The 65223-nt window shown below is 54.2% G+C and overlaps 1 protein-coding gene across 3 annotated transcripts; it reads left to right on the top strand.

Moving 5' to 3' along the window:
• The first annotated feature begins 21951 nt into the window (after nt 1–21951).
• Nucleotides 21952–62758, top strand: RHOT1 (ras homolog family member T1). Of its 3 annotated transcripts, XM_044274199.1 has the most exons (21): nt 21952–22098; nt 24685–24743; nt 26611–26692; nt 28914–28957; nt 29066–29119; nt 29697–29749; nt 29852–29960; nt 31179–31280; nt 32211–32309; nt 32389–32497; nt 32570–32690; nt 33463–33547; nt 33687–33832; nt 33908–34008; nt 39945–40075; nt 40178–40261; nt 40337–40456; nt 40584–40786; nt 42744–42866; nt 60603–60746; nt 61669–62758. In XM_044274199.1, the coding sequence occupies exons 1-21, from the start codon at nt 22062–22064 to the stop codon at nt 61784–61786; spliced, it is 2124 nt and encodes a 707-aa protein (XP_044130134.1). In that variant the 5' UTR covers nt 21952–22061; the 3' UTR covers nt 61787–62758. The 3 variants fall into 3 exon arrangements, with proteins under 3 accessions (XP_044130134.1, XP_044130135.1, XP_044130136.1); XM_044274200.1 differs by lacking the exon at nt 60603–60746 and having other exon boundaries at nt 61669–62757; XM_044274201.1 differs by lacking the exons at nt 42744–42866; nt 60603–60746 and having other exon boundaries at nt 61669–62757.
• The last annotated feature ends 2465 nt before the right edge of the window (nt 62759–65223 follow it).

Raw genomic sequence — 65223 nt, 5'->3', positions numbered from 1 at the left:
TCTCAGTGTAATCTCATGATCCTCGTACACATGGCACCTCTAGTCCATCCAACCCGTTTTCTCATTATTTATCATACATTTTACCCCTAGAATCTCATTCCATTTATTTACTTTAGTTTTTTTACTATTTCTACCCTGTGTTCTATTCTCCACATATCTCCTATGATATCTACTTATCATTCCAATTTCCAGCTCTTATTCCCACCCAAGGGTTTCCCGGATTAAATTTCCCCCTCTTACACTTCCTCAGTATCCCTCAGAGCACAGAGTTCCTTCTCATTGCATTCCCTTTCTTCCGTGTGAATTCTACAGAGTTCCGTTTCATTACATTTCCCCTCTTCCATAGTATCCCTTGAAGCACAGAGTTCCTTCTCATTGCATTTCCCCTCTTCCTCTTCTGTAGTACCCCTAGAAGCACAGAGTTCCTTCTCATTGCATTTCCCCTCTTCCTCTTCTGTAGTACCCCTAGAAGCACAGAGTTCCTTCTCATTGCATTTCCCCTCTTCCTCTTCTGTAGTACCCCTAGAAGCACAGAGTTCCTTCTCATTGCATTTCCCCTCTTCCTCTTCTGTAGTACCCCTAGAAGCACAGAGTTCCTTCTCATTGCATTTCCCCTCTTCCTCTTCTGTAGTACCCCTAGAAGCACAGAGTTCCTTCTCATTGCATTTCCCCTCTTCCTCTTCTGTAGTACCCCTAGAAGCACAGAGTTCCTTCTCATTGCATTTCCCCTCTTTCTCTTCTGTAGTACCCCTAGAAGCACAGAGTTCCTTCTCATTGCATTTCCCCTCTTTCTCTTCTGTAGTACCCCTAGAAGCACAGAGTTCCTTCTCATTGCATTTCCCCTCTTCCTCTTCCATAGTATCCCTTGAAGCACAGAGTTCCTTCTCATTGCATTCACTTTCTTCCATATGCGTTCCTTCTCATTGCATTCTTTCTTCCGTATGAATTCCTCAGAGCACAGAGTTCCTTCTCATTACATTCCCTTTCTTCCATAGTATCCCTCAGAGCACAGATTTCCTAGTGATGGACGAACATCGGACGGGATGATTCACAAACTCGCGTTCGCAGCGGGCCCCATTGACTTTATTTGCAGGGGAACTTGAAAAACCTTCAGGTCATATTTGCAGCCACCAAATACTTACTAGAAGTGCACAAATTGTCCCAAAACATGGACAGTGACATACCAGAGGGGGATCAATGGCAAAATTTCCCACAGAAAATATCTATTTTAATCATGGGCTATTTTTATGCGTCTCAAAAATGTGCCTAGAAAAATGTTATTTTAGGCCACGGGAGTACAGGCCCCAAAAATTAGGCATTCACCGGACAGAAAATAACTTGTGATGATATGGCTGGAGGTACATTAGATGGTCGCTGGATACAAATTTTACTGTCTGCCAGTACAGGCCCCAAAAATTAGGCATTCATCTGACAGAAAAGGCCTTTTATGCTGCTGTATATACATAAGACAAGGACCATTCTTTGTTCTGGGTGGTGGCGGATATGTGTGGGCTGGCATGAGTTAATTCAATTACACATGGTAGTCAAAGGTGTTAAATGCCTCAGAGATCCATGCCTCATTAATTTTTAGAAATGTGAGGTAGTCCACACTAGTGTTAAGGGCGAATATTCGAATAGCAAATTTTATCGCGAATATCGGCACTTTGAGAATTCGCTAATATTTAGAATATAGTGCTATAATTTCGTAATGATGAATATTTGTCTTTTTTTTTTTCAATCTCAACCCATAATTCCTCCCTGCTTCTCGCTTGGCCCGGAACGTGTTCACTTCAGATGGAAAAAAATGACAAATATTCTAAAAAAAAACAAATATATAGCACTATACTGAATATAGTGCTATATATTCGTTTTTTAGAATAGTCGTCATTTATTTCCATCTGACGTCATGATTCCTCCCTGCTTAAGTTGCTTGTGGGCCAATGACGCATTGGCCCACAAGCTAGAAGGAATCATGTGTTCAGATGGAAAAAATGACGAATATTCTTAAAAACAAATATATAGAACTATATTCCATAGTGCTATATATTAGTTTTTGACCCACGCCTGTATTGAGCGCGCAATATTCGCATATTACACGATCATTACCCTGCCGATTTTCGTGTTAAAAATGTAGAATATCCGACTTCGAATATTCTACCAAATATTTGCGAAATATCACAAATTTGAATATGACACCTGCCGCTCATCACTAGTCCACACTGTCGTGAGCTAGGCGAGTGCGCTTTTCAGTCACGATCCCCCCTGCTGCGCTGAATGTCCTTTTGGACAGGACACTCGACGAGGGGCAAGCCAAGATTTCCATGGCAAATTGTGCCGGCTCTGGCCACAGGTCACGCCTGCACACCCAGTAGTCCAGGGGTTCCTCGCTTCTCAGAGCGTCCACATCGGCCATTAACTCTATGTAGTTGGACACCTGTCAGTCTAGGCGTTCCTTGAGGCTGGATGCAGAGGGCAGCTGTTGATGGGTTGGCTGCAAGAATGATGTCATATCCGATGACACATCTTCAAACCGCCCTCTTCTTGCAGGTGCGGTAGGATTGGTACCAGCACCTGTTTCTCTGTGGGTGGAAATTCCTCTGCCAGTGCCCGCAACAACAGAATGCAGCATCTCTTGAAGCACGGCCTGCAAATGCTGCATTCTGACAGCCCTCTTTGATGCTGGTAACATATCTGCCATTTTGTGTTTGTACCGGGGGTCTAAGTACATTGCCACCCATTACTGGTCCTTGCCCTTTATGCTTTTTATATGGGGGTCCCTCTTCAAAACACTGGAGTATGAAGGCCACCATTTGCACTAAATTGGAAGCGGTGGAGCGGCCTGGCTCCTGCTCATCGCCCAGGAGAATGTCATCCTCGGTCTCCTCCCCCCAGCCTCGGACAACACCAGGGATCCCCCAAAAGTTTAAAGCATGCTCTTGCTCCTCCTCCCCCCAGCTACCATCCTCTTCTGACTTGTCTTAGATGGAGTAGCCCCCCCGGGAATTCATCCAGTATTGCGACTTCCTCATCTTCCTGCTCCTCGACGGCTTGATCAATGACATGACGCAATGCACGCTCCAGAAAGAAGGCGTAAGGTACGATGTCACTGACTACGACTGACCATTTAGGTGATGGCCTCAAAAGTCTCCATGCGTTACGCATGAGCAGCTACTGGTGCAGTAAAAAGAAACCAAGCTCTCCAGAACCTGCCCTGCTGCAGAGTTCGTACAGGTAGTCGTAAACGGCACGTTGCTGCTGGAGCAGCCTATCAAGCATATACAAGGTGGAGTTCCAGTGCGTCAGGCAAGTCACAAATCAGACGTCTGACGGGCAAGTGGTGTCGCCGCTAAAGGTCAGCAAGGAGAGCCATGGCCCCCACATACACTAGGTGCACTGTTCTGTACACCGCCTACTTCCTACAGAAGGCGGGCCCCTGATAAGGAGGTGGGCCCTCATCCCCTGACATAAGTGGTGTATGGCAGAGAGAACATACTGTACTACCTACAGAGGGTGGACCCCTGAGGCAGAGGAGTATGGCACAGTGAACATACTGTACTACCTACAGAGGGTGGGCCCCTGAGGCAGAGGTCGGCCCTCATCCCCTGACATAAGTGGTGTAAGGCACAGAGAACATACTGTACTACCTACAGAGGGTGGGCCCCTGAGGCAGAGGTCGGCCCTCATCCCCTGACATAAGTGGTGTAAGGCACAGAGAACATACTGTACTACCTACAGAGGGTGGGTCCCTGAGGCAGAGGTGGGCTCTCATCCCCTACAGAGGGTGGGCCCCTGAGGCAGAGGTGGGACCCTCATCCCCTACAGAGGGTGGACCCCTGAGGCAGAGGAGTATGGCACAGTGAACATACTGTACTACCTACAGAGTATGGGCCCCTGAGGCAGAGGTGGGCCCTCATCCCCTGACATAAGTGGTGTATGGCACAGAGAACATACTGTACTACCTACAGAGGGTGGGCCCCTAAGGCAGAGGTGGGACCCTTATCCCGACATAAGTGGTGTATGGCACAAAGAACATACTGTAGTACATACACCATGGGCCTCAGACAGGGGTGGGGGTTGGGGTGTATGTTCACCCACCCACATAGGTTCACCCACCCACACAGTGCACTTACAGTTTTAATTTTGATTGCAATTCCACATTCATAAAGTGACCACTGCTTGAAATGGGAGTACTGTAAAATTCAATATTTATAGGAAAAATGGCTTTTGTATACGGCAGGACTGTGACACCGAAGGTGACATAGAAGTCTCCTCCAGGCTGTTTATAACATTACTACACAGCCTGGAGGAGACACAGAGAGAGGTGACACCAGGGTCCTGTACACCATTATTACTACACAGCCTGGAGGAGACACAGCGAGAAGTGACACCAGGGTCCTGTACACCATTATTACTACACAGCCTGGAGGAGATACAGCGAGAGGTGACACCAGGGTCCTGTACACCATTATTACTACACAGCCTGGAGGAGACACAGCAGGAGGTGACACCAGGGTCCTGTACACCATTATTACTACACAGGCTGGAGGAGATACAGCAAGAGGTGACACCGGGGTCCTGTACACCATTATTACTACACAGCCTGGAGGAGACACAGCGAGAGGTGACACCAGGGTCCTGTACACCATTACTACTACACAGCGGGAGGTGACACCAGGGTCCTGTACACCATTATTACTACACAGCCTGGAGGAGACACAGCGAGAGGTGACACCAGGGTCCTGTACACCATTATTACTACACAGCCTGGAGGAGACACAGCGAGAAGTGACACCAGGGTCCTGTACACCATTATTACTACACAGCCTGGAGGAGACACAGCAGGAGGAGACACCAGGGTCCTGTACACCATTATTACTACACAGCCTGGAGGAGATACAGCGAGAGGTGACACCAGGGTCCTGTACACCATTATTACTACACAGCCTGGAGGAGACACAGCAGGAGGTGACACCAGGGTCCTGTACACCATTATTACTACACAGCCTGGAGGAGATACAGCGAGAGGTGACACCAGGGTCCTGTACACCATTATTACTACACAACCTGGAGGAGACACAGCGAGAGGTGACACCAGGGTCCTGTACACCACCATTACTACACAGGCTGGAGGAGATACAGCAAGAGGTGACACCGGGGTCCTGTACACCATTATTAATACACAGCCTGGAGGAGACACAGCAGGAGGTGACACCAGGGTCCTGTACACCATTATTACTACACAGCCTGGAGGAGACACAGCAGGAGGTGACACCAGGGTCCTGTACACCATTATTACTACACAGCCTGGAGGAGATACAGCGAGAGGTGACACCAGGGTCCTGTACACCATTATTACTACACAGCCTAGAGAAGACACAGCAGGAGGCGACACCAGGGTCCTGTACACCATTATTACTACACAGCCTGGAGGAGACACAGCGAGAGGTGACACCAGGGTCCTGTACACCACCATTACTACACAGCCTGGAGGAGATACAGCGAGAGGTGACACCAGGGTCCTGTACACCATTATTACTACACAGCCTGGAGGAGACACAGCAGGAGGTGACACCAGGGTCCTGTACACCATTATTACTACACAGGCTGGAGGAGATACAGCAAGAGGTGACACCGGGGTCCTGTACACCATTATTACTACACAGCCTGGAGGAGACACAGCGAGAGGTGACACCAGGGTCCTGTACACCATTACTACTACACAGCGGGAGGTGACACCAGGGTCCTGTACACCATTATTACTACACAGCCTGGAGGAGATACAGCGAGAGGTGACACCAGGGTCCTGTACACCATTATTACTACACAGCCTGGAGGAGACACAGCGAGAAGTGACACCAGGGTCCTGTACACAACAATTACTACACAGGCTGGAGGAGATACAGCAAGAGGTGACACCGGGGTCCTGTACACCATAATTACTACACAGCCTGGAGGAGACACAGCAGGAGGTGACACCAGGGTCCTGTACACCATTATTACTAGCCTTCGTGGAGGAGACACAGCAGGAGGTGACACCAGGGTCCTGTACACAATTATTACTACACAGCCTGGAGGAGATACAGCGAGAGGTGACACCAGGGTCCTGTACACCATTATTACTACACAGCCTAGAGGAGACACAGCGGGAGGAGACACCAGGGTCCTGTACACCATTATTACTACACAGCCTGGAGGAGACACAGCGAGAGGTGACACCAGGGTCCTGTACACCACCATTACTACACAGCCTGGAGGAGATACAGCGAGAGGTGACACCAGGGTCCTGTACACCATTATTACTACACAGCCTGGAGGAGACACAGCGAGAGGTGACACCAGGGTCCTGTACACCATTATTACTACACAGCCTGGAGGAGACACAGCGAGAGGTGACACCAGGGTCCTGTACACCATTATTACTACACAGCCTGGAGGAGATACAGCGGGAGGTGACATCAGGGTCCTGTACACCATTATTACTACACAGCCTGGAGGAGACACAGCAGGAGGTGACACCAGGGTCCTGTACACCATTATTACTACACAGCCTGGAGGTGACACCAGGGTCCTGTACACCATTATTACTACACAGCCTGGAGGAGACACAGCAGGAGGTGAGACCAGGGTCCTGTACACCATTATTACTACACAGCAGGAGGTGACACCAGGGTCCTGTACACCATTATTACTACACAGCAGGAGGTGACACCAGGGACCTGTACACCATTATTACTACACAGCCTAGAGGAGACACAGCGGGAGGTGACACCATGGTCCTGTACACCACCATTACTACACAGCCTGGAGGAGACACAGCAGGAGGTGAGACCAGGGTCCTGTACACCATTATTACTACACAGCCTGGAGGAGACACAGAGAGAGGTGACACCAGGGTCCTGTACACCATTATTACTACACAGCCTGGAGGAGACACAGCAGGAGGTGACACCAGGGTCCTGTACACCATTATTACTACACAGCCTGGAGGAGATACAGCGAGAGGTGACACCAGGGTCCTGTACACCATTATTACTACACAGCCTGGAGGAGACACAGCGAGAGGTGACACCAGGGTCCTGTACACCATTATTACTACACAGCCTGGAGGAGATACAGCGAGAGGTGACACCAGGGTCCTGTACACCATTATTACTACACAGCCTGGAGGAGACACAGCAGGAGGTGACACCAGGGTCCTGTACACCATTATTACTACACAGGCTGGAGGAGATACAGCAAGAGGTGACACCGGGGTCCTGTACACCATTATTACTACACAGCCTGGAGGAGACACAGCGAGAGGTGACACCAGGGTCCTGTACACCATTACTACTACACAGCGGGAGGTGACACCAGGGTCCTGTACACCATTATTACTACACAGCCTGGAGGAGATACAGCGAGAGGTGACACCAGGGTCCTGTACACCATTATTACTACACAGCCTGGAGGAGACACAGCGAGAAGTGACACCAGGGTCCTGTACACCATTATTACTACACAGCCTGGAGGAGATACAGCGAGAGGTGACACCAGGGTCCTGTACACCATTATTACTACACAGCCTGGAGGAGACACAGCAGGAGGTGACACCAGGGTCCTGTACACCATTATTACTACACAGCCTGGAGGAGATACAGCGAGAGGTGACACCAGGGTCCTGTACACCATTATTACTACACAACCTGGAGGAGACACAGCGAGAGGTGACACCAGGGTCCTGTACACCACCATTACTACACAGGCTGGAGGAGATACAGCAAGAGGTGACACCGGGGTCCTGTACACCATTATTAATACACAGCCTGGAGGAGACACAGCAGGAGGTGACACCAGGGTCCTGTACACCATTATTACTACACAGCCTGGAGGAGACACAGCAGGAGGTGACACCAGGGTCCTGTACACCATTATTACTACACAGCCTGGAGGAGATACAGCGAGAGGTGACACCAGGGTCCTGTACACCATTATTACTACACAGCCTAGAGAAGACACAGCAGGAGGCGACACCAGGGTCCTGTACACCATTATTACTACACAGCCTGGAGGAGACACAGCGAGAGGTGACACCAGGGTCCTGTACACCACCATTACTACACAGCCTGGAGGAGATACAGCGAGAGGTGACACCAGGGTCCTGTACACCATTATTACTACACAGCCTGGAGGAGACACAGCAGGAGGTGACACCAGGGTCCTGTACACCATTATTACTACACAGGCTGGAGGAGATACAGCAAGAGGTGACACCGGGGTCCTGTACACCATTATTACTACACAGCCTGGAGGAGACACAGCGAGAGGTGACACCAGGGTCCTGTACACCATTACTACTACACAGCGGGAGGTGACACCAGGGTCCTGTACACCATTATTACTACACAGCCTGGAGGAGATACAGCGAGAGGTGACACCAGGGTCCTGTACACCATTATTACTACACAGCCTGGAGGAGACACAGCGAGAAGTGACACCAGGGTCCTGTACACCATTATTACTACACAGCCTGGAGGAGATACAGCGAGAGGTGACACCAGGGTCCTGTACACCATTATTACTACACAGCCTGGAGGAGACACAGCAGGAGGTGACACCAGGGTCCTGTACACCATTATTACTACACAGGCTGGAGGAGATACAGCAAGAGGTGACACCGGGGTCCTGTACACCATTATTACTACACAGCCTGGAGGAGACACAGCGAGAGGTGACACCAGGGTCCTGTACACCATTACTACTACACAGCGGGAGGTGACACCAGGGTCCTGTACACCATTATTACTACACAGCCTGGAGGAGATACAGCGAGAGGTGACACCAGGGTCCTGTACACCATTATTACTACACAGCCTGGAGGAGACACAGCGAGAAGTGACACCAGGGTCCTGTACACCACCATTACTACACAGGCTGGAGGAGATACAGCAAGAGGTGACACCGGGGTCCTGTACACCATTATTAATACACAGCCTGGAGGAGACACAGCAGGAGGTGACACCAGGGTCCTGTACACCATTATTACTACACAGCCTGGAGGAGACACAGCTTGAGGTGACACCAGGGTCCTGTACACCATTATTACTACACAGCCTGGAGGAGATACAGCGAGAGGTGACACCAGGGTCCTGTACACCATTATTACTACACAGCCTAGAGAAGACACAGCAGGAGGCGACACCAGGGTCCTGTACACCATTATTACTACACAGCCTGGAGGAGACACAGCGAGAGGTGACACCAGGGTCCTGTACACCACCATTACTACACAGCCTGGAGGAGATACAGCGAGAGGTGACACCAGGGTCCTGTACACCATTATTACTACACAGCCTGGAGGAGACACAGCGAGAGGTGACACCAGGGTCCTGTACACCATTATTACTACACAGCCTGGAGGAGACACAGCGAGAGGTGACACCAGGGTCCTGTACACCATTATTACTACACAGCCTGGAGGAGATACAGCGGGAGGTGACATCAGGGTCCTGTACACCATTATTACTACACAGCCTGGAGGAGACACAGCAGGAGGTGACACCAGGGTCCTGTACACCATTATTACTACACAGCCTGGAGGTGACACCAGGGTCCTGTACACCATTATTACTACACAGCCTGGAGGAGACACAGCAGGAGGTGAGACCAGGGTCCTGTACACCATTATTACTACACAGCAGGAGGTGACACCAGGGTCCTGTACACCATTATTACTACACAGCAGGAGGTGACACCAGGGACCTGTACACCATTATTACTACACAGCCTAGAGGAGACACAGCGGGAGGTGACACCATGGTCCTGTACACCACCATTACTACACAGCCTGGAGGAGACACAGCAGGAGGTGAGACCAGGGTCCTGTACACCATTATTACTACACAGCCTGGAGGAGACACAGAGAGAGGTGACACCAGGGTCCTGTACACCATTATTACTACACAGCCTGGAGGAGACACAGCAGGAGGTGACACCAGGGTCCTGTACACCATTATTACTACACAGCCTGGAGGAGATACAGCGAGAGGTGACACCAGGGTCCTGTACACCATTATTACTACACAGCCTGGAGGAGACACAGCGAGAGGTGACACCAGGGTCCTGTACACCATTATTACTACACAGCCTGGAGGAGATACAGCGAGAGGTGACACCAGGGTCCTGTACACCATTATTACTACACAGCCTAGAGAAGACACAGCAGGAGGCGACACCAGGGTCCTGTACACCATTATTACTACACAGCCTGGAGGAGACACAGCGAGAGGTGACACCAGGGTCCTGTACACCACCATTACTACACAGCCTGGAGGAGACACAGCGGGAGGTGACATCAGGGTCCTGTACACCATTATTACTACACAGCCTGGAGGAGACACAGCAGGAGGTGACACCAGGGTCCTGTACACCATTATTACTACACAGCCTGGAGGAGATACAGCGGGAGGTGACATCAGGGTCCTGTACACCATTATTACTACACAGCCTGGAGGAGACACAGCAGGAGGTGACACCAGGGTCCTGTACACCATTATTACTACACAGCCTGGAGGAGATACAGCGGGAGGTGACATCAGGGTCCTGTACACCATTATTACTACACAGCCTGGAGGTGACACCATGGTCCTGTACACCATTATTACTACACAGCCTGGAGGAGACACAGCAGGAGGTGACACCAGGGTCCTGTACACCATTATTACTACACAGCAGGAGGTGACACCAGGATCCTGTACACCATTATTACTACACAGCCTGGAGGTGACACCAGGGTCCTGTACACCATTATTACTACACAGCCTGGAGGAGACACAGCAGGAGGTGAGACCAGGGTCCTGTACACCATTATTACTACACAGCAGGAAGTGACACCAGGGTCCTGTACACCATTATTACTACACAGCAGGAGGTGACACCAGGGTCCTGTACACCATTATTACTACACAGCAGGAGGTGACATCAGGGTCCTGTACACCATTATTACTACACAGCCTAGAGGAGACACAGCGGGAGGTGACACCATGGTCCTGTACACCACCATTACTACACAGCCTGGAGGAGACACAGCAGGAGGTGAGACCAGGGTCCTGTACACCATTATTACTACACAGCCGGGAGGTGACACCAGGGTCCTGTACACCGTTATTACTACACAGCCTGGAGGTGACACAAGGGTCCTGTACACCATTATTACTACAGACCCTGGCGGAGACACAGCGGGAGGTGTCACCATAGTGCTGTACACCATTATTACTACACAGCCTGAAGGAGACACAGCAAGAGGTGACACTAGGGTCCTGTACACCATTATTACTACAGACCCTGGAGGAGACACAGCGGGAGGTGACACCATGGAGCTGTACACCATTATTACTACAGACCCTGGAGGAGACACCAGGGTCCTGTACACCATTATTACTACACAGCCTGGAGGAGACACCAGGGTCCTGTACACCATTATTACTACACAGCCTGGAGGAGACACAGCAGGAGGTGACACTAGGGTCCTGTACACCATTATTACTACACAGCCTGGAGGTGACACAGCAAGAGGTGACACTAGGGTCCTGTACACCATTATTACTACAGACCCTGGAGGAGACACCAGGGTCCTGTACACCATTATTACTACACAGCCTGGAGGAGACACAGCAGGAGGTGACACTAGGGTCCTGTACACCATTATTACTACACAGCCTGGAGGTGACACAGCAAGAGGTGACACTAGGGTCCTGTACACCATTATTACTACAGACCCTGGAGGAGACACCAGGGTCCTGTACACCATTATTACTACACAGCCTGGAGGAGACACAGCAAGAGGTGACACTAGGGTCCTGTACACCATTATTACTACAGACCCTGGAGGAGACACCAAGGTCCTGTACACCATTATTACTACACAGCCTGGAGGAGACACAGCAAGAGGTGACACTAGGGTCCTGTACACCATTATTACTACACAGCCTGGAGGAGACACAGCGGGAGGTGACACCGGGGTCCTGTACACCATTATTACTACACAGCCTGGAGGAGATACAGCAAGAGGTGACACCAGGGTCCTGTACACCACCATTACTACACAGCCTGGAGGAGACACAGCGGGAGGTGACACCGGGGTCCTGTACACCATTATTACTACACAGCCTGGAGGAGACACAGCGAGAGGTGACACCAGGGTCCTGTACACCATTACTACTACACAGCGGGAGGTGACACCAGGGTCCTGTACACCATTATTACTACACAGCCTGGAGGAGATACAGCGAGAGGTGACACCAGGGTCCTGTACACCATTATTACTACACAGCCTGGAGGAGACACAGCGAGAAGTGACACCAGGGTCCTGTACACCATTATTACTACACAGCCTGGAGGAGATACAGCGAGAGGTGACACCAGGGTCCTGTACACCATTATTACTACACAGCCTGGAGGAGACACAGCAGGAGGTGACACCAGGCTCCTGTACACCATTATTACTACACAGCCTGGAGGAGATACAGCGAGAGGTGACACCAGGGTCCTGTACACCATTATTACTACACAGCCTGGAGGAGACACAGCGAGAGGTGACACCAGGGTCCTGTACACCATTATTACTACACAGCCTGGAGGAGACACAGCAGGAGGTGACACCAGGGTCCTGTACACCATTATTACTACACAGCCTGGAGGAGATACAGCGAGAGGTGACACCAGGGTCCTGTACACCATTATTACTACACAGCCTAGAGAAGACACAGCAGGAGGCGACACCAGGGTCCTGTACACCATTATTACTACACAGCCTGGAGGAGACACAGCGAGAGGTGACACCAGGGTCCTGTACACCACCATTACTACACAGCCTGGAGGAGATACAGCGAGAGGTGACACCAGGGTCCTGTACACCATTATTACTACACAGCCTGGAGGAGATACAGCGGGAGGTGACATCAGGGTCCTGTACACCATTATTACTACACAGCCTGGAGGAGACACAGCAGGAGGTGACACCAGGGTCCTGTACACCATTATTACTACACAGCCTGGAGGTGACACCAGGGTCCTGTACACCATTATTACTACACAGCCTGGAGGAGACACAGCAGGAGGTGAGACCAGGGTCCTGTACACCATTATTACTACACAGCAGGAGGTGACACCAGGGTCCTGTACACCATTATTACTACACAGCAGGAGGTGACACCAGGGACCTGTACACCATTATTACTACACAGCCTAGAGGAGACACAGCGGGAGGTGACACCATGGTCCTGTACACCACCATTACTACACAGCCTGGAGGAGACACAGCAGGAGGTGAGACCAGGGTCCTGTACACCATTATTACTACACAGCCTGGAGGAGACACAGAGAGAGGTGACACCAGGGTCCTGTACACCATTATTACTACACAGCCTGGAGGAGACACAGCAGGAGGTGACACCAGGGTCCTGTACACCATTATTACTACACAGCCTGGAGGAGATACAGCGAGAGGTGACACCAGGGTCCTGTACACCATTATTACTACACAGCCTGGAGGAGACACAGCGAGAGGTGACACCAGGGTCCTGTACACCATTATTACTACACAGCCTGGAGGAGATACAGCGAGAGGTGACACCAGGGTCCTGTACACCATTATTAATACACAGCAGGAGGTGACACCAGGGTCCTGTACACCATTATTACTACACAGCCTGGAGGAGATACAGCGGGAGGTGACATCAGGGTCCTGTACACCATTATTACTACACAGCCTGGAGGTGACACCATGGTCCTGTACACCATTATTACTACACAGCCTGGAGGTGACACCAGGGTCCTGTACACCATTATTACTACACAGCCTGGAGGAGACACAGCAGGAGGTGAGACCAGGGTCCTGTACACCATTATTACTACACAGCAGGAAGTGACACCAGGGTCCTGTACACCATTATTACTACACAGCAGGAGGTGACACCAGGGTCCTGTACACCATTATTACTACACAGCAGGAGGTGACATCAGGGTCCTGTACACCATTATTACTACACAGCCTAGAGGAGACACAGCGGGAGGTGACACCATGGTCCTGTACACCACCATTACTACACAGCCTGGAGGAGACACAGCAGGAGGTGAGACCAGGGTCCTGTACACCATTATTACTACACAGCCGGGAGGTGACACCAGGGTCCTGTACACCGTTATTACTACACAGCCTGGAGGTGACACAAGGGTCCTGTACACCATTATTACTACAGACCCTGGCGGAGACACAGCGGGAGGTGTCACCATAGTGCTGTACACCATTATTACTACACAGCCTGAAGGAGACACAGCAAGAGGTGACACTAGGGTCCTGTACACCATTATTACTACACAGGCTGGAGGAGATACAGCGGGAGGCGACACCATGGAGCTGTACACCATTATTACTACAGACCCTGGAGGAGACACCAGGGTCCTGTACACCATTATTACTACACAGCCTGGAGGAGACACCAGGGTCCTGTACACCATTATTACTACACAGCCTGGAGGAGACACAGCAGGAGGTGACACTAGGGTCCTGTACACCATTATTACTACACAGCCTGGAGGTGACACAGCAAGAGGTGACACTAGGGTCCTGTACACCATTATTACTACAGACCCTGGAGGAGACACCAGGGTCCTGTACACCATTATTACTACACAGCCTGGAGGAGACACAGCAAGAGGTGACACTAGGGTCCTGTACACCATTATTACTACACAGCCTGGAGGAGACACAGCGGGAGGTGACACCGGGGTCCTGTACACCATTATTACTACACAGCCTGGAGGAGATACAGCAAGAGGTGACACCAGGGTCCTGTACACCACCATTACTACACAGCCTGGAGGAGACACAGCGGGAGGTGACACCGGGGTCCTGTACACCATTATTACTACACAGTAGGAGGAGACACCAGGGTCCTGTACACGACCATTACTACACAGCAGGAGGTGACACCAGGGTCCTGTACACCATTATTACTACACAGCGGGAGGTGACACCTGGGTCCTATACACCATTATTACTACACAGCCTGGAGGCGACACAGCGGGAGGTGACACCAGGGTCCTGTACACCATTATTACTACACAGCCTGGAGGTGACACAGCAGGAGGTGACACCAGGGTCCTGTACACCATTATTACTACACAGCCTGGAGGAGACACAGCAAGAGGTGACACTAGGGTCCTGTACACCATTATTACTACACAGCCTGGAGGAGACACAGCGGGAGGTGACACCGGGGTCCTGTACACCATTATTACTACACAGCCTAGAGAAGACACAGCAGGAGGCGACACCAGGGTCCTGTACACCATTATTACTACACAGCCTGGAGGAGATACAGCAAGAGGTGACACCAGGGTCCTGTACACCACCATTACTACACAGCCTGGAGGAGACACAGCGGGAGGTGACACCGGGGTCCTGTACACCATTATTACTACACAGTAGGAGGAGACACCAGGGTCCTGTACACGACCATTACTACACAGCAGGAGGTGACACCAGGGTCCTGTACACCATTATTACTACACAGCGGGAGGTGACACCTGGGTCCTATACACCATTATTACTACACAGCCTGGAGGCGACACAGCGGGAGGTGACACCAGGGTCCTGTACACCATTATTACTACACAGCCTGGAGGTGACACCAGGGTCCTGTACACCATTATTACTACACAGTCTGGAGGTGACACCAGGGTCCTGTACACCATTATTACTACACAGCGGGAGGTGACACCAGGGTTCTGTACACCATTATTACTACACAGTCTGGAGGAGACACAGCGGGAGGTGACATCAGGGTCCTGTACACCATTATTACTACACAGCCTGGAGGAGACACAGCAGGAGGTGACACCAGGATACTGTACACCATTATTAGTACACAGCCTGGAGGCGACACAGCGGGAGGTGACACCAGGGTCCTGTACACCATTATTACTACACAGCCTGGAGGAGACACAGCAAGAGGTGACACCAGGGTCCTGTACACCATTATTACTACACAGCCTGGAGGAGACACAGCAAGAGGTGACACTAGGGTCCTGTACACCATTATTACTACAGACCCTGGAGGTGACACCAGGGTCCTGTACACCACCATTATTACTACACAGCGGGAGGTGACACCAGGGTCCTGTACACCACCATTATTACTACACAGCGGGAGGTGACACCAGGGTCCTGTACACCACCATTATTACTACACAGCGGGAGGTGACACCAGGGTCCTGTACACCACCATTATTACTACACAGCGGGAGGTGACACCAGGGTCCTGTACACCACCATTATTACTACACAGCGGGAGGTGACACCAGGGTCCTGTAAACCATTATTACTACACAGCGGGAGGCGACACCAGGGTCCTGTACACCATTATTACTACACAGCCTGGAGGTGACACCAGCGTCCTGTACACCATTATTACTACACAGCCTGGAGGTGACACCAGCGTCCTGTACACCACCATTACTACACAGCAGGAGGAGACACCAGGGTCCTGTACACCATTATTACTACACAGCGGGAGGTGACACCAGGGTCCTGTACACCATTATTACTACACAGCCTGGAGGTGACACCAGGGTCCTGTACACCATTATTACTACACAGCCTGGAGGTGACACCAGGGTCCTGTACACCATTATTACTACACAGCCTGGAGAAGACACAGCAGGAGGCGACACCAGGGTCCTGTACACCATTATTACTACATAGCATGGAGGAGACACAGCATGAGGTGACACCGGGGTCCTGTACACCACCATTACTACACAGCAGGAGGTGACACCAGGGTCCTGTACACCACCATTATTACTACACAGCGGGAGGTGACACCAGGGTCCTGTACACCATTATTACTACACAGCGGGAGGTGACACCAGGGTCCTGTACACCATTATTACTACACAGCCTGGAGAAGACACAGCAGGAGGCGACACCGGGGTCCTGTACACCATTATTACTACACAGCCTGGAGGAGAGACAGCAGGAGGCGACACCAGGGTCCTGTACACCATTACTACTACACAGCGGGAGGAGACACCAGGGTCCTGTACACCATTATTACTACACAGCGGGAGGAGACACCAGGGTCCTGTACACCATTATTACTACAGAGCCTGGAGAAGACACAGCAGGAGGTGACACCAGGGTCCTGTACACCATTACTACTACACAGCCTGGAGGAGAGACAACAGGAGGCGACACCAGGGTCCTGTACACCATTATTACTACACAGCGGGAGGAGACACCAGGGTCCTGTACACCATTACTACTACACAGCCTGGAGGAGACACAGCAGGAGGCGACACCAGGGTCCTGTACACCATTATTACTACACAGCGGGAGGAGACACCAGGGTCCTGTACACCATTATTACTACACAGCCTGGAGGAGATACAGCAGGAGGCGACACTAGGGTCCTGTACACCATTATTACTACACAGCAGGAGGCGACACCAGGGTCCTGTACACCATTATTACTACACAGCGGGAGGAGACACCAGGGTCCTGTACACCATTATTACTACACAGCGGGAGGTGACACCAGGGTCCTGTACACCATTATTACTACACAGCCTGGAGAAGACACAGCAGGAGGCGACACCGGGGTCCTGTACACCATTATTACTACACAGCCTGGAGGTGACACCAGAGTCCTGTACACCATTATTACTACACAGCCTGGAGAAGACACAGCAGGAGGCGACACCAGGGTCCTATACACCATTATAACTACACAGCCTGGAGGAGATACAGCAGGAGGCGACACCAGGGTCCTGTACACCATTATTACCACACAGCGGGAGGAGACACCAGGGTCCTGTACACCATTATTACTACACAGCCTGGAGGAGATACAGCAGGAGGCGACACCAGGGTCCTGTACACCATTATTACTACACAGCCTGGAGGTGACACCAGAGTCCTGTACACCATTATTACTACACAGCCTGGAGAAGACACAGCAGGAGGCGACACCAGGGTCCTGTACACCATTATAACTACACAGCCTGGAGGAGATACAGCAGGAGGCGACACCAGGGTCCTGTACACCATTATTACCACACAGCGGGAGGAGACACCAGGGTCCTGTACACCATTATTACTACACAGCCTGGAGGAGATACAGCAGGAGGCGACACCAGGGTCCTGTACACCATTATTACTACACAGCCTGGAGAAGACACAGCAGGAGGTGACACCGGGGTCCTGTACACCATTACTACTACACAGCGGGAGGAGACACCAGGGTCCTGTACACCATTATTACTACACAGCGGGAGGAGACACCAGGGTCCTGTACACCATTATTACTACACAGCCTGGAGGAGATACAGCAGGAGGCGACACCAGGGTCCTGTACACCATTATTACTACACAGCAGGAGGCGACACCAGGGTCCTGTACACCATTATTACTACACAGCGGGAGGAGACACCAGGGTCCTGTACACCATTATTACTACACAGCAGGAGGTGACACCAGGGTCCTGTACACCATTATTACTACACAGCCTGGAGAAGACACAGCAGGAGGCGACACCAGGGTCCTGTACACCATTACTACTACACAGCCTGGAGGAGACACAGCAGGAGGCGACACCAGGGTCCTGTACACCATTATTACCACACAGCAGGAGGCGACACCAGGGTCCTGTACACCATTACTACTACACAGCCTGGAGGAGACACAGCAGGAGGCGACACCAGGGTCCTGTACACCATTATTACCACACAGCAGGAGGCGACACCAGGGTCCTCTACACCATTATTACTACACAGCGGGAGGAGACACCAGGGTCCTGTACACCATTATTACTACACAGCCTGGAGGAGATACAGCAGGAGGCGACATGAGGGTCCTGTACACCATTATTACTACACAGCCTGGAGAAGACACAGCAGGAGGTGACACCGGGGTCCTGTACACCATTACTACTACACAGCGGGAGGAGACACCAGGGTCCTGTACACCATTATTACTACACAGCCTGGAGGAGATACAGCAGGAGGCGACACCAGGGTCCTGTACACCATTATTACTACACAGCAGGAGGCGACACCAGGGTCCTGTACACCATTACTACTACACAGTGGGAGGAGACACCAGGGTCCTGTACACCATTATTACTACACAGCGGGAGGAGACACCAGGGTCCTGTACACCATTATTACTACACAGCGGGAGGAGACACCAGGGTCCTGTACACCATTATTACTACACAGCGGTAGGAGACACCAGGGTCCTGTACACCATTATTACTACACAGCGGGAGGTGACACCAGGGTCCTGTACACCATTATTACTACACAGCCTGGAGGAGACACAGCAGGAGGCGACACCAGGGTCCTGTACACCATTACTACTACACAGCCTGGAGGAGACACAGAGAGAGGTAACACCAGGGTCCTGTACACCATTACTACTACACAGCCTGGAGGAGAGACAGCAGGAGGCGACACCAGGGTCCTGTACACCATTATTACTACACAGCGGGAGGAGACACCAGGGTCCTGTACACCATTACTACTACACAGCCTGGAGGAGACACAGCAGGAGGCGACACCAGGGTCCTGTACACCATTATTACTACACAGCGGGAGGAGACACCAGGGTCCTGTACACCATTATTACTACACAGCCTGGAGGAGATACAGCAGGCGGCGACACTAGGGTCCTGTACACCATTATTACTACACAGCAGGAGGCGACACCAGGGTCCTGTACACCATTATTACTACACAGCGGGAGGAGACACCAGGGTCCTGTACACCATTATTACTACACAGCGGGAGGTGACACCAGGGTCCTGTACACCATTATTACTACACAGCCTGGAGAAGACACAGCAGGAGGCGACACCGGGGTCCTGTACACCATTATTACTACACAGCCTGGAGGTGACACCAGAGTCCTGTACACCATTATTACTACACAGCCTGGAGAAGACACAGCAGGAGGCGACACCAGGGTCCTGTACACCATTATAACTACACAGCCTGGAGGAGATACAGCAGGAGGCGACACCAGGGTCCTGTACACCATTATTACTACACAGCCTGGAGGAGATACAGCAGGAGGCGACACCAGGGTCCTGTACACCATTATTACTACACAGCAGGAGGCGACACCAGGGTCCTGTACACCATTACTACTACACAGTGGGAGGAGACACCAGGGTCCTGTACACCATTATTACTACACAGCGGTAGGAGACACCAGGGTCCTGTACACCATTATTACTACACAGCGGGAGGAGACACCAGGGTCCTGTACACCATTATTACTACACAGCGGTAGGAGACACCAGGGTCCTGTACACCATTATTACTACACAGCGGGAGGAGACACCAGGGTCCTGTACACCATTATTACTACACAGCGGTAGGAGACACCAGGGTCCTGTACACCATTATTACTACACAGCGGGAGGTGACACCAGGGTCCTGTACACCATTATTACTACACAGCCTGGAGGAGACACAGCAGGAGGCGACACCAGGGTCCTGTACACCATTACTACTACACAGCCTGGAGGAGACACAGAGAGAGGTAACACCAGGGTCCTGTACACCATTATTACTACACAGCGGGAGGAGACACCAGGGTCCTGTACACCATTATTACTACACAGCGGGAGGTGACACCAGGGTCCTGTACACCATTATTACTACACAGCGGGAGGCGACACCAGGGTCCTGTACACCATTATTACTACACAGCGGGAGGAGACACCAGGGTCCTGTACACCATTATTACTACACAGCGGGAGGTGACACCAGGGTCCTGTACACCATTATTACTACACAGCGGGAGGAGACACCAGGGTCCTGTACACCATTATTACTACACAGCGGGAGGTGACACCAGGGTCCTGTACACCATTATTACTACACAGCAGGAGGTGACACCAGGGTCCTGTACACCATTATTACTACACAGCGGGAGGTGACACCAGGGTCCTGTACACTATTATTACTACACAGCAGGAGGTGACACCAGGGTCCTGTACACTATTATTACTACACAGCAGGAGGTGACACCAGGGTCCTGTACACCATTATTACTACACAGCAGGAGGTGACACCAGGGTCCTGTACACCATTATTACCACACAGCTTCGAGGAGACACAGCGGGAGGTGACACCGGGGTCCTGTACACCATGGATGTCAAACTCATGGCCCTCCAGATGTTGCAAAAGTACAACTCCCATCATTCCCTGATAGCTGTAGTATGCCCAGGCATGATGGGAGTTGTAGTTTTGCAACAGCTGAAGGGCCACGAGTTTGACATCCCTGCTGTACACCATTATTACTACACAGCAGGAGACACCAGGGTCCTGTACACCATTATTACTACACAGCCTCGAGGAGACACAGCGGGAGGTGACACCAGGGTCCCTTACATTATTACTACACAGCGGGAGGTGACACCAGGGTCCTGTACACCATTATTACTACACAGCCTCGAGGAGACACAGCGGGAGGCGACACCGGGGTCCCATTATTACTACACAGCGGGAGGTGACACCAGGGTCCTGTACACCATTATTACTACACAGCCTGGAGGTGACACCAGGGTCCTGTACACCATTATTACTACACAGCAGGAGGAGACACCAGTATTAGGCCCTCCATCTCTCTCACAAAGCTGCTTCCCTCACAGACCTACATCCCACATGGAGAGACAATACTCGACACATCCGCTACATGACACCATTTCTCAGTCTCAGGATCCTGCCTTCTCACACGCATGCGCACAAGTGCTCCATAGACCCTGCGCGTTTGTAAATCTACTGCCGCATGTGATCCCGCCCTTCCCCGCGCATGCCCATTATTGTCCACACCAAAACTGTCTGGCCGCTCTTGCCCCGCCTCTCCGTGAAGCGTCATGTTCCCTACGTGCCCCGCCCACCTTGTCCCCACCGGGCCACCGTCCTCCAGTCTCCTCAGTAAGGACCTCTCTGTGAGGTGACTCCGGGGTCCTGGCGTGAGGAACAGGCCCAGTGCCCCCCACAGGCCGGGCAGCATGAAGAAGGACGTGAGGATCCTGCTGGTCGGAGAACGTAAGCCTGGGGGGACCTGAGGGGCCCTGCTGGAGATTATAAACTGGAGATTATAGCAGTGATGTCTATTATACTGTTATATGTCCTGGAGATTATAACCCAGAGATTATAGCGGTGCTGTCAGTGATATCTATTATACTGTTATATGTCCTGGAGATTATAACCCAGAGATTATAGCGGTGCTGTCAGTGATATCTATTATACTGTTATATGTCCTGGAGATTATAACCCAGAGATTATAGCCGTGATGTCAGTCATATCTATTATACTGTTATATGTCCTGGAGATTATAACCCGGAGATTATAGCGGTGATGTCAGTCATATCTATTATACTGTTATATGTCCTGGAGATTATAACCCAGAGATTATAGCAGTGATGTCAGTCATATCTATTATACTGTTATATGTCCTGGAGATTATAACCCGGAGATTATAGCGGTGATGTCAGTCATATCTATTATACTGTTATATGTCCTGGAGATTATAACCCGGAGATTATAGCGGTGATGTCAGTCATATCTATTATACTGTTATATGTCCTGGAGATTATAGCGGTGATGTCAGTCATAGCTATTATACTGTCATATGTCCTGGAGATTATAACCCGGAGATTATAGCGGTGATGTCAGTCATATCTATTATACTGTTATATGTCCTGGAGATTATAACCCGGAGATTATAGCGGTGATGTCAGTCATATCTATTATACTGTTATATGTCCTGGAGATTATAGCGGTGATGTCAGTCATAGCTATTATACTGTTATATGTCCTGGAGATTATAACCCGGAGATTATAGCAGTGATGTCATTCATATCTATTATACTGTTATATGTCCTGGAGATTATAACCCGGAGATTATAGCGGTGATGTCAGTGATACCTATTTTACTAATATATGTCCTGGAGATTATAACCCAGAGATTATAGCGGTGATATCAGTCATATCTATTATACTGTTATATGTCCTGGAGATTATAGCAGTGATGTCAGCCATATCTATTATACTGTTATATGTCCTGGAGATTATAGCGGTGATGTCAGTCATAGCTATTATACTGTCATATGTCCTGGAGATTATAGCGGTGATGTCAGTCATATCTATTATACTGTTATATGTCCTGGAGATTATAGCGGTGATGTCAGTCATAGCTATTATACTGTCATATGTCCTGGAGATTATAGCGGTGATGTCAGTCATATCTATTATACTGTTATATGTCCTGGAGATTATAGCGGTGATGTCAGTCATAGCTATTATACTGTCATATGTCCTGGAGATTATAGCAGTGATGACACTCATATCTATTATACTGTTATATGTCCTGGAGATTATAACCCGGAGATTATAGCGGTGATGTCAGTGATACCTATTTTACTAATATATGTCCTGGAGATTATAACCCAGAGATTATAGCGGTGATATCAGTCATATCTATTATACTGTTATATGTCCTGGAGATTATAGCAGTGATGTCACTCATATCTATTATACTGTTATATGTCCTGGAGATTATAACCCGGAAATTATAGCAGTGATATCTATTATACTGGTGATGTCAGTCATATCTATTATACTGTTATATGTCCTGGATATTATAACCCTTTGATTATTACCGCTCTCTCCCGGAGATCATACTGTGATTATTACCGCTCTCTCCTGGAGATCATACTGTGATTATTACCGCTCTCTCCCGGAGATCATTCTGTGATTATTACCGCTCTCTCCTGGAGATTATACTGTGATTATTACCGCTCTCTCCTGGAGATCATACTGTGATTATTACCGCTCTCTCCTGGAGATTATACTGTGATTATTACCGCTCTCTCCTGGAGATTATACTGTGATTATTACCGCTCTCTCCTGGAGATCATACTGTGATTATTACCGCTCTCTCCTGGAGATTATACTGTGATTATTACCGCTCTCTCCTGGAGATCATACTGTGATTATTACCGCTCTCTCCTGGAGATTATACAGTGATTATTACCGCTCTCTCCTGGAGATTATACTGTGATTATTACCGCTCTCTCCCGGAGATTATTCTGTGATTATTACCGCTCTCTCCTGGAGATTATACTGTGATTATTACCGCTCTCTCCTGGAGATCATACTGTGATTATTACCGCTCTCTCCTGGAGATTATACTGTGATTATTACCGCTCTCTCCCGGAGATTATACTGTGATTATTACCGCTCTCTCCCGGAGATTATACTGTGATTTATTACCGCTCTCTCCCGGAGATTATACTGTGATTATTACCGCTCTCTCCCGGAGATTATACTGTGATTTATTACCGCTCTCTCCCGGAGATTATACTGTGATTTATTACCGCTCTCTCCGGAGATACTGTGATTATTACCGCTCTCTCCCGGAGATCATACTGTGATTATTACCGCTCTCTCCCGGAGATCATACTGTAATTATTACCGCTCTCTCCCGGAGATTATACTGTGATTATTACCGCTCTCTCCCGGAGATTATACTGTGATTATTACCGCTCTCTCCCGGAGATTATACCGTGATTATTACCGCTCTCTCCCGGAGATTATACTGTGATTATAATTCCTGTCTTCTGTTTGCAGGCCGGGTGGGGAAGACGTCGCTCATCATGTCACTGGTCAGTGAGGAGTTCCCGGAGGAGGTGAGGCGCTCTCCTCATCATGTGAACGGGGTCCTGGAGAGCCCTGGAGAGAACGGTCATCGTCGCGGGTGCTCCCCTGTTCTGTATGTTGTAGGGGTGACGCCGGTGCCCCCCTGTTCTGTATGTTGTAGGGGTGACGCCGGTGCCCCCCTGTTCTGTATGTTGTAGGGGTGACGCCGGTGCCCCCCTGTTCTGTATGTTGTAGGGGTGACGCCGGTGCCCCCCTGTTCTGTATGTTGTAGGGGTGACGCCTCTGCTCCCCTCTTCTGTATGTTGTAGGGGTGACGCCGGTGCCCCCCTGTTCTGTATGTTGTAGGGGTGACGCCGGTGCCCCCCTGTTCTGTATGTTGTAGGGGTGACGCCTCTGCTCCCCTGTTCTGTATGTTGTAGGGGTGACGCCGGTGCCCCCTGTTCTGTATGTTGTAGGGGTGACGCCGGTGCCCCCCTGTTCTGTATGTTGTAGGGGTGACGCCTGTGCTCCCCTGTTCTGTATGTTGTAGGGGTGACGCCTCTGCTCCCCTGTTCTGTATGTTGCAGGGGTGACGCCTCTGCTCCCCTGTTCTGTATGTTGCAGGGGTGACGCCTCTGCTCCCCTCTTCTGTATGTTGTAGGGGTGACGCCTCTGCTCCCATGTTCTGTATGTTGTAGGGGTGACGCCTCTGCTCCCCTGTTCTGTATGTTGTAGGGGTGACGCCTCCGCTCCCCTCTTCTGTATGTTGCAGGGGTGACGCCTCCGCTCCCCTCTTCTGTATGTTGCAGGGGTGACGCCTCCGCTCCCCTGTTCTGTATGTTGTAGGGGTGACGCCTCTGCTCCCCTGTTCTGTATGTTGTAGGGGTGACGCCTCCGCTCCCCTCTTCTGTATGTTGCAGGGGTGACGCCTCCGCTCCCCTCTTCTGTATGTTGTAGGGGTGACGCCTCTGCTCCCCTCTTCTGTATGTTGTAGGGGTGACGCCTCTGCTCCCCTCTTCTGTATGTTGTAGGGGTGACGCCTCTGCTCCCCTCTTCTGTATGTTGTAGGGGTGACGCCTCTGCTCCCCTCTTCTGTATGTTGTAGGGGTGACGCCTCTGCTCCCCTCTTCTGTATGTTGTAGGGGTGACGCCTCTGCTCCCCTCTTCTGTGTGTTGTAGGGGTGACGCCTCTGCTCCCCTCTTCTGTGTGTTGTAGGGGTGACGCCTCGGCTCCCCTGTTCTGTGTGTTGTAGGGGTGACGCCTCTGCTCCCCTGTTCTGTGTGTTGTAGGGGTGACGCCTCTGCTCCCCTCTTCTGTGTGTTGTAGGGGTGACGCCTCTGCTCCCCTCTTCTGTATGTTGTAGGGGTGACGCCTCGGCTCCCCTGTTCTGTATGTTGTAGGGGTGACGCCTCTGCTCCCCTGTTCTGTATGTTGTAGGGGTGACGCCTCGGCTCCCTTGTTCGGTATGTTGTAGGGGTGACGCCTCTGCTCCCCTGTTCTGTATGTTGTAGGGGTGACGCCTCGGCTCCCTTGTTCGGTATGTTGTAGGGGTGACGCCTCTGCTCCCCTGTTCTGTATGTTGTAGGGGTGACGCCTCGGCTCCCTTGTTCGGTATGTTGTAGGGGTGACGCCTCTGCTCCCCTGTTCTGTATGTTGTAGGGGTGACGCGTGTTCATTATACTGTGATTACCACTGGACTGGCCTTTTAAGGTTAGCAGTTGTGGTGGGCGGAGCTATCCTTTTTGGAGGTGGAGCTTACTTTTATCCTGCCAACTGTACACCAGGTTCTGCTGGGATCAGTGTCTAGTAAAGTCACATGACTTGGGCCCCTTCATGTAAATGAGCAGGTGGGTCCAGGCCCTCTAATCAATGCGCCTATACGTGGATAATCAGTGTGATCTGCAATCTTCTCTAAGGTTCCTGCTCGTGCTGAGGAGATTACGATCCCAGGAGACGTGACCCCGGAACGAGTGCCCACCCACATCGTAGATTATTCCGGTAAGACTGTTCGCTGCTCATCCTGTCTGTTTTATATCCACTAACTGCAGAGCACTGTGGGGGTCTTAGATGGAGTCCGGTCATTATGCAGAGCACTGTGGGGGTCTTAGATGGAGTCCGGTCATTATGCAGAGCACTGTGGGGGTCTCAGATGGAGTCAGTCATTATGCAGAGCACTGCGGGGGTCTTAGATGGAGTCCGGTCATTATGCAGAGCACTGCGGGGGTCTCAGATGGAGTCCGGTCATTATGCAGAGCACTGCGGGGGTCTCAGATGGAGTCCGGTCATTATGCAGAGCACTGCGGGGGTCTCAGATGGAGTCCGGTCATTATGCAGAGCACTGCGGGGGTCTCAGATGGAGTCCGGTCATTATGCCGAGCACTGCGGGGGTCTCAGATGGAGTCCGGTCATTATGCAGAGCCCTGCGGGGGTCTCAGATGGAGTCCGGTCATTATGCAGAGCACTGCGGGGGTCTCAGATGGAGTCCGGTCATTATGCAGAGCACTGCGGGGGTTTCAGATGGAGTCCGGTCATTAGGCAGAGCACTGCAGGGGTCTCGGATGTAGTCTGATCATTATGCAGAGCACTGCGGGGGTCTCAGATGGAGTCCGGTCATTAGGCAGAGCACTGCGGGGGTCTCAGATGGAGTCCGGTCATTAGGCAGAGCACTGCGGGGGTCTCAGATGGAGTCCGATCATTATGCAGAGCACTGCGGGGGTCTCAGATGGAGTCCGGTCATTATGCAGAGCACTGCGGGGGTCTCAGATGGAGTCCGGTCATTATGCAGAGCACTGCAGGGGTCTCAGATGGAGTCCGGTCATTATGCAGAGCACTGCAGGGGTTTCAGATGGAGTCCGGTCATTAGGCAGAGCACTGCGGGGGTCTCAGATGGAGTCCGGTCATTATGCAGAGCACTGCGGGGGTTTCAGATGGAGTCCGGTCATTATGCAGAGCACTGTGGGGGTCTCAGATGGAGTCCGGTCATTATGCAGAGCACTGCGGGGTTTCAGATGGAGTCCGGTCATTATGAAGAGCACTGCGGGGGTTTCTGATGGAGTCCGGTCATTATGCAGAGCACTGCGGGGGTTTCAGATGGAGTCCGGTCATTATGCAGAGCACTGCGGGGGTCTCAGATGGAGTCCGGTCATTATGCAGAGCACTGCGGGGGTTTCTGATGGAGTCCGGTCATTAGGCAGAGCACTGCGGGGGTCTCAGATGGAGTCCGGTCATTATGCAGAGCACTGCGGGGGTTTCAGATGGAGTCCGGTCATTAGGCAGAGCACTGCGGGGGTTTCAGATGGAGTCCGGTCATTATGCAGAGCACTGCGGGGGTTTCAGATGGAGTCCGGTCATTAGGCAGAGCACTGCAGGGGTCTCAGATGTAGTCCGGTCATTAGGCAGAGCACTGCGGGGGTCTCAGATGTAGTCCGATCATTAGGCAGAGCACTGCGGGGGTCTCAGATGTAGTCCGATCATTATGCAGAGCACTGCGGGGGTCTCAGATGGAGTCCGGTCATTAGGCAGAGCACTGCAGGGGTCTCAGATGGAGTCCGATCATTATGCAGAGCACTGCGGGGGTTCCGAAAAAGGTTTTCTTGGCAGAGCGGGTGTCCAGGACTCTCATAGCAGTGAATGTATGCTGAAGAAGAAGCGGGGGCAGAGGAGCGCTGCACGCACCGCCGTTCTGTTACTCCGCCTCCCCGGAGCTGACTCTGGTTACTCTCAGCTTGGCCTGAATCGGGGCAGGGATGGAATTAACCCTGTAAATAATGAGGATCAGACATCGTACAGGACGCGAGTCTCTCCGCTAGGACCAGCCCGTGCCTCCCATCCATCCAGAGATCTCCACATTCATTGGTCTCCCAGCATAAAATATATCTAGCAGTTGGAGCAGAGGGCGTGACTTTTCCCAGGGGGCGTGTCTTTTCTGCTGCAACTCTTTTCTATATCTGCCACAGCTTCTAACACATGATCTGGCTGGTGACAGTTAAAGATTGAAACTGAGCATGTGTGACCACCTCAATGGGATGGACAGAGAAATAAGGGAAAGAACGGACAGCAGGTGGCGCTGCAGACGCACGTGTTTTTAAGTAACTCACGGGCTATACTACATTTTTAATGACATGCAATTACAGAAGTATTCGGATCCGGGGGAGTATTTGTGGAACAGCCCTTTAAGTGCAGTGCGTCATTCTCACTTTGTCTTGTGTGCTCTCTGCAGAGTCGGAGCAGACAGATGAACAGCTATGTAATGAGATCTCGCGGGTAAGACTACAACCCTCATCTGGAATACAGCTTATAACTAGACTGACGTCACTTGATTCCTCGCGGTCAGTAACCCCCCCCCCCCTTCTGTTCTGTCTGTCTCTGCAGGCGAATGTTATCTGCATCGTATACGCGGTCAACAACAAGAACTCCATAGACAAGGTGACCGGAGCCCCCGCCCCCTCCTGGTCTGCCCCTGCCCCCTCCTAACCCTTAGTCCCCCCCTCTCTCGGCCCCTCCTCCTCAGTCCCCCCTCTCTCGGCCCCTCCTCCTCAGTCCCCCCTCTCTCGGCCCCTCCTCCTCAGTCCCCCCTCTCTCGGCCCCTCCTCCTCAGTCCCCCCTCTCTCGGCCCCTCCTCCTCAGTCCCCCCTCTCTCGGCCCCTCCTCCTCAGTCCCCCCTCTCTCGGCCCCTCCTCCTCAGTCCCCCCTCTCTCGGACCCTCCTCCTCAGTCCCCCCTCTCTCGGACCCTCCTCCTCAGGCCCCCCTCTCTCGGACCCTCCTCCTCAGTCCCCCCTCTCTCGGACCCTCCTCCTCAGTCCCCCCTCTCTCGGACCCTCCTCCTCAGTCCCCCTCTCTCGGACCCTCCTCCTCAGTCCCCCCTCTCTCGGACCCTCCTCCTCAGTCCCCCCTCTCTCGGACCCTCCTCCTCAGTCCCCCCTCTCTCGGACCCTCTTCCCATGTCTCCACCCCCTCACTATGGGATAGTCTTCTTCTGTGACCGTCTGCTCTTGTCTGCAGGTCACTAACCATTGGATTCCTCTCATTAATGAGCGGACGGACAAGGACAGCAGGTAATGTGGGGGCAGCGCCTCTCTGCCCCCTCTTGGTGTCCGGCTGGTGTGGGGGGAGGGGTCCCTTCTCTGTTGTAACACACATTCTGCCTCTGCTGTCAGGATCCCCCTCATCCTGGTGGGGAATAAGTCAGACCTGCTGGATTACAGTAGCATGGAGACCGTCCTCCCCATAATGAACCAGTACTCCGAGATCGAGACCTGTGTGGAGGTAAGATGTCTTCTAGGTCTTCTGTAAATGTGTGATCTGTGGTGTCTGCACTGTGATCCAGTGCGGTATTATCTGGAGGTGTTCTGGGGGGGGTGCACTGTGATCGGGGGGGAATTATCTGGAGGTGTGGTTTGTGATTTGGTGGTGTGGTCTCATCTGGTGGTTTGATATGGAAGTGTGATCTGTGATCTATTATTGTGATCGGGAGGTGTGGTCCGGCATCTCCTGGTGTGATCGGGAGGTGTGGTCCGGCATCTCCTGGTGTGATCTGGAGGTGTGGTCCGGCATCTCCTGGTGTGATCTGGAGGTGTGGTCCGGCATCTCCTGGTGTGATCTGGAGGTGTGGTCCGGCATCTCCTGGTGTGATCTGGAGGTGTGGTCCGGCATCTCCTGGTGTGATCTGGAGGTGTGGTCCGGCATCTCCTGGTGTGATCTGGAGGTGTGGTCCGGCATCTCCTGGTGTGATCTGGAGGTGTGGTCCGGCATCTCCTGGTGTGATCTGGAGGTGTGGTCCGGCATCTCCTGGTGTGATCTGGAGGTGTGGTGTGGTCCGGCATCTCCTGGTGTGATCTGGAGGTGTGGTCCGGCATCTCCTGGTGTGATCTGGAGGTGTGGTCCGGCATCTCCTGGTGTGATCTGGAGGTGTGGTCCGGCATCTCCTGGTGTGATCTGGAGGTGTGGTCCGGCATCTCCTGGTGTGATCTGGAGGTGTGGTCCGGCATCTCCTGGTGTGATCTGGAGGTGTGGTCCGGCATCTCCTGGTGTGATCTGGAGGTGTGGTCCGGCATCTCCTGGTGTGATCTGGAGGTGTGGTCCGGCATCTCCTGGTGTGATCTGGAGGTGTGGTCCGGCATCTCCTGGTGTGATCTGGAGGTGTGGTCCGGCATTCCTGGTGGTCCGGCATCTCCTGGTGTGATCTGGAGGTGTGGTCCGGCATCTCCTGGTGTGATCTGGAGGTGTGGTCCGGCATCTCCTGGTGTGGTCCGGCATCTCCTGGTGTGATCTGGAGGTGTGGTCCGGCATCTCCTGGTGTGATCTGGAGGTGTGGTCCGGCATCTCCTGGTGTGATCTGGAGGTGTGGTCCGGCATCTCCTGGTGTGATCTGGAGGTGTGGTCCGGCATCTCCTGGTGTGATCTGGAGGTGTGGTCCGGCATCTGGTGGGAGTTATACTGCTGACGTCGGTGCTGGAGGTCTTAACCAGGTGTCCTTTCTCCTAGTGTTCAGCGAAGAACCTGAAGAACATCTCAGAGTTGTTCTACTACGCACAGAAGGCGGTGCTGCACCCCACTGGCCCTCTGTACTGCCCCGAGGACAAGGAGGTGATCACATGTCCTGTCACTGTCTGCACCCCCGCATGTACTACATGTGTAGGAAAGGGGGTCATGGTTGGGATTCTGTGTGTATAATTTGGGGAGGGGTGTAGTGTATAGTTTGGGGAGGGGGTTAGTTGGGGTGCTGTGTGTATAATTTGGGGAGCGGTGTAGTTGGGGTGCTGTGTGTATAATTTGGGGAGGGGTGTAGTTGGGGTGCTGTGTGTATAGTTTGGGGAGCGGTGTAGTTGGGGTGCTGTGTGTATAATTTGGGGAGGGGTATATTTTTATAATTTGGGGAGGGCTGTAGTTGCGGTGCTGTGTGTATAATTTGGGGAGGGGTATATTTGGGGTGCTGTGTGCGTAATTTGGGGAGGGGTATATTTGGGGTGCTGTGTGTATAGTTTGGGGAGGGGTGTAGTTGGGGTGCTGTGTGTGTATAGTTTGGGGAGGGGTGTAGTTGGGGTGCTGCTGTGTATAGTTTGGGGAGGGGTGTAGTTGGGGTGCTGTGTGTATAGTTTGGGGAGGGCTGTAGTTGGGGTGCTGTGTGTATAGTTTGGGGAGGGCTGTAGTTGGGGTGCTGTGTGTATAGTTTGGGGAGGGCTGTAGTTGGGGTGCTGTGTGTATAGTTTGGGGAGGGCTGTAGTTGGGGTGCTGTGTGTATAGTTTGGGGAGGGCTGTAGTTGGGGTGCTGTGTGTATAGTTTGGGGAGGGGTGTAGTTGGGGTGCTGTGTGTATAGTTTGGGGAGGGGTGTAGTTGGGGTGCTGTGTGTATAGTTTGGGGAGGGGTGCAGTTGGGGTGCTGTGTGTATAGTTTGGGGAGGGGTGTAGTTGGGGTGCTGTGTGTATAGTTTGGGGAGGGGTGCAGTTGGGGTGTAGGCTTATAAATGGGGGTGATGACCCATTGATTTCCGGTTTGTTGCCCCCCCGTCCCCCCAGCTGAAGCCGGCTTGTGTCAAGGCTCTCACTCGCATCTTCAAGATTTCTGACCTGGACAATGATGGGATCCTGAACGACGGCGAGCTGAACTTCTTCCAGGTAACACACGTGCTCCATTGCAGCGGTGGTCTGGAGATCCGTAAAGTATGTGCCCCCCTGACCTGACTCTGTCTTTCAGAGGACGTGTTTTCACATCCCTTTGGCTCCACAAGCACTGGAGGATGTAAAGAACGTGGTGCGCAAGAACGTCCATGACGGCGTCTCTGGAAACGGGCTGACCCTTAAAGGTGAGGGGCGGAGCCTCTGCACCCCCCATACATACTGATGTCTGTGGACTGACGCCCCCTTCTCTGCCGCAGGCTTCCTGTTCCTGCACACTCTCTTTATCCAGAGGGGAAGACACGAGACCACCTGGACTGTGCTGCGCAGATTTGGATATGACGATGACCTGGAGCTGACGCCAGAATATCTGTTCCCTCAGTAAAGTTTATTTCCTCAGTGTGTGGGATGTCCTGCAGTGACGGGCAGGGTTGTGGTGTGTACCACTAGTGGCTACGGCTGCAGTGGCAGGCAGGGCTGTAGCGGGTATGGCTACGGTGGGGGGGCAGGGCTGGCGTGGGTACAGCTACAGTGGGGGGCAGGGCTGGAGCGGGTACGGCTGTGGTGGGGGGCAGGGCTGGAGCGGGTACGGCTACGGTGGGGGGCAGGGCTGGAGCGGGTATGGCTACGGTGGGGGGCAGGGCTGAAGCGGGTATGGCTACGGTGGGGGGCAGGGCTGGAGTGGGTACAGCTACAGTGGGGAGCAGGGCTGGAGCGGGTACGGCTGTGGTGGGGGCAGGGCTTGAGCGGGTACAGCTACAGTAGGGGGCAGGGCTGGAGCGGGTACGGCTGTGGTGGGGGGCAGGGCTGGAGCGGGTACGGCTACCGTGGGGGGCAGGGCTGGAGCGGGTATGGCTGTGGTACGGGGCAGGGCTGGAGCGGGTATGCCTACGGTGGGGGGCAGGGCTGAAGCGGGTATGGCTACGGTGGGGGGCAGGGCTGGAGCTGGTACGGCTGCGGTGGGAGGGGCAGGGCTGGAGTGGGTACGGCTGTGGTGGGTGGCTGTAGCGGGGACAGCTGCGGTGGGCAGAGCAGATCAGCAGCGGGGACGGCTGCGGTGGGGCGGCAGGGCAGGAGTGGGGACAGTTGCCGTGGGGGGCAGGAGCAGGGACGGCTCTGTGCTCTCCTCTGATGATTTGTGGCTCTTCCTCAGGCTGAAGGTTCCCGTAGATTGCACCACGGAGCTCAATCATCACGCTTACCTCTTCTTACAGAGCATGTTCGATAAGCACGACCAGGTGAGTTGCGTGCCCCTCCCTCATCCTGTAAAGTCATGTGACTGTACGGGGGGAGGGCACTTACTGTTACCTGCCAGGTGCAGGTGGGGGGACGGCGGTGGTTCTGTCCAAGTATGGTGACCCTGGTGTCTTCTCCCAGGACAGAGACTGCGCCTTGTCTCCTGAGGAGCTGAAGGATTTATTTAAGGTCTTCCCGTACATGCCCTGGGGCCCGGACGTCAATAACACCGTCTGCACCAACGACCGCGGCTGGATCACCTACCAGGGCTTCCTCTCACAGTGGACGTGAGTGTCGGTCCTAAGCAGAACTGCTGGCGTCTTCTCCCCTCCCCCGCTCACATAACCTTCTGTCTCCCCCAGGTTGACCACCTACTTGGATGTTCAGCGCTGTCTGGAGTATTTGGGCTATTTGGGTTACTCCATCTTGACGGAGCAGGAGTCTCAGGCCACTGCGGTCACAGGTGGGATGATCTGTATGTCACCGGATCCCAAACCTCTACGTCATTCTGGTCATGGAGCTGACAGCCCCCATTGTCCCCCCATTGTCCCCCCTGCTTCTGGTGATTGCTGCAGCCACTCCTCGGCCTCAGCAGCTGCATCGGACCCACAACTGATGTGTTCATCCTGCTCCCCAAAGCTAGAAAAACCTCAATCTGAAAGCCACATGCCCCCAAAATACCGAAATCAAGAAACAAGCGGGGGAAGCACGAAGGCGTCAGAATACGGGGCCTCGTAAATGATATTCGCAAGTCTGTGTGCGAGGGCGGTAGAACAGAAAACCGTCATATACTTGGTGTCACGGCAATCGTGCGGGCCCACAGAGTAAAGGGGGCGTGTCATTTGTGCCACACGGTAAATGGAAAACATAAAACCTTCACATATTTGGTGTCGCTGCGATAGTCCGGGCACATAAAGTAAAGGGGGCGTTTGTGCCGGATGGTAAATGCGGGGGCAGATTGCATGATGGGACCGGGGCTGTCCATCCGACTCCGACTTTTCACTCCATGTTAGTTTTTAGTTTTTTTTTATGAATAGGCTGCGGTGCTTCGTGAGCGCACAGTCTCTTCCTAGGACACATGACATCTCCAGACTAAAAATAATACCCCAAATTACCTCCTAAACGGAAAAATGTAAAATACATATGATTATAATAAAAAAGACTTGGAGGAGAATACAGCGCCTCATACCTCTTACATCCAGGGACACCTCTTCTCCTCCGTTGGACCCAGACCGCCATGACTAATCCTTTCAGCCGCATCTCGTCTCTATAGCTTGTAACACAGGTTAGATTTCTCAATTTTTCCATCAACCCCCCCATCCTGGTGTCCCCACAGTGTCATCCTGCTGCCACCCCCAATACTGTGCCCGTTGTGCCCCCCAATGCCCCAGGTACTGTACTGCTGAAAAAACTGTGACCCCAGGAGACATAATGGGGTCATTTATCAAACTGGTGTAACATAGAACTGGATTTCCAAAAGAGCTGTCAAATATGAAAGGTGGAATCTGATTGGCTGCTATGGACAACTAAGCCAGTGCTACTGTACACCAGTCTGGTAAATGACCCCAAATGTCCCTATAGTGTCCACAGCAGCTATAATGTCCCCTAGAGACCCCAGTAATAATAATAACACCCTATACTGTGCTCCAGGCAATAATCCCTGTATATTGTCCCCAGAAATAATAGAATGTCCCCCACACTGTAATGTCCCCCACACTGTAATGTCCCCCACACTGTAATGTCCCCCACACTGTAATGTCCCCCACACTGTCCCCCACACTGTAATGTCCCCCACACTGTAATGTCCCCCACACTGTAATGTCCCCCACACTGTAATGTCCCCCACACTGTAATGTCCCCCACACTGCCTCCACACGTAATGTCCCCCACACTGTAATGTCCCCCACACTGTAATGTCCCCCACACTGCCCCCACACTGTAATGTCCCCCACACTGTAATGTCCCCCACACTGCCTCCACACTGTAACTGCCCCCACACTGTAACTGCCCCCACACTGTAATGTCACCCACACTGCCCCCACACTGTAATGTCCCCCACACTGCCTCCACACTGTAATGTCCCCCACACTGCCTCCACACTGTAATGTCCCCCACACTGCCTCCACACTGTAATGTCCCCCACACTGTAATGTCCCCCGCACTGCCTCCACACTGTAATGTCCCCCGCACTGCCTCCACACTGTAATGTCCCCCACACTGTAATGTCCCCCACACTGCCTCCACACTGTAATGTCCCCCACACTGTAATGTCCCCCGCACTGCCTCCACACTGTAATGTCCCCCGCACTGCCTCCACACTGTAATGTCCTCCACACTGTAATGTCCCCCACACTGCCTCCACACTGTAATTGCCCCCACACTGCCCCCACACTGTAATGTCCCCCACACTGTAATGTCCCCCGCACTGCCTCCACACTGTAATGTCCCCCACACTGCCTCCACACTGTAATTGCCCCACACTGCCCCCACACTGTAATGTCCCCCACACTGCCTCCACACTGTAATTGCCCCCACACTGTAATGTCCCCCACACTGCCCCACACTGTAATTGCCCCCACACTGTAATTGCCCCCACACTGTAATTGCCCCCACACTGTAATTGCCCCCACACTGTAATTGCCCCCACACTGTAATTGCCCCACACTGTAATTGCCCCCACACTGTAATTGCCCCCACACTGTAATGTCCCCCACACTGTAATGTCCCCCACACTGCCTCCACACTGTAACTGCCCCCACACTGTAATGTCCCCCACACTGCCCCCACACTGTAATGTCCCCCACACTGCCCCCACACTGTAATGTCCCCCACACTGCCCCCACACTGTAATGTCCCCCACACTGCCTCCACACTGTAATGTCCCCCACACTGTAATGTCCCCCACACTGCCTCCACACTGCCCCCACACTGTAATGTCCCCCACACTGCCTCCACACTGCCCCCACACTGTAATGTCCCCCACACTGCCTCCACACTGTAATGTCCCCCACACTGTAATGTCCCCCACACTGCCTCCACACTGTAATGTCCCCCACACTGTAATGTCCCCCACACTGTAATGTCCCCCACACTGTAATGTCCCCCACACTGTAATGTCCCCACACTGTAATGTCCCCCACACGGTATGTCCCACACTGCCCCCACACTGTAATGTCCCCCACACTGCCTCCACACTGTAATGTCCCCCACACTGTAATGTCCCCCACACTGCCTCCACACTGTAATGTCCCCCACACTGCCTCCACACTGTAATGTCCCCCACACTGCCTCCACACTGTAATGTCCCCCAAATGTCCCTATAGTGTCCACAGCAGCTATAATGTCCCCTAGAGACCCCCAGTAATAATAATAACACCCTATACTGTGCTCCAGGCAATAATCCCTGTATAGTGTCCCCAGAAATAATAGAATGGTCTCCACACTGTAATGTCCCCCACACTGTAATGTCCCCCACACTGTAATGTCCCCCACACTGCCTCCACACTGCCCCCACACTGTAATGTCCCCCACACTGCCTCCACACTGTAATGTCCCCCACACTGTAATGTCCCCCACACTGCCTCCACACTGTAATGTCCCCCACACTGTAATGTCCCCCACACTGTAATGTCCCCCACACTGTAATGTCCCCCACACTGTAATGTCCCCCACACTGTAATGTCCCCCACACTGTAATGTCCCCCACACTGCCCCCACACTGTAATGTCCCCCACACTGTAATGTCCCCCACACTGTAATGTCCCCCACACTGTAATGTCCCCCACACTGTAATGTCCCCCACACTGCCTCCACACTGTAACTGCCCCCACACTGTAATGTCCCCCACACTGTAATGTCCCCCACACTGCCCCCACACTGTAATGTCCCCCACACTGCCTCCACACTGTAATGTCCCCCACACTGTAATGTCCCCCACACTGCCTCCACACTGTAATGTCCCCCACACTGTAATGTCCCCCACACTGCCTCCACACTGCCCCCACACTGTAATGTCCCCCACACTGCCTCCACACTGCCCCCACACTGTAATGTCCCCCACACTGCCTCCACACTGTAATGTCCCCCCACACTGTATGTCCCCCACACTGCCTCCACACTGTAATTGCCCCCACACTGCCCCCACACTGTAATGTCCCCCACACTGTAATGTCCCCCACACTGCCCCCACACTGTAATGTCCCCCACACTGCCTCCACACTGTAATGTCCCCCACACTGTAATGTCCCCCACACTGCCTCCACACTGTAATGTCCCCCACACTGTAATGTCCCCCACACTGTAATGTCCCCCACACTGCCTCCACACTGTAATGTCCCCCAAATGTCCCTATAGTGTCCACAGCAGCTATAATGTCCCCTAGAGACCCCCAGTAATAATAATAACACCCTATACTGTGCTCCAGGCAATAATCCCTGTATAGTGTCCCCAGAAATAATAGAATGGTCTCCACACTGTAATGTCCCCCACACTGTAATGTCCCCCACACTGTAATGTCCCCCACACTGTAATGTCCCCCACACTGTAATGTCCCCCACACTGTAATGTCCCCCACACTGCCCCCACACTGTAATGTCCCCCACACTGTAATGTCCCCCACACTGTAATGTCCCCCACACTGTCTCCACACTGTAACTGCCCCCACACTGTAATGTCCCCCACACTGTAATGTCCCCCACACTGCCCCCACACTGTAATGTCCCCCACACTGCCTCCACACTGTAATGTCCCCCACACTGTAATGTCCCCCACACTGCCTCCACACTGTAATGTCCCCCACACTGTAATGTCCCCCACACTGCCTCCACACTGCCCCCACACTGTAATGTCCCCCACACTGCCTCCACACTGCCCCCACACTGTAATGTCCCCCACACTGCCTCCACACTGTAATGTCCCCCACACTGTAATGTCCCCCACACTGCCTCCACACTGTAATTGCCCCCACACTGCCCCCACACTGTAATGTCCCCCACACTGTAATGTCCCCCACACTGCCCCCACACTGTAATGTCCCCCACACTGCCTCCACACTGTAATGTCCCCCACACTGTAATGTCCCCCACACTGCCTCCACACTGTAATGTCCCCCACACTGTAATGTCCCCCACACTGTAATGTCCCCCACACTGCCTCCACACTGTAATGTCCCCCAAATGTCCCTATAGTGTCCACAGCAGCTATAATGTCCCCTAGAGACCCCCAGTAATAATAATAACACCCTATACTGTGCTCCAGGCAATAATCCCTGTATAGTGTCCCCAGAAATAATAGAATGGTCTCCACACTGTAATGTCCCCCACACTGTAATGTCCCCCACACTGTAATGTCCCCCACACTGTAATGTCCCCCACACTGTAATGTCCCCCACACTGTAATGTCCCCCACACTGCCCCCACACTGTAATGTCCCCCACACTGTAATGTCCCCCACACTGTAATGTCCCCCACACTGTCTCCACACTGTAATGTCCCCCACACTGCCCCCACACTGTAATGTCCCCCACACTGCCCCCACACTGTAATGTCCCCCACACTGCCCCCACACTGTAATGTCCCCCACACTGACTCCACACTGTAATGTCCCCCACCACTGCCTCCACACTGTAATGTCCCCCACACTGTAATGTCCCCCCACACTGCCTCCACACTGTAATGTCCCCCACACTGTAATGTCCCCCACACTGCCTCCACACTGTAATGTCCCCCACACTGTAATGTCCCCCACACTGTAATGTCCTCCACACTGTAATGTCCCCCACACTGACTCCACACTGTAATCCCATAATAGTTTTCCCCCACATAGTAATTTGCCCAATACTGCAATTTCCCCCTGATGTACTGTTCCCCCCCATGTCCCCCAAAGTTGGCACATAAAATATTTTTAAATAAAGGGGAAAAAAAGTAAAAGCTAAATACTCACATATGTCCAGGGGCCTACTAGGCCTGAAGCCTATGGCGGTGATCGGCGCGGAGCAGGGAACTATGCACCCCAGTGCCCTGCCTCAGTATGTGGGCGTTGTTGGGCCCCCTGCTGGGCCCGGGGCTGCTGACCCGAACGTCCCTATTGTAATCCGCCACTGTGTAAACAAAAGACATAAAACCTTCATATATTCGTCCGGGTGCACAGAGTAACGGGGCGTGTCATTTGTGCCGCAGAGTAAATGAAAAACATAAAACCTTCATGAATTTGGTGTCGCTGCGATCATCTGGGCGCACGGAAAGGGGGCGCCCTTCCGTTTCCTGTGCTGGGACACTTTATGGGCAGTGAGTCCTGGAATTATTTGACCCGTCACTGCTCGTGAACCCTGCCGTCTGCTGTGGTAATGCAGATCCTTCTCCCATCTGGCGGTTTTATCGCCATGTTGTTTTGTCTTCCTAGTGACAAGAGACAAGAAAATCGATCTGCACAAGAGACAGACGCAGCGCAGCGTCTTCAGGTGCAACGTCATCGGCTCGAGGGACTGCGGGAAGAGTGGCATTCTGCAGGCTCATCTGGGGAGGAACCTGCTGGTGAGTGGGGCCTGCCGGGTCTATGTAGATGGCACCTTGTATCTGACGGGCCTTACGGCAGGGATGCGGTATGAAGCTGACATCGCTCTCCTCTCATGACAGCGGCAGAAGAGGATCCGCGAGGAGCACAAGTCCTACTATGCAATAAACACAGTCTACGTGTACGGGCAGGAGAAGTATCTGCTGGTAGGTGACTGCGTAGCCGACACACCTCATCCCGCTCCATCTGCATCATTCACAATGTCACCCTTTATCTTCTAGCTGCACCACATCACCGAGTGCGAGGCTTTATCTCCAGCCGATACAGCGTGTGATGTCGTCTGCCTGGTGTATGACATCACCAACCCCAAGTCCTTCGAGTACTGCGCACGAATATTCAAGGTTTGCTCAGATCCTGAGGTGTCATGGGGAGGAGGACCTGGTGATTGCTGGGCATTGAGGGCAGCGACCCCCCCAGGGCCTCTGTGTGTCATTAGATTTTACTAACGCTCCTGTCCTCTCCCCACAGCAACACTTCATGGACAGCCGGACCCCCTGTCTCCTAGTGGCCGCCAAATCCGACCTCCATGAGGTGAAGCAGGAGAGCAGCATCTCCCCAGCGGACTTCTGCAAAAAGCACAAGATGCCTCCACCCCAAGCCTTCACGTGTAACACTGCCGACAACCCCAGCCGAGAGATATTCATCAAGATGACCACCATGTCCATGTACCCGTGAGTACCTGCTGGAAGCTGGAGCAGCGGCGTCCCTGTGTATTCCTCCAGCCGCTGATCTCCATACAGTGATAACTGCGTCCGGTGCCGCTCAGAGTGTGGATTTCTCAGGACGCGGTACTGCTGTCCTAGCGAACGTGGGAGATGACCGCAATGAGGGTGCGGCACCCGGGACCCCCCAATAGGGGTACAAACAGGGAGATGCCCAATTCGTTCTTCAGCCATGATTCATCCACATCAATGTCGCACGTAGAGCGCTCTATAATGTACAGCACACGTAGAGCGCTCTATAATGTACAGCACACGTAGAGCGCTCTATAATGTACAGCGCACGTAGAGCGCGCTATAATGTAGAGCGCGCTATAATGTACAGCACACGTAGAGCGCGCTATAATGTACGGCACACGTAGAGCGCGCTATAATGTACGGCACACGTAGAGCGCGCTATAATGTACGGCACACGTAGAGCGCGCTATAATGTACGGCACACGTAGAGCGCGCTATAATGTACGGCACACGTAGAGCGCGCTATAATGTACGGCACACGTAGAGAGCTCTATAATGTACGGCACACGTAGAGAGCTCTATAATGTAGAGCTCGCTATAATGTACGGCACACGTAGAGCGCTCTATAATGTACGGCACACGTAGAGCGCGCTATAATGTACAGCACACGTAGAGCGCTCTATAATGTAGAGCGCGCTATAATGTACGGCGCACGTAGAGAGCTCTATAATGTACAGCACACGTAGAGAGCTCTATAATGTACGGCACACGTAGAGAGCTCTATAATGTACGGCACACGTAGAGAGCTCTATAATGTAGAGCGCGCTATAATGTACAGCACACGTAGAGCGCTCTATAATGTACGGCACACGTAGAGCGCGCTATAATGTAGAGCGCGCTATAATGTACAGCACACGTAGAGCGCGCTATAATGTACGGCACACGTAGAGCGCGCTATAATGTACGGCACACGTAGAGCGCGCTATAATGTACGGCACACGTAGAGAGCTCTATAATGTACGGCACACGTAGAGAGCTCTATAATGTAGAGCTCGCTATAATGTACAGCACACGTAGAGCGCTCTATAATGTACGGCACACGTAGAGCGCGCTATAATGTACAGCGCGCTATAATGTACAGCACACGTAGAGCGCTCTATAATGTAGAGCGCGCTATAATGTACGGCACACGTAGAGAGCTCTATAATGTACGGCACACTTTATTGGGGGGTTATGACGTCTCTTATAGGGGGGGTCACTCTCTGTATTGGGGGGATTTTGCCTCTTGTGGATTTGTGGCCTGTCCTCATGTCGCCCGCAGTCCGTTCACCGGGCTCCCGCTATGTTCGGGCCCCCAGGCGCAGGGTGGGCGTGGTCTTGGTGTGTTAGTCATCGCTCTTAATTGCTCTTAAAGGGATGCACTAGTCTTCATTATTATATAATAATACGCTTGCCGTTTTAGTGCCTCACTGTTTGTAAGATCTCTGCTTGCTGCCAATGTACTGGACCATTGTTTTTTTTTTTTTTTTTTTTTAATAAGTCCAGAAGTATGAAACTTGTCCTAACCTAATGCCTCTCACAGCTGAGGGTTTGTTACTGTAGTGTTGGTCTCAGGCTCGATTGTAGTTTCCTGACGGCTAGTTGTCAGCACTAGAGGCGCCATCTTGGACCTTCTCCTGGAGTCCTCGTCTCTTCTAGAGCAGAACCATGCAAACCACGCTGTAGCAAACCCTCAGCTGTGTGAGCAGCGGTAGGTCAGGATGATTGGAAGTGTTGGCATTTGGTAGGGGCCTCGGTCAGACAGGCGGACCGTCTCCCTGGACTCTGGGCTCTCAGGACATCTAGGTAGGAGCGGACCTTCCCGGGCGGTGGAATGGGGTGATGATGATGATGATGATGATGATGAGCGCTGTGCAGATTTTGACCCTATGTCTTCTGTATGTCTCCGCAGTCACGCCCGGCTACGCTGCCTCTGTACCTGCAACAGGTGTACATACTGCCTGTGTCAGAACCTGCTGCACTCTGACCTCCTCCAGGCCGTAAAGAACAAACTCTTCACCTCCATTGTCAACAGGTCCTTCATCTTATGTGCCCTAACCTACTGACCCGTTGCACGCCCCCTCGTCTGTGCTCTGCATCCCCTATAGAGAGAGCCATGCATCCCCTATTGACATCGCTGTACTGTGCATCACCCATAGAGAGCCATGCTGTACATCCCCTATAGAGAGCCATGCTGTGCATCCCCTATAGATACAGCTGTACTGTGCATCACCCATAGAGAGCCATGCATATCCTATAGACACCGCTGTACTGTGCATCACCCATAGAGAGCCATGCTGTACATCCCCCATAGAGAGCCATGCAGTGCATCCCCTATAGACACCGCTGTACTGTGCATCACCTATAGAGAGCCATGCTGTACGTCCCCTATAGAGAGCCATGCTGTGCGTCCCCTATAGAAACCGCTGTACTGTGCATCGCCCATAGAGAGCCATGCTGTGCATCCCCTATAGACACTGCCGTACTCTGCATCACCCATAGAGCCATACAGTGCATCCCCTATAGCAGTGTTTCCCAACCAGTGTGCCTCCAGCTGTTGCAAAACTACAACTCCCAGCATGCCCGGACAGCATTTGGCTGTGCGGGCATGCTGGGAGTTGTAGTTTTGTAACAGCTGGAGGCACACTGGTTGGGAAACACTGCCCTATAGACACTGCTGTACTGTACATCCCCTATAGACACTGCTGTACTGTACATCACCTATAGACACTGTTGTACTGTGCCTCACCCATACAGAGCCATATAAACATTGCCGTTCTCTGCATCACCCATAGAGAGCCATCCAGTGCATCCCCTATAGACACCGCTGTACTGTGCGTCACCTAGAGAGCCACGCCATGCATCTCCTAGACGCTGCCGTACTGTGCCTTGCCTATAGCCGCTGCCGTACTGTGCCTCGCCTATAGCCGCTGCCGTACTGTGCCTCGCCTATAGCCGCTGCCGTACTGTGCCTCGCCTATAGCCGCTGCCGTACTGTGCCTCGCCTATAGCCGCTGCCGTACTGTGCCTCGCCTATAGCCGCTGCCGTACTGTGCCTCGCCTATAGCCGCTGCCGTACTGTGCCTCGCCTATCCGCTCTGCGCTTCTCCTGCAGACACCTCTGTCCGTATGGTGTGTGGACTACTCCACCATTCTCTCACACAGCCCGTTCTCTGTACTCCGGCATCTGATAGTCCAGAGAGGACATCCTCTCTATACAGTTGTAAGAAAAAGTATGTGAACCCTTTGGAATGATCTGGATTTCTGCACAAATTGGTCATAAAATGTGATCTGATCTTCATCTAAGTCACAACAATAGACGATCACAGTCTGCTTAACCTAATAACACACAAAGAGTTAAATGTTACCATGTTTTTATTGAGCACACCATGTAAACATTCACAGTGCAGGTGGAAAAAGTGTGTGAACCCTTGGACTTAATAACTGGTTGAACCTCCTTTGGCAGCAATAACTTCACCCAAACGTTTCCTGTAGTTGCGGATCAGACGTGCACAACGGTCAGGAGTAATTCTTCACCGTTCCTCTTTACAGAACTGTCTCAGTTCAGCAATATTCTTGGGATGTCTGGTGTGAATCGCTTTCTTGAGGTCCTGCCACAGCATCTCAATCGGGTTGAGGTCAGGACTGTGACTGGGCCACTCCAGAAGGCGGATTTTCTTCTGTTTAAGCCATTCTGTTGTTGATTTACTTCTATGCTTTGGGTCGTTGTCCTGTTGCAACACCCATCTTCTGTTGAGCTTCAGCTGGTGGACAGATGGCCTTTAAGTTCTCCTGTAAAATGTCTTGATAAACTTTGGAATTCACTTTTCCTTCGATGACAGCAATCCGTCCAGGCCCTGACGCAGCTAAGCAGCCCCAAACCATGATGCCCCCACCACCATACCTCACAGTTGGGATGAGGTTTTAGTGTTGGTGTGCTGTGCCTCTTTTTCTCCACACATAGTGTTGTGTGTTTCTTCCAAACTACTCACCTTTGGTTTCATCTGTCCAGAGAATATTTTGCCAGTACTGCTGTGGAACATCCAGGTGCTCTTGTGCAAACTGTAAACGTGCAGCAATGCTTTTTTTGGGACAGCAGTGGCTTCCTCTGTGGTGTCCTCCCATGAAATCCATTCTTGTTTAGTGTTTTACGTATCGTAGATTCGCTAACAGGGATGTTGGCATATGCCAGAGACTTCTGTAAGTCTTTAGCTGACACTCTAGGATTCTTCTTCACCTCATTGAGCAGTCTGCGCTGTGCTCTTGCAGTCATCTTTACAGGACGGCCGCTCCTAGGGAGAGCAGCATCAGCGCTGAACTTTCTCCATTTATAGACAATGTGTCTTACCGTGGACTGATGAACAGCAAGGCTTTTGGAGATACTTTTATAACCCTTTCCAGCTTTATGCAAGTCAACAATTCTTAATCGTAGATCTTCTGAGAGCTCTTTTGTGCGAGGCATCATTCACATCAGGCAATGCTTCTTGTGAAAAGCAAACCCAGAACTGGTGTGTGTTTTATAGGGCAGGGCAGCTGTAACCAACACCTCCAATCTCATCTCATTGATTGGACCCCAGTTGGCCGACACCTCACTCCAATTAGCTCCTGGAGATGTCATTAGTCTAGGGGTTCACATACTTTTTCCACCTGCACTGTGAATGTTTACATGGTGTGTTCAATAAAAACATGGTAACATTTAACTCTTTGTGTGTTATTAGTTTAAGCAGATTGTGATTGTCTATTGTTGTGACTTAGATGAAGATCAGACAACATTTTATGACCACTTTGTGCAGAAATCCACATCATTCCAAAGGGTTCACATACTTTTTCTTGCAATTGTATGTCACACAGCTGCATGCCAGCTTCCGCATCTGGAATGGTTCATTTTCAACATCTCTGCTTGTTGTCAACAAATGGGAATGATTGATCTGGTCTCACTGCTGAGGGTTTGTTGCAGTATGTCAGCCCAAACAGTCCTCATGCATTCTAACAAATAGACAAATTGTGATACACTGTAACAAACCCTCAGCTGTGAGAAGTATTTTCAGCCTCTTAATATAAATGGATGTTTCCATTCACTGGCTGTTATCATTCAAACACTAAACTCGCAGAAGGTGCACCGGCCCTTTAAATGTAGCTCTCTGATAGTCTGGCGCTTGATGCTGGATTAGAGGACTGCTCCTGGCTGGGTTTATAGTGCCGCCATCCTGTGGTGAGCAGTCAGCGCTGCCTATGTGTGACCCCAGAGCGAGGCAACTTCATAATGTGCAGAGGGGCGAGGAGAGTCTGCACCAGCGCGATAGTCTGCAGAGGAGAGGGCACAGCACAGGCTGATAGTCTGCAGAGGAGAGGGCACAGCACAGGCTGATAGTCTGCAGAGGAGAGGGCACAGCACAGGCTGATAGTCTGCAGAGGAGAGGGCACAGCACAGGCTGATAGTCTGCAGAGGAGAGGGCACAGCACAGGCTGATAGTCTGCAGAGGAGAGGGCACAGCACAGGCTGATAGTCTGCAGAGGAGAGGGCACAGCACAGGCTGATAGTCTGCAGAGGAGAGGGCACAGCACAGGCTGATAGTCTGCAGAGGTGGAGGGGGCACAGCTCCAGCTGATGGTGATAGTCTGCAGAGTGGCTGTAAATCTTCTGGCTGTGTGCACTTGTGGGGGGATACTTATTACTGGGCTTTAATCACATGATCATCAGCTCCGTGAATTATAGTCGACACAAACATTTACATTACAGCCTAAAATGTTCTCCAGAGCTGCGCTCATGATTCTGTAACTTATGTGTCTACACAGAGCTAATGTATGTACACAGTGACTGCACCAGCAGAATAGTGAGTGCAGCTCTGCAGTATAATACAGGATGTAACTCAGGATCAGTACAGGATAAGTAATGTATGTACACAGTGACTGCACCAGCAGAATAGTGAGTGCAGCTCTGGAGTATAATACAGGATGTAACGCAGGATCAGTACAGGATAAGTAATGTATGTACACAGTGACTGCACCAGCAGAATAGTGAGTGCAGCTCTGGAGTATAATACAGGATGTAACTCAGGATCAGTACAGGATAAGTAATGTATGTACACAGTGACTGCACCAGCAGAATAGTGAGTGCAGCTCTGGAGTATAATACAGGATGTAACGCAGGATCAGTACAGGATAAGTAATGTATGTACACAGTGACTGCACCAGCAGAATAGTGAGTGCAGCTCTGGAGTATAATACAGGATGTAACTCAGGATCAGTACAGGATAAGTAATGTATGTACACAGTGACTGCACCAGCAGAATAGTGAGCGCAGCTCTGGAGTATAATACTGGATGTAACTCAGGATCAGTACAGGATAAGTAATGTATGTACACAGTGACTGCACCAGCAGAATAGTGAGTGCAGCTCTGGAGTATAATACAGGATGTAACGCAGGATCAGTACAGGATAAGTAATGTATGTACACAGTGACTGCACCAGCAGAATAGTGAGTGCAGCTCTGGAATATAATACAGGATGTAACTCAGGATCAGTACAGGATAAGTAATGTATGTACACAGTGACTGCACCAGCAAAATAGTGAGTGCAGCTCTGGAGTATAATACAGGATGTAACTCAGGATCAGTACTGGATAAGTAATGTATGTACACAGTGACTGCACCAGCAGAATAGTGAGTGCAGCTCTGGAGTATAATACAGGATGTAACTCAGGATCAGTACAGGATATGGTGATACATTGTTTCCCGGCCTCTCTCTAGGGGCAGCAGTGTGGCCCCTATAGAAATGTGATGCTGGCTGCTTTCTGTAGGTTAACATATGTGACGCTGCTCCCCATCCCTACTACCCATTATGCTCCTGGGGCTGCAGAGGACTCACATGACACGCGGCGCCTCCTTGTGAGGGCTCAGTCCCCCAGCCTGCTCGGCTGCACCCCATATTGTGCGGAGTCCCTCCTGCTCGCAGTGTGTGAGATATTCCTAATGACTGACCCCCTTCACTGAGGTCTGGAGCTTTTGCAGATATTACCTTACATCTTGTGCCATGCACTAGTCCCTACCAGAGCTGCAATCACATCATGTCTCATACTCCAGTCGCCATCCAGAGCTGCAGTCACATCATATCTCCTACTCTAGTCACACCCAGAGCTGCAGTCACATTATGTTGTACTCCAGTCACATGCAGAGCTGTAGGTACATCATGTTGTACTCCAGTCACATGCAGAGCTGTAGGTACATCATGTTGTACTCCAGTCACATGCACAGCTGTAGGCACATCATGTCTCCTACTCTAGTCACACCCACAGCTGCAGTTTCATCATGTCTCCTACTCCAGTCACACCCAGAGCTGCAGTCACATCATGTCTTGTACTCCAGTCACATGCAGAGGTGTAGGCACATCATGTCTCCTATTCTAGTCACACCCAAAGCTGCAGTCACATTATGTCTTCTACTCCAGTCACACCCAGAGCTGCAGTCACTTACAGACGTGCACCTTCACCATGCCTTAGGCCGCATGCACACGATGCGGGTGACCGCACATATTTCCGTGCAGATTTCTGTCGGTTTTTGGCGCTGACTTTATGCAGTTTTACCGCAGAACTCACGATTCTTTGGAAAAAGGGTGAAATCTGCAGCTAAAACTGTAAACAACTGACGCTGAAGAAATCAGCACGGAAACAATCTGCACAGTGTGCATGGGGCATGGAGAATTCACCAGTCAGTGGGGTCCGGTCCCATCACTACAGTCCTGTCCTACAATCGCTAAACACTATCTGCATGCTGACTGTTTCCTACTAAATGTTATTTATTGTGCTGGTAAGGCATCTGGTTTATGCATGTTATTGAATATGATAATCTCGTCCCTGGTGATAGGAGACGGGCTGCTTCCCCTGCATGTGCTAGTAATAGGAGACGGGCTACTCCCCCCAGCGCTGGTCTCTAGTGATGGGAGACAGGCTTCTCCCCCTGCGCTGGTGATAGGAGACAGGCTTCTCCCCCTGCGCTGGTGATAGGAGACAGGCTTCTCCCCCTGCGCTGGTGATAGGAGACAGGCTTCTCCCCCTGCGCTGGTGATAGGAGACAGGCTTCTCCCCCTGCGCTGGTGATAGGAGACAGGCTTCTCCCCCTGCGCTGGTGATAGGAGACAGGCTTCTCCCCCTGCGCTGGTGATAGGAGACAGGCTTCTCCCCCTGCGCTGGTGATAGGAGACAGGCTTCTCCCCCTGCGCTGGTGATAGGAGACAGGCTTCTCCCCCTGCGCTGGTGATAGGAGACAGGCTTCTCCCCCTGCGCTGGTGATAGGAGACAGGCTTCTCCCCCTGCGCTGGTGATAGGAGACAGGCTTCTCCCCCTGCGCTGGTGATAGGAGACAGGCTTCTCCCCCTGCGCTGGTGATAGGAGACAGGCTTCTCCCCCTGCGCTGGTGATAGGAGACAGGCTTCTCCCCCTGCGCTGGTGATCGGAGACAGGCTTCTCCCCCTGCGCTGGTGATGGGAAACAGGCTTCTCCCCCCTGCGCTGGTCTCTAGTGATAGGAGACAGGCTTCTCCCCCTGCGCTGGTGATCGGAGACAGGCTTCTCCCCCTGCGCTGGTGATCGGAGACAGGCTTCTCCCCCTGCGCTGGTGATGGGAAACAGGCTTCTCCCCCTGCGCTGGTCTCTAGTGATAGGAGACAGGCTTCTCCCCCTGCGCTGGTGATAGGAGACAGGCTTCTCCCCCTGCGCTGGTGATAGGAGACAGGCTTCTCCCCCTGCGCTGGTGATCGGAGACAGGCTTCTCCCCCTGCGCTGGTGATCGGAGACAGGCTTCTCCCCCTGCGCTGGTGATCGGAGACAGGCTTCTCCCCCTGCGCTGGTGATCGGAGACAGGCTTCTCCCCCTGCGCTGGTGATCGGAGACGGGCTTCTCCCCCTGCGCTGGTGATCGGAGACGGGCTTCTCCCCCCTGCGCTGGTGATCGGAGACGGGCTTCTCCCCCTGCGCTGGTGATCGGAGACGGGCTTCTCCCCCTGCGCTGGTGATCGGAGACGGGCTTCTCCCCCTGCGCTGGTGATCGGAGGACGGGCTTCTCCCCCTGCGCTGGTGATCGGAGACGGGCTTCTCCCCCTGCGCTGGTGATCGGAGACGGCTTCTCCCCTGCGCTGGTGATCGGAGGGCTTCTCCCCCTGCGCTGGTGATCGGAGACGGCTTCTCCCCCTGCGCTGGTGATCGGAGACAGGGCTTCTCCCCCTGCGCTGGTGATCGGAGACAGGCTTCTACCCCTGCGCTGGTGATCGGAGACAGGCTTCTCCCCCTGCGCTGGTGATCGGAGACAGGCTTCTCCCCCTGCGCTGGTGATCGGAGACAGGCTTCTCCCCCTGCGCTGGTGATCGGAGACAGGGCTTCTCCCCCTGCGCTGGTGATCGGAGACAGGCTTCTCCCCCTGCGCTGGTGATCGGAGACAGGCTTCTCCCCCTGCGCCTGGTGATCGGAGACAGGCTTCTCCCCTGCGCTGGTGATCGGAGACAGGCTTCTCCCCCTGCGCTGGTGATCGGAGACAGGCTTCTCCCCCTGCGCTGGTGATCGGAGACAGGCTTCTCCCCCTGCGCTGGTGATCGGAGACAGGCTTCTCCCCCTGCGCTGGTGATCGGAGACAGGCTTCTCCCCCTGCGCTGGTGATCGGAGACAGGCTTCTCCCCCTGCGCTGGTGATCGGAGACAGGCTTCTCCCCCTGCGCTGGTGATCGGAGACAGGCTTCTCCCCCTGCGCTGGTGATCGGAGACAGGCTTCTCCCCCTGCGCTGGTGATCGGAGACAGGCTTCTCCCCCTGCGCTGGTGATCGGAGACAGGCTTCTCCCCCTGCGCTGGTGATCGGAGACAGGCTTCTCCCCCTGCGCTGGTGATCGGAGACAGGCTTCTCCCCCTGCGCTGGTGATCGGAGACAGGCTTCTCCCCCTGCGCTGGTGATCGGAGACAGGCTTCTCCCCCTGCGCTGGTGATCGGAGACAGGCTTCTCCCCCTGCGCTGGTGATCGGAGACAGGCTTCTCCCCCTGCGCTGGTGATCGGAGACAGGCTTCTCCCCTGCGCTGGTGATCGGAGACAGGCTTCTCCCCCTGCGCTGGTGATCGGAGACAGGCTTCTCCCCCTGCGCTGGTGATCGGAGACAGGCTTCTCCCCCTGCGCTGGTGATCGGAGACAGGCTTCTCCCCCCTGCGCTGGTGATCGGAGACAGGCTTCTCCCCCTGCGCTGGTGATCGGAGACAGGCTTCTCCCCCTGCGTGGTGATCGGAGACAGGCTCTCCCCGCGCTGGTGATCGGAGACAGGCTTCTCCCCCTGCGCTGGTGATCGGAGACAGGCTTCTCCCCCTGCGCTGGTGATCGGAGACAGGCTTCTCCCCCTGCGCTGGTGATAGGAGACAGGCTTCTCCCCCTGCGCTGGTGATAGGAGACAGGCTTCTCCCCCTGCGCTGGTGATAGGAGACAGGCTTCTCCCCCTGCGCTGGTGATAGGAGACAGGCTTCTCCCCCTGCGCTGGTGATCGGAGACAGGCTTCTCCCCCTGCGCTGGTGATCGGAGACAGGCTTCTCCCCCTGCGCTGGTGATCGGAGACAGGCTTCTCCCCCTGCGCTGGTGATCGGAGACAGGCTTCTCCCCCTGCGCTGGTGATCGGAGACAGGCTTCTCCCCCTGCGCTGGTGATCGGAGACAGGCTTCTCCCCCTGCGCTGGTGATAGGAGACAGGCTTCTCCCCCTGCGCTGGTGATAGGAGACAGGCTTCTCCCCCTGCGCTGGTGATAGGAGACAGGCTTCTCCCCCTGCGCTGGTGATAGGAGACAGGCTTCTCCCCCTGCGCTGGTGTTCGGAGACAGGCTTCCCCTGCATGTGCTAGTAATAGGAGACGGGCTACTCCCCCAGCGCTGGTGATGGGAAACAGGCTTCTCCCCCTGCGCTGGTCTCTAGTGATAGGAGACAGGCTTCTCCCCCTGCGCTGGTGATAGGAGACAGGCTTCTCCCCCTGCGCTGGTGATAGGAGACAGGCTTCTCCCCCTGCGCTGGTGATAGGAGACAGGCTTCTCCCCCTGCGCTGGTGATAGGAGACAGGCTTCTCCCCCTGCGCTGGTGATCGGAGACAGGCTTCTCCCCCTGCGCTGGTGATGGGAAACAGGCTTCTCCCCCTGCGCTGGTCTCTAGTGATAGGAGACAGGCTTCTCCCCCTGCGCTGGTGATAGGAGACAGGCTTCTCCCCCTGCGCTGGTGATCGGAGACAGGCTTCTCCCCCTGCGCTGGTGATCGGAGACAGGCTTCTCCCCCTGCGCTGGTGATCGGAGACAGGCTTCTCCCCCTGCGCTGGTGATCGGAGACAGGCTTCTCCCCCTGCGCTGGTGATAGGAGACAGGCTTCTCCCCCTGCGCTGGTGATAGGAGACAGGCTTCTCCCCCTGCGCTGGTGATAGGAGACAGGCTTCTCCCCCTGCGCTGGTGATAGGAGACAGGCTTCTCCCCCTGCGCTGGTGATAGGAGACAGGCTTCTCCCCCTGCGCTGGTGATAGGAGACAGGCTTCTCCCCCTGCGCTGGTGATAGGAGACAGGCTTCTCCCCCTGCGCTGGTGATAGGAGACAGGCTTCTCCCCCTGCGCTGGTGATAGGAGACGGGCTTCTCCCCCTGCGCTGGTGATAGGAGACAGGCTTCTCCCCCTGCGCTGGTGATAGGAGACAGGCTTCTCCCCCTGCGCTGGTGATAGGAGACAGGCTTCTCCCCCTGCGCTGGTGATAGGAGACAGGCTTCTCCCCCTGCGCTGGTGATCGGAGACAGGCTTCCCCTGCATGTGCTAGTAATAGGAGACGGGCTACTCCCCCAGCGCTGGTGATGGGAACAGGCTTCTCCCCCTGCGCTGGTCTCTAGTGATAGGAGACAGGCTTCTCCCCCTGCGCTGGTGATCGGAGACAGGCTTCTCCCCCTGCGCTGGTGATGGGAAACAGGCTTCTCCCCCTGCGCTGGTCTCTAGTGATAGGAGACAGGCTTCTCCCCCTGCGCTGGTGATAGGAGACAGGCTTCTCCCCCTGCGCTGGTGATCGGAGACAGGCTTCTCCCCCTGCGCTGGTGATGGGAAACAGGCTTCTCCCCCTGCGCTGGTCTCTAGTGATAGGAGACAGGCTTCTCCCCCTGCGCTGGTGATCGGAGACAGGCTTCTCCCCCTGCGCTGGTGATCGGAGACAGGCTTCTCCCCCTGCGCTGGTGATGGAAACAGGCTTCTCCCCCTGCGCTGGTCTCTAGTGATAGGAGACAGGCTTCTCCCCCCCTGCGCTGGTGATCGAGACAGGCTTCTCCCCCTGCGCTGGTGATCGGAGACAGGCTTCTCCCCCTGCGCTGGTGATCGGAGACGGGCTTCTCCCCCTGCGCTGGTGATCGGAGACGGCTTCTCCCCCTGCGCTGGTGATCGGAGACGGCTTCTCCCCCTGCGCTGGTGTCGATACAGGCTTCTCCCCCTGCTGGTGATCGGAGACGGGCTTCTCCCCCTGCGCTGGTGATCGAGACGGCTTCTCCCCCTGCGCTGGTGATCGGAGACAGGCTTCTCCCCCTGCGCTGGTGATCGAGACAGGCTTCTCCCCCTGCGCTGGTGATCGGAGACAGGCTTCTCCCCCTGCGCTGGTGATCGGAGACAGGCTTCTCCCCCTCGCTGGTGATCGAGACAGGCTTCTCCCCCTGCGCTGGTGATCGGAGACAGGCTTCTCCCCCTGCGCTGGTGATCGAGACAGGCTTCTCCCCCTGCGCTGGTGATCGGAGACAGGCTTCTCCCCCTGCGCTGGTGATCGGAGACAGGCTTCTCCCCCTGCGCTGGTGATCGGAGACAGGCTTCTCCCCCTGCGCTGGTGATCGGAGACAGGCTTCTCCCCTGCGCTGGTGATCGGAGACAGCTTCTCCCCCTGCGCTGGTGATCGGAGACAGGCTTCTCCCCCTGCGCTGGTGATCGGAGACAGGCTTCTCCCCCTGCGCTGGTGATCGGAGACAGGCTTCTCCCCCTGCGCTGGTGATCGGAGACAGGCTTCTCCCCCTGCGCTGGTGATCGGAGACAGGCTTCTCCCCCTGCGCTGGTGATCGGAGACAGGCTTCTCCCCCTGCGCTGGTGATCGGAGACAGGCTTCTCCCCCTGCGCTGGTGATCGGAGACAGGCTTCTCCCCCTGCGCTGGTGATCGGAGACAGGCTTCTCCCCCTGCGCTGGTGATCGAGACAGGCTTCTCCCCCTGCGCTGGTGATCGGAGACAGGCTTCTCCCCTGCGCTGTTGATCGGGAGACAGGCTTCTCCCCTGCGCTGGTGATCGGAGACAGGACTTCCCCCCTGCTCTGGTGACGGAGACAGGCTTCTCCCCCTGCGCTGGTGATCGGAGACAGGCTTCTTCTCCCCCTGCGCTGGTGATCGGAGACAGGCTTCTCCCCCTGCGCTGGTGATCGGAGACAGGCTTCTCCCCCATGCGCTGGTGATCGGAGACAGGCTTCTCCCCCCTGCGCTGGTGATCGGAGACAGGCTTCTCCCCCTGCGCTGGTGATCGGAGACAGGCTTCTCCCCCTGCGCTGGTGATACGGAGGTAGACAGGCTTCTCCCCCTGCGCTGGTTGATCGGAGACAGGCTTCTCCCCCTGCGCTGGTGATCGGAGACAGGCTTCTCCACCCTGCGCTGGTGATCGAGACAGGCTTCTCCCCCTGCGCTGGTGATCGGAGACAGGCTTCTCCCCCTGCGCTGGTGATCGGAGACAGGCTTCTCCCCCTTCGCTGGTGATCGGAGACAGGCTTCTCCCCCTGCGCTGGTGATCGGAGACAGGCTTCTCCCCCTGCGCTGGTGATCGGAGACAGGCTTCCCCCCTGCGCTGGTGATCGGAGACAGGCTTCTCCCCCTGCGCTGGTGATCGGAGACAGGCTTCTCCCCCTGCGCTGGTGATCGGAGACAGGCTTCTCCCCCTGCGCTGGTGATCGGAGACAGGCTTCTCCCCTGCGCTGGTGATCGGAGACAGGCTTCTCCCCCTGCGCTGGTGATCGGAGACAGGCTTCTCCCCCTGCGCTGGTGATCGGAGACAGGCTTCTCCCCCTGCGCTGGTGATCGGAGACAGGCTTCTCCCCCTGCGCTGGTGATCGGAGACAGGCTTCTCCCCCTGCGCTGGTGATCGGAGACAGGCTTCTCCCCCTGCGCTTGGTGATCGGAGACAGGCTTCTCCCCCTGCGCTGGTGATCGGAGACAGGCTTTCTCCCCCTGCGCTGGTGATCGGAGCACGGCTTCTCCCCCTGCGCTGGTGATCGGAGACGGCTTCTCCCCCTGCGCTGGTGATCGGCAGACAGGGCTTCTCCCCCTTGCGCTGGTGATCGGAGACAGGCTTCTCCCCCTGCGCTGGTGATCGGAGACAGGCTTCTCCCCCTGCGCTGGTGTCGGAGACGGGCTTCTCCCCCTGCGCTGGTGATCGGAGACGGGCTTCTCCCCTGCGCTGGTGATCGGAGACGGGCTTCTCCCCCTGCGCTGGTGATCGGAGACGGGCTTCTCCCCCTGCGCGTTGGTGATCGGAGACGGGCTCTCCCCCTGCGCTGGTGATCGGAGACGGGCTTCTACCCTGCGACTGGTGATCGGAGACGTGCTTCTCCCCCTGCGCTGGTGATCGGAGAGGGCTTCTCCCCCTGCGCTGGTGATCGGAGACGGGCTTCTCCCCTGCGCTGTGATCGGAGCCGGGCTTCTCCCCCTGCGCTGGGTGATCGGAGACGGGCTTCTCCCCCTGCGCTGGTGATCGGAGACGGGCTTCTCCCCCTGCGCTGGTGAATCGGAGACGGGCTTCTCCCCCTGCGCTGGTGATCGGAGACGGGCTTCTCCCCCTGCGCTGGTGATCGGAGACGGGCTTCTCCCCCTGCGCTGGTGATCGGAGACGGGCTTCTCCCCCTGCGCTGGTGATCGGAGACGGGCTTCTCCCCCTGCGCTGGTGATCGGAGACGGGCTTCTCCCCCTGCGCTGGTGATCGAGACGGGCTTCTCCCCCTGCGCTGGTGATCGGAGACGGGCTTCTCCCCCTGCGCTGGTGATCGGAGACGGGCTTCTCCCCCTGCGCTGGTGATCGGAGACGGGCTTCTCCCCTGCGCTGGTGATCGGAGACGGGCTTCTCCCCCTGCGCTGGTGATCGGAGACGGGCTTCTCCCCCTGCGCTGGTGATCGGAGACGGGCTTCTCCCCCTGCGCTGGTGATCGGAGACGGGCTTCTCCCCCTGCGCTGGTGATCGGAGACGGGCTTCTCCCCCTGCGCTGGTGATCGGAGACGGGCTTCTCCCCCTGCGCTGGTGATCGGAGACGGGGCTTCTCCCCCTGCGCTGGTGATCGGAGACGGGCTTCTCCCCCTGCGCTGGTGATCGGAGACGGGCTTCTCCCCCTGCGCTGGTGATCGGAGACGGGCTTCTCCCCTGCGCTGGTGATCGGAGACGGCTTCTCCCCCTGCGCTGGTGATCGGAGAACGGGCTTCTCCCCCTGCGCTGGTGATCGGAGACGGGCTTCTCCCCCTGCGCTGTGATCGGAGACGGGCTTCTCCCCCTGCGGCTGGTGATCGGAGACGGGCTTCTCCATGCGCTGGTGATCGGAGACGGGCTTCTCCCCTGCGCTGGTGATCGGAGACGGGCTTCTCCCCTGCGCTGGTGATCGGAGACGGGCTTCTCCCCCCTGCGCTGGTGATCGGAGACGGGCTTCTCCCCCTGCGCTGGTGATCGGAGACGGGCTTCTCCCCCTGCGCTGGTGATCGGAGACGGGCTTCTCCCCCTGCGCTGGTGATCGGAGACGGGCTTTCTCCCCCTGCGCTGGTGATCGGAGACGGGCTTCTCCCCCTGCGCTGGTGATCGGAGACGGGCTTCTCCCCCTGCGCTGGTGATCGGAGACGGGCTTCTCCCCCTGCGCTGGTGATCGGAGACGGGCTTCTCCCCACTGCGCTGGTGATCGGAGACGGGCTTCTCCCCCTGCGCTGGTGATCGGAGACGGGCTTCTCCCCCTGCGCTGGTGATCGGAGACGGGCCTTCTCCCCCTGCTGGTGATCGGAGACGGTGCTTCTCCCCCTGCGCTGGTGATCGGAGACGGGGCTATCTCCCCTGCGCTGGTGATCGGAGACGGGCTTCTCCCCCTGCGTGGTGATTCGGGAGACGGGCTTCTCCCCCTGCGCTGGTGATCGGAGACGGGCTTCTCCCCCTGCGCTGGTGATCGGATACGGGCTTCTCCCCTGCGCTGGTGATCGGAGACGGGCTTCTCCCCCTGCGCTGGTGATCGGAGACGGGCTTCTCCCCCTGCGCTGGTGATCGGAACGGCTTCTCCCCTGCGCTGGTGATCGGAGACGGGCTTCTCCCCCTGCGCTGGTGATCGGAGACGGGCTTCTCCCCCTGCGCTGGTGATCGGAGACGGGCTTCTCCCCCTGCGCTGGTGATCGGAGACGGGCTTCTCCCCCTGCGCTGGTGATCGGAGACGGGCTTCTCCCCCTGCGCTGGTGATCGGAGACGGGCTTCTCCCCCTGCGCTGGTGATCGGAGACGGGCTTCTCCCCCTGCGCTGGTGATCGGAGACGGGCTTCTCCCCCTGCGCTGGTGATCGGAGACGGGCTTCTCCCCCTGCTGGTGATCGGAGACGGGCTTCTCCCCCTGCGCTGGTGATCGGAGACGGCTTCTCCCCCTGCGCTGGTGATCGGAGACGGGCTTCTCCCCCTGCGCTGGTGATCGGAGACGGGCTTCTCCCCCTGCTGGTGATCGGAGACGGGCTTCTCCCCCTGCGCTGGTGATCGGAGACGGGCTTCTCCCCCTGCGCTGGTGATCGGAGACGGGCTTCTCCCCTGCGCTGGTGATCGGAGACGGGCTTCTCCCCCTGCGCTGGTGATCGGAGACGGGCTTCTCCCCCTGCGCTGGTGATCGGAGACGGGCTTCTCCCCCTGCGCTGGTGATCGGAGACGGGCTTCTCCCCTGCGCTGGTGATCGGAGACGGGCTTCTCCCCCTGCGCTGGTGATCGGAGACGGGCTTCTCCCCCTGCGCTGGTGATCGGAGACGGGCTTCTCCCCCTGCGCTGGTGATCGGAGGACGGGCCTTCTCCCCCTGCGGCTGGTGATCGGAGACGGGCTTCTCCCCCTGCGCTGGTGATCGGAGACTGGGCTTCTCCCCCTGCGCTGGTGATCGGAGACGGCGTCTCCCCTTGCGCTGGTGATCGGAGACGGGCTTCTCACCCTGCGCTGGTGATCGGAGACGGGCTTCTCCCCCTGCGCTGGTTGATCGGAGACGGGCTTCTCCCCCTGCGCTGGGATCGGAGACGGGCTTCTCCCCCTGCGCTGGTGATCGGAGACGGGCTTCTCCCCCTGCGCTGGTGATCGGAGACGGGCCTTCTCCCCCTGCGCTGGTGATCGGAGACGGGCTTCTCCCCCTGCGCTGGTGATCGGAGACGGGCTTCTCCCCCTGCGCTGGTGATCGGAGACGTGCTTCTCCCCCTGCGCTGGTGATGGGAGACGGGCTTCTCCCCCTGCGCTGGTGATCGGAGACGGGCTTCTCCCCCTGCGCTGGTGATGGGAGACGGGCTTCTCCCCCTGCGCTGGTGATGGGAGACGGGCTTCTCCCCCTGCGCTGGTGATGGGAAACGGGCTTCTCCCCCTGCGCTGGTGATGGGAAACGGGCTTCTCCCCCTGCGCTGGTGATGGGAAACGGGCTTCTCCCCCTGCGCTGGTGATGGGAAACGGGCTTCTCCCCCTGCGCTGGTGATGGGAAACGGGCTTCTCCCCCTGCGCTGGTGATGGGAAACAGGCTTCTCCCCCTGCGCTGGTGATGGGAAACAGGCTTCTCCCCCTGCGCTGGTGATGGGAAACAGGCTTCTCCCCCTGCGCTGGTGATGGGAAACAGGCTTCTCCCCCTGCGCTGGTGATGGGAAACAGGCTTCTCCCCCTGCGCTGGTGATGGGAAACAGGCTTCTCCCCCTGCGCTGGTGATAGGAGACAGGCTTCCCCTGCATGTGCTAGTAATAGGAGACGGGCTACTCCCCCAGCGCTGGTCTCTAGTGATAGGAGACAGGCTTCTCCCCCTGCGCTGGTCTCTAGTGATAGGAGACAGGCTTCTCCCCCTGCGCTGGTGATAGGAGACAGGCTTCTCCCCCTGCGCTGGTGATAGGAGACAGGCTTCTCCCCCTGCGCTGGTGATGGGAAACAGGCTTCTCCCCCTGCGCTGGTGATGGGAAACAGGCTTCTCCCCCTGCGCTGGTGATGGGAAACAGGCTTCTCCCCCTGCGCTGGTGATGGGAAACAGGCTTCTCCCCCTGCGCTGGTGATGGGAAACAGGCTTCTCCCCCTGCGCTGGTGATGGGAAACAGGCTTCTCCCCCTGCGCTGGTGATGGGAAACAGGCTTCTCCCCCTGCGCTGGTGATGGGAAACAGGCTTCTCCCCCTGCGCTGGTGATGGGAAACAGGCTTCTCCCCCTGCGCTGGTGATGGGAAACAGGCTTCTCCCCCTGCGCTGGTGATGGGAAACAGGCTTCTCCCCCTGCGCTGGTGATAGGAGACAGGCTTCCCCTGCATGTGCTAGTAATAGGAGACGGGCTACTCCCCCAGCGCTGGTCTCTAGTGATAGGAGACAGGCTTCTCCCCCTGCGCTGGTCTCTAGTGATAGGAGACAGGCTTCTCCCCCTGCGCTGGTGATAGGAGACAGGCTTCTCCCCCTGCGCTGGTGATAGGAGACAGGCTTCTCCCCCTGCGCTGGTGATGGGAAACAGGCTTCTCCCCCTGCGCTGGTGATGGGAAACAGGCTTCTCCCCCTGCGCTGGTGATGGGAAACAGGCTTCTCCCCCTGCGCTGGTGATAGGAGACAGGCTTCCCCTGCATGTGCTAGTAATAGGAGACGGGCTACTCCCCCAGCGCTGGTCTCTAGTGATAGGAGACAGGCTCCTCACCCTGCTCTGGTCATGGGAGACAGGCTTCTCCCCCTGCGCTGGTGATAGGAGACAGGGATCCCCTGCATGTGCTAGTAATAGGAGACGGGCTACTCCCCCAGCGCTGGTCTCTAGTGATAGGAGACAGGCTTCTCCCCCTGCGCTGGTCTCTAGTGATAGGAGACAGGCTTCTCCCCCTGCGCTGGTGATAGGAGACAGGCCCCTCCCCCTGCGCTGGTCCCTGGTGATAGGAGACAGGCTCCTCCCCTGCGCTGTTCCTTGGTGATAGGAGACAGGCTCCTCCTCCTGCATGTGCTTGTGATAGGAGGCAGGCTCCTCCCCCTGCGCTGTTCCTTGGTGATAGGAGACAGGCTCCTCCTCCTGCATGTGCTTGTGATAGGAGACAGGCTCCTCCCCCTGCGCTGGTCCCTGGTGATAGGAGACAGGCTCCTCCCCTGCACTGGTCCCTGGTGATAGGAGACAGGCTCCTCCCCTGCGCTGTTCCTTGGTGATAGGAGACAGGCTCCTCCCCCTGCGCTGGTCCCTGGTGATAGGAGACAGGCTCCTCCCCCTGCGCTGGTCCCTGGTGATAGGAGACAGGCTCCTCCCCCTGCGCTGGTCCCTGGTGATAGGAGACAGGCTCCTCCCCTGCGCTGGTCCCTGGTGATAGGAGACAGGCTCCTCCCCTGCGCTGTTCCTTGGTGATAGGAGACAGGCTCCTCCTCCTGCATGTGCTTGTGATAGGCTCCTCCCTCTGCGCTGGTAATAGGAGACAAGTTCCTCGCCCTGCATGCGCTGGTAATAGGAGACAGGCTCCTCCCCCTGTTCTGTCACGTCCCTCCCCCTTTCTACAGTGTGAGTGCAGGTTCATCTCTGTGGCCCCTGTGACCGGCCCCTGTGTGTGTGTGTATAAGGTTGAGAGCCTGGGTAGATGTCCTGGGAGAGTCGCTGATGACGGATGCGGAGAGCAGCCTGGGACACCAAGTGCACCCCGTCTCCCACATGGAACATTCCATCTTCATGGAATCATCTGCTCCACCCACTGTAGAGGTGGCCAGGTACCGGGCGTGTGACCTCTGAGGGGTGTGGCCTGGGCACATTAACCCTGTAATCCCCAGTTCTGTGTGTGCCAAGACTAACTGTATATAACTGACCAAGGGTGTTGTTCTGTGTACGCAGCATTACTGTAAGACCATGTGTGGAGACTAGTGACCCCTGTACAAGTGACAGCGTACCAGTCAGGTGACCGCCCACTCTTCTGCCAGGCTGGCACCGCACTCAGCCCCATAGAGCTGGGAGAGCTCCTCTGTGACTAATGTGGTGCACCCCCATGACAGCGGCAGTGACTTATAGTTAGCGCTACCAACCCCCCGGGGCGGCAGTGACTAATAGAGAGCACCCCCGCGATGGCGGCAGTGACTTATGGAGAGCGCCCCCGCGATGGCGGCAGTGACTTATGGAGAGCGCCCCCGCGATGGCGGCAGTGACTTATGGAGAGCGCCCCCGCGATGGCGGCAGTGACTTATGGAGCGCGACCCAGCGATGGCGGCAGTGACTTATAGAGAGAGCTCCAGCGATGGCGGCAGTGACTAATGGAGAGTGGCCCCTGCGATGCCTGCAGTGACTTATAGTTAGCGCTACCAACCCCCCGGGGCGGCAGTGACTAATAGAGAGCACCTCCACAATGTCGGCAGTGACATAGAGAGAGCTCCCGCGATGGCGGCAGTGACTTATAGAGAGAGCTCCCGCGATGGCGGCAGTGACTAAGCAGAGCCCCCCCCCCCCCCCCAGGTGATTTTGGCAGTGTTTTAGGTTCCTGAGATCCTCTTCAGGTTTATGGTAATTTCCACAGTTGTGCAGATAATTAGTTCTTATACTTGTAGCCTGGCACTAGTGGATGATGAGAGTTGTAGTAGTGTGTATGTAGCAGTGCTGAACTGGTGCAGGGTGCTCACTGACGGATTGTTTTCTGTGTTGCAGGCACATGTCGCAAGCGGAGCTGAAAGGCTCCACGTTTTGGCTCCGTGCCAGTTTTGGCGCCACCATCTTTGCGGTCCTGGGATTTGCCATGTACAAAGCTCTGCTGAAGCAGCGATGATCCAGGATCGGCCATGGCTCCGCCCACGGACATTGTTTTATCCCCGCCCATTCCCCACCCGGTATTATTTATTCGCTGTATTGACACTACGTATGGACTGCTCCTAGTATTCAATACCAGAGATTCCCCAGGACTGGCAGCGTGTCCTGCGGGGGCGGGACCTCCCGTGTCCCCTGTGCCTGATCTGTGGATGCTTCAGGATGGACACAAAGTGCCAAATGTGGTGGGACAGAGCGGCAGACTGACCACGTGGAGCCGCCCGCGCTGTGGACAGCGAGTACTGCGCTTTCTCTGTATATAATGTATATAACTGAATGTCCCACTACCTTCCAATAAAGCCCCTCCTCCTGTCTAGGCCCCGCCCCCAAGGAGCATTTTTGTTTCTCTATATGAACAGATGGGATCTGCGGTATTTTTTTTAAGACAGTGTGTAGTCTGTGAGATCCCAGCCAGAAATGTGGAATATTTTTGAAAGAATTGATTGACCCGAGCTCTGCCTCCACTGGTGCCGCCATGATGTTCCTTCTCGCACTTTTCAGTTATAGTATAAACGCCTCCACCGTAAGCCGCCCGCACTGTTTATGTATGGCACGTATCCCTGCCCATCACCACTCCTCTCAGGCCATGCCCCCACTTATCACAAGGGTGAAGCTTCCGTTTTTCATCACTGACCTCTGTGGATTTCATTAAACTCCACCCTGTGCACCCGTCTGCTCCATTGTTTGTTGTCCAGAACTCAGGCTCAAACCAATGCGGCCGCCACTATGGTCACAGAGCTCTCGCCCACCGCTCTGCTATCCAGCTTTCCCAGAGACAGAACTCAGAAATGGTTGCATGGGATGAGCTGATGCCAGATCTTCAGGGTCTCTGTTCACAAGGAACCTGCTGTGTCCTGGAACCCATCGATCAGCTGCTGTTGACAGATCTGTTAGGAGGCTTCGGTTCTGGAGTGTGGGGGGAAGTGGGGCCAATTGTCTGACTGACGCTGCCTGAATGTATCCCCCCCCCCCCCCCCCCCCCAAATCAGTATGGAACTGGTGAGACAGGCTCTGGTTCCATACTGAGATCCATCAGCAGCAGCCTGCTGACTGTTTCCATACCACGGGCTATGTTTGTTGTAACCTGCTCAGTAAAGTAGGTGAAGCCGCAGATCCTGGGAGCTTGTGTGCTGATCATATGGTTACACACCAACCCTCACACCCCACGGCGGCCATCTTGTGAGCACGTGATGGGGTCACTTCACGGTTAGGAACTGGATATACAAGAGGGGTGCTGGACGATCGCCGACTGAGACTTGATGGATCCTGTGTTATGTCATGTATACTCCAGTCCCACCCAGAGCTGCAGTCATTACTCTGCTGTCAGATTATCTCATGCTCCAGTCCCACCCAGAGCTGCAGTCATTATTCTGCTGTTACATCATGTTGTATACTCCAGTCCCACCCAGAGTTACAGTCATTATTTTGCTGTTACATAATGTATACTCCAGTCCCACCCAGAGCTGCAGTCATTATTCTGCTGTTACATCCTGTATAGTCTAGTCCCACCCAGAGCTGCAGTCATTACTCTACTGTCATATTATCTCATGCTCCAGTCCCAACCAGAGCTGCAGTCATTATTCTGCTGTTACATCATGTTGTATACTCCAGTCCCACCCAGAGCTACAGTCATTATTTTGCTGTTACATCATGTATACTCCAGTCCCACCCAGAGCTACAGTCATTATTTTGCTGTTACATCATGTATACTCCAGTCCCACCCAGAGCTGCAGTCATTATTTTGCTGTTACATCATGTATACTCTAGTCCCACCCAGAGCTGCAATCATTACTCTGCTGTTACATCGTGTACACTCCAGTCCCACCCAGAGCTGCAATCATTACTCTGCTGTTACATCTTGTACACTCCAGTCCCACCCAGAGCTGCAATCATTATTCTGCTGTTACATCTTGTACACTCCAGTCCCACCCAGAGCTGCAATCATTACTCTGCTGTTACATCTTGTACACTCCAGTCCCACCCAGAGCTGCAGTCTTTATTTTGCTTTCAGATTGTATTATGCTCCAATCACATCAAAAGCTGCAGTCACTATTTTGTTGCTACATAATGTACTATGCACTAGACACGGCTAGAGCTGCATCTAGGTATTACACTTTTTTTACCTGCATGTATTTTGAAGTGTTTTTAGCGCGGGCTGACATGATCGGAGCACATGCAGTGTAGTATGTTGGGTGTCACTGTACCGCATCTCGTCCCAGGATGAAATATCGGAGCTGCTGCATCAACCTGGGGGGGGGGTTGGGGTTGGGAATGCAGCTTAACAACCATGATGTCACCCCCCCGCAAACTGCAGGGTGGGCAACAGAAGCCCAATGTGATATCACCCCCCTTCTCAGGTGGTAGATTAGAAGCTCGCGGAGACCCCTGGTGAGACGTCAGGTCCCTTGACGTATCATCTAATACCAGGAGGTGAGTCCTGATGGATCTCGCGACCTGGAGGGGCGGCCACCACTTCCCTCTGGAAGAGTCCACCTTCATGAAGAAGGAGCCTTTCTAGTGAAATAGCCTGTGGGGAGTATCCAGGTCCAGGATGGTCTGACTCCTGCAGCTGCTATCAGACATGATCATTTCTGGCTCCCCGGGGGACATCTCGTGATGGTTGGGTCAGTGTATATGGCCCATATGGGGTGACCCTGCCTGGAAATGCGGGGGTGCCAGCAGGACCACATGCAACCAGCTATGGGGGTGCAGGTTTTTGAGATGCCTAGTTTTTTGCCAGGCCCGCCAAGTCGAACTCAATCTTGAGAAGGTAAGCCCACCCCATACATGACAGAGGAAGATGCTGCCAGCGCGTCCTCCGGCGTACGGGCACAGGGCGTAATATTCACGTTATTTAACCTGCCAGGTGATCTGTACTCCCAGGTATGAAATAGAGCAAGCGCCATGAAAACTGAGAAATGAGGGATTATTCATGCGGCCATTCCGTGCATCGAGGACAGATTGAGACCCATTCAACTTGAATGGGTCCGTGATGCGTCCGCACCGCAAAAAATATAGAACATGTTTTAATATCACCACCTCTAGGCGGAGTTTTTACTTTTTCTATGGCAAAAGTTTGGAAACCTCTCACACATCGGTCGTGTTCTTGAATAAAGTGTCTTACTACATTCGAGATGCCTGTACTTGAAGGATTAATAATATAATTAATGTGCTCAAGAATTCTAGTTTTAAACTTCCTTGACGTGCGGCCCACATACAGTAGATTACATTCTGTGCATTTTATAATATATGATTTAATAGAAAAAAATATATTGAATTGTCTGAGTTATGAAAAGTCTTCATGTCACGATGGGGAGTGGGGGAAACTCCCCACTGTCCAATGTCTGAAATTTGGGAAAGCCACTAGGCCTGGAAGCCAAGATAAGGGAGCAGGTCACC

Source organism: Bufo gargarizans, unplaced genomic scaffold (genome assembly GCF_014858855.1).
Source record: "Bufo gargarizans isolate SCDJY-AF-19 unplaced genomic scaffold, ASM1485885v1 original_scaffold_1577_pilon, whole genome shotgun sequence".
NCBI classification, from domain to species: Eukaryota; Metazoa; Chordata; class Amphibia; order Anura; family Bufonidae; genus Bufo; species Bufo gargarizans.
Note: the sequence above shows the minus strand (reverse complement) of the source record. Positions and strands in the feature narration are given on the sequence as shown.

Bases quoted from the DNA above. Each gene is read 5' to 3' on its own strand.
- RHOT1 (XM_044274199.1), top strand. From the start codon at position 22,062: ATGAAGAAGGACGTGAGGATCCTGCTGGTCGGAGAAC. The intron at 33,833-33,907 runs GTGAGTGTCGGT...TGTCTCCCCCAG, and splicing joins GGCTTCCTCTCACAGTGGAC to GTTGACCACCTACTTGGATG. The intron at 40,262-40,336 runs GTAGGTGACTGC...TTTATCTTCTAG, and splicing joins GGCAGGAGAAGTATCTGCTG to CTGCACCACATCACCGAGTG.